The sequence below is a fragment of the Eschscholzia californica genome, unplaced genomic scaffold, assembly GCF_041429995.1.
Source record: "Eschscholzia californica isolate CP2 unplaced genomic scaffold, dmEscCali1.0.p SCAF_1, whole genome shotgun sequence".
Classification (NCBI taxonomy): domain Eukaryota; kingdom Viridiplantae; phylum Streptophyta; class Magnoliopsida; order Ranunculales; family Papaveraceae; genus Eschscholzia; species Eschscholzia californica.
The window spans coordinates 56,439,556-56,511,644 of NW_028238198.1; the positions used below are offsets into that span (position 1 = coordinate 56,439,556).

Below are 72,089 nucleotides of genomic sequence, written 5' to 3' on the forward strand. Positions count from 1 at the left end.
ATAGAGGTCATGATTCGAACGTGCTTCCAAAAACTCGGGGTAAGTGAACGTCATCTCAAATCTTATAAGTCTTGCTTGACAGGATTCGGAGACAATCAGGTCGAAACAGATGGAATAGCGACCCTGCCAGTACTGATCGGCGAAGGAGAATCATCAAAGGCGATAATGCTAAATTTCGCAATCGTCGATAAGATGTACGCCTATAACATCATATTGGGAAGAAACTTCCTAAGGGAGTCAGGAGCAATAGTTTCCATAAACCACCTCATGATGAAATTCTCAATGCCGGGAACGAATCTCATTGGGACGATCAGGGGAGACCAGAAAATAGCTCGGGGACGCTATCTCGTTTCTGCCCAGGGCTGCGAACAAGAAGAGATTAATCCAATCACCATTGGAGGAGACAAAGTGTTCTACAATGACCCTACGACAGATATGCAGAGCTGAAAAACTAAGGTCATTACTACTTCTACCATCTTTCCCTTTTGAATAAAGTCATTAGGCAAAAGAAGTAGTGCTACTAGCTACATATTTTATCTAACAAAAAAAAAAATTAGCATAAAACGCTATAAAAGGAGGAGTCCTAGCTAAAACTCATCTCGCTCTGAATCGAGCAGGTAGCCCTGATAGCGAAAGCCACGACCAAGGGACCTAAAGGCAGCCTAGGTAGGTGAAAGCAGCGACCAAGGGCCCTAATTAAAAACAACCCTGCTAGCGAAAGCCACGACCAGGGACAAGATAGCCTCTGTAGCTACAACAACGATTGAGGGCCCTAAGGAGCAGTGATAGGCCTAAAAATATGTCTATTCCCGCAAGTATACGGGATCAAGTTGTAGTATTGAAAATAAGATTGAGTATCGTCCCAAGGACAAGCTATTTTATCTAAATCTCGAATTAAAACCCCCTTTCATTAATTTTGATTTGTTTTTTTTTTAAGAAACTATTTTAAAAAGAAAGCAATACTAAAAGACTAATAAGAATGAAATCAAGATGAGAAGAAGAATTTAGGGTTTTCGATTTCACCACATAAATGGACTACTTAAAACATGCATTAATTAACAAATCCCTTTTCTCATGTATAACTCAAAATCTAACATAATAAACTATTTAGATTTCGGAATATATTCTTTAATAACACAATTCAAAATCAAGAATGTATGATTGACTACCATATAAAACTAATTTCCTACACTATCATTCAAGATCTAAAAGGCATATCTCATCTAATAAATCAATAAAAGCATGAAATATCTAATTATAATACATGAATGATAATAAGGTTATAGAATCAACATGAAATTAATGACAATCAATAGGCATTGAAGCTCAAAATAAGGATTCAATGATTTATAACATATCTCAAAATAAGCCCAAATATGGGTTTCCTCTACACCCTAGATACAAAATTTAGCTACTCATGGAATCTAAAATAATATTCATTGAATTTATAAAATAAATGGAATTACAAAAGATTAATGGAAAGAAATCACCAAGAATGTTCCCAATCCATATTCCCATGTATCTCCATTTTGATGTCCAATTTAAGCTCCAAGTATCTCAAGAATATTGCTCAAAACTCCAAATAATAGCTTATTAGAAGATAAAAGAAGAGAAATTTAGAAGAGAGATAGAAGAAGAAGAGATTTTAGAGAAGAAGGTATGGAGAAATTAGAGGGTTAGAAGAAGAAATTAGAAGGAGAAAGTAAATCTAGAGAAAAGATGAAGGTGGTAGAGAAAATAGAAGAAGATGGGTTTTTAGGGTTAGAAGATAGAAGGAGAAGTGGCTTAGAAATTAGATAAGGAAGCCTTTTGAGAGGGTTGTTGAAGTCTAGGTTCTAATGGAGGAGAAATTGATTTATTTATAGGGTTAGGGTTTTGGTTAGGTTAAAGTGGTAAATGGTGGGAAGTTGAGGGTTAAAAGGGTAAATAGATAGGTTAAAAAGGGATAAAACCCTAGATAGGCTGGCGGCTAGGGTTTAAAAGTGAGAATTCGGGTGATTTAGTGTACCCGGTTATAAGATAATAGGGTGTGACAGGGTCAGAAGCCGTCGGATCTTCAAGGCACGGATCTGGACGAGCGGGAAGCTGCCACGCGTCCGGGACTATCTTAATACAAAGCTTCGGGCAACACAGGAAAGGGACTAAAGGACGGGATTTACGGAAGCCGCACGATTTCAAAAACGCGGGAGTGGACGGATAAGATTAAAACGTAGGATCTGGTGCACGGAGTTAAGTTGCGACGGGTAACACGGGATTACAACAAAGAGGTGACGCTTAGCAACCGTCGATCTGGGACACGCGGAAGATTGCGGTCCAGATTAAAACGTGGGAAGGGGGCTACCGGATTAAATTGAAACGGGATCCACCGGATCAAGCCTATAGGGTCCGTTTCGCTGCTTAGCGGAAACACGGGATTTGCATATACCGGCCTCCTCTCATCGACACGTGTCCGTTGGGATACCGCGCGCCAGAACCGTACCCGACATTGTCCCGCTAGTCAACATCTTTTGACTGAACTTTGACCTTGGTTAATTCCCTCGTCCGGACTCCAATTTGACTTCCGTTTTCTCCTACGGACTCGTCTCGACCTCTACTTTTCAACCACGCACTGACCTTGGCCAAATTACCAGAATGTCCTTGACTCCAAATGACCAAAATACCCTTTATGCATCTTTTCCTCGTTTTTAACCGTTTTTCACACCTAACTCTCCAAAAGACACCTAATCAAGAAAACCAACCATTTTATTACAATAAAGACTCGAAACAGACTAACTCGGCTAATTTAAACGACTCTGATGGGACATTTTCATGACCCATCAAGCAGTCCTAGTCAAACTAAACTTTGCTCGAGTAAAACTGACCCCTCACCAAGGTCCTAAGGAGAAGTCCTAGTTACACTGATCGACTCAAGCTGGCAAAGGAGGTAGCTCCGGTAGCTACGGCTGTGACCCGAGGCCTCACAAGGAGAAGTCCTAGCTAAACTTAACCCTTTACTCGAGTGAAACGTGGTCCCTGAGGATCCCCAAGGAGAAGTCTTAGTTAAACTAACACCCCGATGAAGGTGACCGGGGGTATAAGGAGAAGTCCTTGCGAAACTGTTCATGCTTAAAATGAGGAAGACAACCCTAGTAGCTAAGGCGACGACCAGGGACACGGAGGAGTCCCGACAAAAACTAGTTGTGCTCAAGCCAACGAAACCGGCTCTGGTAGCGAAAGCCACGACCAGAGGTCTAAGGAGAAGTCCTAGCTAAACTAGTTGTGCTCAAGCCAACGAAACCAGCTCTAGTAGCGAAGGCTACGACCAGAGGCTTAAGGAGGAGTCCTAGCTAAACTAGTTGTGCTCAAGCCAACGAAACCAGCTCCGGTAGCGAAAGCCACGACCAGAGGTCTAAGGAGAAGTCCTAGCTAAACTAGTTGTGCTCAAGCCAACGAAACCGACTCTGGTAGCGAAAGCCACGACCAGAGGTTTAAGGAGAAGTCCTAGCTAAACTAGTTGTGCTCAAGACAACACAACTATATCTGGTAGCAAAAGCCACGACCAGAGGTCTAAGGAGAAGTCCTAGCTAAACTAGTCGAGCTCAAACCGATGAAACCAGCTCTGGTAGCGAAAGCCACGACCAGAGGGCTAAGGAGAAGTCCTAGCTAAACTAGTCGAGCTCAAGCCGACGAAACCAGCTCTGGTAGCAAAAGCCACGACCAGAGATCTAAGGAGAAGTCCTAGTGAAATTAGTCGAGCTCAAGCTGGCGATATCAGCTCTGATAGCAAGAGGGGTAGTCCTGGTGAAACTAGTTATACAAAGACAGCTCTGGTATAAACGACCAGGGGCAGAGCTAAAAACTCATAACACCATTCAGAAACTTTTAAGCAGGGCTGACTCTGTTCTATTTTGCAAAAGGAAATAGTAAGCTTAGGGCATGCTAGATTAGGACTTAAATTATTTCTTTTGCAGGAGCGATCATTCGGAGCATGCGTAGTAAGCCTAAGAAAAATTGCATTAGTAAGTATAGGGCTAATTACATTAACTTTTTTATTACATACTTAAGAAAACAGGAAGACACAGTTTGGTGGCAGACTCTTATTCGCCAGAGAGCTTCACGATACAGCTCTGGGACAGGTAATACTTTCGACTTCTGGCCTTCAAAGTAAAACACGCGAGTTACTTCAACTCCTTAGTCTTTCTACTTTCAACTAAGGAGTGGCGGGACTCATGATGATGCATAAAATGTCCAGACGCTGACTAACGTCTGAAGAGTCAAAGATCAGACCAGAAGTCTCTCGGAACAGCTCGGCTTAAGGTAACAGGACAACTAAATCCCCTGATGGTCCACCACACGTTCCCTTAACTGGGAGGTCGACCAGAAGAAACCAGCTCTGCACAAAACGCCCTCGGCATGGACAGATCAGCCGTGGGATCTCTAAAGGAATAGGGGGGGGGTCTCTATAGGTTCGGCCCATATCTTACGCCCAGAACTGGGGAGATATCAGCGCTGCGCAACCTAATGACTTAATCCCGGACTTTCCAAATAGATCTCAGTCGGCCACACATCTTGAAGTGTTTAAGCCCGATTGGACTCCACGTATCTAAAGGAGGAAACTTCTCCTTTAGAGTCTATCACTCCGGCAAGATATATACAAAGTATCCTTGAACTTAGGAACTTTCACTTGTCAAAGATCCGGGATAGACTCGAAGAGTAACCCTAGATACGCAAAAGAGGTTACTTCTATTATGGTTTGACGACCACCGCCTCACCACCGCCTTTAATCACAATCGGCCTAACTTCGCCTATAAAAGGCCCCCCACATCGTCCTTCGCAAGGACACGGTCTCTTCGGAACAGACACAGTTTCACCCCCAAAAATACGATCTTTTCATACCAGAAGGATCACCCCAAAAACAGAGTTATCACAACTCGCCCCCAAAAGGATCAATCAACATTCACTCTTTCACTGCAAAGAGTACCCTGACTCTCTTGAGCGTCGAAGGGTTTCCGAACCCTTTGCAAATTTTTCCCCCCTTGGAAACAGACGAACAGGAGCAAGGAACAAGGAGCAAGAAGCAAGGAGCGAGGAGCTAGAACAGAGGAGTAGAGCAGAGAAGCAGAGCTGAACAGGGGAATCTCTCCTCTCATAACAGAATATACCATCATAACGGAGGCTGTCATGAATCAACTCCCTTTTCCATGCTGATTTAACGGGGAGCCAATTTTCAACATCACCGTTATCTTACTTTTTTGTTCCATTTCTGCCTCACTTTCATTCTGCCCTAGCTACCCGTCCTCTTTTTTCTTTGTTCCCTTGAACTCTGTCTGCTAGTCACTTAATTATCACAACTTTCTCTCTCTACAACAACATCAATGGATTTTGAAGATACTCGCATTTGTAGTTTTTAATGTAGGAATTTTCGGGCAAAGTAAGAACCATCGTCTTCTCTATGATATTTTTCTTAAGAAGACGGAACTATCGTATTGTTCAAGTTTAGGTCATCAGCCCGAAATTGATCTAACCATAGATTCCAATTCTGGCTCGATTTTCTTTGAAAGGAAAAGGACTGTTTTCGGGTTTTAGGGAATTTATTGGATTTTGTTATCTTTGTTGTTAAGGATTATGGGTTTGAAGCTTATTCCTTAGCAGGTTCCGTAAAAGAAGCGATCTTGGGGCAGAGTTGTTGCTACTGTTCTCTGATCATTTTAGGGTATTGGTTTGTAACACTGATTGAATGGAGTATGTATGGGTTTTTCTACATAGGGTTTTGAAATGGGATTAGCTCCTGACGTTTCAGGTGGAGACATGGTGTATTAAATAACCAAAAGGGAGGGATAAGAAAAATGGTGAGGTAGAAAAGCAAAGTGAGGTTTGAATTCTTAGGGTTGAATGGGTGGTTGTATTTCGTCAAGATCTAAGGTTGATAGCACTCTAAGTGGTACAAGTACTCGTTATGGTAATCTTTTTGTTTGTTTCCCTTTCTATATAATGGATTTTTTTCCTTGATATGAACTTCATGTGTATCTGAAACAGTAATATTTTAATTCTATCATAATATATATGTGTATCTTGGTTGCTTGGCTTGACCTTATAGTGATAAGATAAACCCAAAATTCATTGATTTTGTTCGCTTGTCAAAAATAAAATCATGGTTATTTGAATCTCCTATTAGAGATACAGATATCTATCTTAGATTACCTAGTTTTGGTGAAAACCTGTTTTTGTTAATTTGGTTTATATCTTTAACTATAGTCTATTGCTTTTAAAAAACTGTCCTGACATTCAGATGTTACCATGATTTTGTGAGTATTTTCAGTTGTTATTCTTGCAACCTGTATCTGTAATAACTTATCAGATTCGTGAGGAGAATCTTGCTTTTTTGATGTCTCTGGATTTTTTTGTTGCTTTCTTTCTTTGACACTTCTGGCCTACCGATTTCTACATTATGATCTAGTTGATGTTTTATACCATTTTTGGTTGATAATGTATCGTTTTTGAATGGGAAACAGTGGAGAGTAAATCTACAAATGATACCAGCAAAGGGCCATCAGTTGGGCCAGTAGGATATTCCACAACAACAACAACAACAACAACAACCAGTAGTGCAGAGAGTAACCGATCTACTCTCCCATTAAGCGAGGAACTTAAGATATCTTGGCAGCTTCGGAAATTCTCATTTAATGAACTCAAGTCAGCAACCCGGAACTTTAGACCAGATAGTATTCTTGGGGAGGGTGGATTTGGTTGTGTATTCAAGGGGTGGATTGAGGAGAATGGAACTGCTCCTGTGAAACCTGGTACAGGTCTTAGTGTTGCAGTTAAAACTCTTAATCATGATGGACTTCAGGGTCATAAAGAGTGGTTGGTATGAACTCTTGCAGGCTTGCTCTACTTTCCTTCTCTAAATGGTTAAATACGTCAACACTCAACATATATATCTTTATATATATGTACATATATGTTAATTCGTTCCTTTGTTACAAAAGAAGTTGTTTCTTTTCGTGCGAGTGAATACTAATCCTCTCTACTATATTTTCAGGCTGAAGTTAATTTTCTTGGTGATCTTCTCCATCCTAATTTAGTTAAGCTGATTGGTTACTGCATTGAAGATGATCAAAGGCTGCTAGTATATGAGTTTATGCCTCGTGGAAGCTTGGAGAACCACCTTTTTAGAAGTATGTAATTGCTCTTTTTTAATTTCATGCGGTTTTGCTGGATTTATATTTGAATTCTTTGTCCGTAACTTCAAAAACATATAACACTTAAATCTTGATTTGATTAAAGCTTCTAGTTCTCTCGAAACATGTACAGCTTCGTGCACAGTCTGGCATCTAGTGTGATCAAAGATATCGATAATGTTTAACTCAAAATCCACGAACTTTGTGTGTAAAACCTTTCTTTTGAACGCTGAGAAAACTAGCAAAAGATCAATTTGACATGTCGGGGGTCAAATTAAATATGAAAATACGATACTGGTTTTCTAGGAGTGGACTCGCTGACTATGAATTCATCAAGTAAACAACTATCTACATGTTGCTTTCTTATCATATTTTAATTATGATCTCGATTATATGTTTCCATTGAAAATATCGATGTTTAATGTTCTCTGGTAATGAACCATGTTTTTGTAAAAGGGTCCTTGCCTCTGCCATGGTCCATCAGAATGAAAATAGCACTTGGAGCAGCAAAAGGGCTTGCTTTTCTTCATGAAGAAGCTGAAAGACCAGTTATATACCGTGACTTCAAAACATCCAACATCCTATTAGATGCGGTATATATCAAACCTATCCAGTGTTAAAATTCTTTTGCTTGTACGATTATTATTATTCTAATAACATACATTCTCAGGATTACAATGCCAAACTGTCTGATTTTGGACTTGCAAAAGATGGTCCTGAAGGAGATAAAACTCATGTATCGACCAGAGTGATGGGAACTTATGGGTATGCAGCTCCTGAGTATGTGATGACAGGTAACTAAATTAAGTTTACGTCCAGTGTTTGTAATATTTGTTTCATTGATGAATTGTAGGATTGAATAATATCATGATTATAATTATAAGAGTTCATCCACCCTATTTCTTGTTTCTCAGATAAAGCTATTGATTGTAGAAGAACGAACCTATGGGTCTTGTTTATTAAGTCCTTCATAGTTTAATACTTATTTGGTGGAAGCTATTTTTCTTTATTAGCCTGTCTACTGTAAATGCCTATTTTGATTCTTCGTATTTGTAGCCCTGAAATCGGATATTACTTTCCCTATATTAACATAATTTTGTCTAATGACCTACTTTCTAGTAATATTTAGAAGTCTTTCATGTGGCCAAATCTTCATTGCGGACAGAGTTGGCATCTTAACGTCATTTAGTTTGCCCTCGAAAGTACAGCAATAATTCCTATTTTGCCAGGAGGTCAATTGATTACTTGTAGATTGGTTGTTTTTCTCGACGTTGCCATTTTATGAACAAAAAGAACAAGGCCCTCTACTGGCTCAAGTATAGTTCCATTTAGATTTAATTTCATACTTACGTAAGCAGTGATATGAAAAAAAAATGTTTGGTTTGGAAGTAATGTCGCACAATGGTAGTAAGAAGCTTTAAAGGGACCAAATTCGGTAGAGCATTTTTCCTGTAATGGTCTAGAAAGGAAAAAATCAGTTGCACCCTAAGGTTTTCTTTTATGTTTTTGTATTTATTATCATCTTAGCCTGCCTCAAGTATAGAAATACATATCCATGTCATTGTTACGTAGAGATTATATCATACCTGCTTACGTAATTGGACTAAACCCGAGCCGGGCAAGGTTGACAATTGTCGTACTGGGAATGATGGAGAAGAAATGACATAATTGAACGTTAATGTACATATAGGAAAATATATCAAGATAATAGGACATGTACTGATGTACATGACTTTTGGTTTTAGATAAATGGTAAAAGTTGTATATTTTGTTGATCACCATATTGCGTTTACGATGATGATATATACTGTTATTAATTTTTCTTTAAAATTTATTCCTTTTTCTGTTCCACTCCTCGTTCACTTCTCAAAGCTAACTTTAAATATATACTAGAGTTACCTAATTGACGATACATAGTTTCACTTAAATCTATCTGCTTTTTCCAGGGCATTTGACCTCACGGAGTGACGTCTATAGCTTTGGTGTAGTCTTACTTGAGATGCTTACTGGGCGTAGATCTATGGACAAAAATCGGCCCAATGGAGAGCACAACCTAGTCCAATGGGCTAGACCACTTCTTGGGGAAAGGCGAAGGTTTTACAGGCTAATAGACCCCCGTCTTGAGGGCCACTTCTCGATCAAAGGTGCGCAAAAAGCTGCCCAACTTGCAGCCCACTGTCTTAATCGGGACCCAAAAGCCCGACCTCTAATGAGTGAAGTTGTTGAAGTCCTCAAACCATTGCTGAGTCTTAAGGACATGGCCGCTTCGTCGTACTACTATCAGACTCTGCAAGCTGAACGAACAGGGTCCAGTCTTAATTTGAATGGCAAAAATGGTCTAAGAACACGAATGGGTGGATCTGCCTCAAAGAAAGGTCAGCCAATGAGGAGCCTTACGATTCCAAATGGTAAACATGCTTCGCCTTGTCATTATCAACATCATCCATCACCGAACCAAAGTAATAAACATCATCTCTCTACCAAACAAGATGATAAACACCCTCCATCACTAAAGAAGGACGATGAAAAGCTCCTAACAACAATAGGAGATGATAAACAGCATCCATCACCTATAATAAACGGTAAACAGCAACCCCCTTTATCTCAAGAAATTAATGATAAACACCATTCATCATCAAATCTCCCATCGCCAATAATAGATGATAAACAACACCCATCTCCATCTCCAGATTTCGACGATAAACAACAGACGATGACACTGCAAATAGATGAGAAAAAGCAGCAGTCAGTGAAAGAAAGTGGTTAAAAGGTGCAGAATCAACTCCTATTTGCTGTCTTCTTTTTATTCATTCCTCATGTATCAAATATATGTTGTGTTTCCCGTTAAGTGTCCTGGGTAATTGGCTAAGTTCATGGGCCATTTGTATTGAGCTAAATATTTATGTAATCTGCGTTTAGAGGAAATGTTTGATAGGCCGAAGCTTTTGGAGAAAACTGTTCTATAGCCTATTCATTTTGTTTGGATATTCAAAAGGGCTACATGTTCATATAGTTATGAAAAAGTACTCTTTGAAGCCTAAGCTCCACTAGAGTTAGGTGCTGTTTGTTTTTTTATTTATGTCTGAATCTGAATTGGCTGAATCTGAATTGGCTGAACTGAATTGGCTGAATCTGAATTGGCTGGGGTTTTTAAAATTTTGATGTTTGTTTTCTTAATCTGATTTATAGGGTCTGAATAGAAATTTTGACCTTTATACCCTTATTGGTCTTTTTAACAAAAGAAACCCTAACTATCTTTCTCCATCTTTAAATGTAAAAAACCCTAGTTCCTACTCCTCCTTGTCGTATCTGCTGCTCTCCCATGGCTGCCAGGTAGAGACTCGTCTCTCTCTCTCTCCCTCTCTCTCTATCTCTCTCTCTCTTCCTCTCTATATCTAGAATTCGAAGATTAGAGAGCTTACCTTCGCCAGATCGCTCAAGGTTCAGAGCACTTCTGATTTTTCGAAGATTTAGGTTGTGTTTGCCCTAATTTCGAACACCCAAATCTTGAATAAATGTACTGACCTAAAATACCCAAATCTTTGATTGTGTTTGCCTTGAGATTTAGGTTGTATTTTGATTTAAAATGCCCAACTCTTTGAATAAACTTAAGATTCAAGAGGTTTGGGTTAATGGAGGACATAGACAGATTTTCAGTGAGGACTAAAGAACGTGGTGGTTCTGGTTGTTGGTGCTGCCCAGTGGTGGTGCTGGTCGGTGGTGGTGTTAGTCGGTGGTGGTGATGGCCGGTAGTGGCTTTGGTTTTGGTTGTTGGTCCCGGTGGTGGTTGCCGTCCGTGGAATAAAAAAGATAAAAGAAAAAATTTCAAATTTACAGGGGCATTGCTGGTCATTTGTTTTGTTTCAGATGTTAGGCTCTTATTTCAGACTTGTTTTAAAGTCTGAAATAAGAGGGCTTCTATTCAACCATTTCAGATATTAAACTAATTCAGACAAGATTTCAGATTTTTTTAAATAAAAAAACAAACGTCTGAAATCTGAATCGACTCCAGTACAGATTTCAGATCTGAAAAATAAAAAAACAAACAGCACCTTAGTTAACATTATCCGAAGGGGATCTCAATTGAGCCAACTTGTAAGATGATTTGTTTGGGAAGCCTTCTTTGTAGTTGCATACTTGCATTGTTCTGAAAGCCTTAGCAGGTCAGAGATTTCGTTGTCACATATACCATCACAATATAAAATAATCAAGTCAAAACTAATATTTTGATTACGAATATAAAAATACGCTACAGTCTATCGTCATTATCTTTAAGATTATCTTTAAGATGGAAAGCGTCGTAGAATATTTTCTATAGAAATAATTATATTTGACATTAATCACGCGACCAGAAGTATGGATCTCCATTTCAACAAAAAAATAGGATGAATTTTAAAGAATTAGAAGCATCATGTTTTTATTGAATCAAATGAACACTACATCTGACTATGAACAACTTCGATTCCATTATTGAATCAAACTAAGTAAATCATCACTCTTACATATGAAACTAGAGCAAGAATAGTCAAATAAGAAACTCAAATTCTCACTTCTGTCATGGAGAGTTGTTTATGTCATAGTCACTAGTTTTTTTAGTTGAGAAAGTAGAAAACTAGAAATATATAGAGTTTTGATGTTCTTCATCATATTTAGTAGATAAAAACAAAGATTTGAACTTCTTCATTAAGGATATTTGAGGTTTTAATGTTCTTTGTTGAATTTTTTTTTTCTGGTTTTGATTTTAGATTTGCTCGCATTTGCAAATCCAATTTGCATATACAAACAAAATTTGTTAAGTTTACAAATTCAGTTTGCATCTGTAAATCGGGTTTGCAAAATTTGCACCAGTTGGCAAAATTTGTAAACCCAATAGGCAAAAACAAAAAAAAAAAACAAAATTTTTTTTGTCTTTCCTAATGTTTTTTTTTCTAGAAAAAAGGTATTAAAAGTGAACCTTGTTAGAGACCACGAAAAATCCTTTCTAAATATATAAGTTTTATCGAAATCTAATAAAAAAACTATATAATTAAAAGTAAAAAAGAAAACTACTGAAAAAGATAATTTAGTCTTTATTAATACTAGCTATAACCCGTGCCTCCGGCACGAACACTTTCATAATACACTTTACGAATGTAGATTACATGTGTAAGCGGATGTTAAAGTTAAAAAAAAAAATGCAAGGACAGGGAACAAAAAGAAAGATAAGAAACTCACCTTGTACCTGTGATTAAGCAAAACAACAACATGTTAAAAAACTACTTACATCTAGTCTAGGATAAAATAAAATCGATCTTAATGACACAAATCAATGTATTATCATTTTTTTCTATACATAAGTGTCTTCTAATTTCTAAGTTATGCAACAGAAGAGAGACATATATATGTTGATAATTGGTGTATCACAATCCTTTTACAAAAATGCTATTTTAGGATGCAATGTCACTTTTATTTTGGCCTTGGTGAATGAAGTTATGAACAAATAACTAATGACTGAATACAAAAGACAAGAATGGAATTGGAAAAGAACCTCAACATATAAACATAAAGATAAATTGCTCCCAAAATACTTTCAATTAGACCAAAGAGGTAAAAGAAGTAAAATGAAGAATTTCACTTTTAAATTTTAGACAAACAAATGTGAACCAAAAATAAAGAACAAAGAAGAATGAAAATGAGAAATTTTGTTTCATCGCATCTATTAATATTTTTAAATTCATTAGTCAACCATAATGACCATCCATAACTACAATTGTCAACTGACCTGCAAAAATCATCAAAGATGTTTCCGACACTTCTAATGACAATTACCACAAAATTACCGAACCATCTTAGAAACCTATTAGTTGGAGCCTGTATGATTAAAATATTTGCAATCCTCGGTTCATCAACGAATATAAATTGTACATTTGCAACAAAAAAAACATAACTTGTACATCACTGGAAGAAATCAAATCTAAAGTCGATTAACAAATCACACGAGACTTGCATAAACCAAAAAATAGAAGAAAAAAAGGAAGGGGTTTGAGATAGTGGGAGAGAGAATCACTCAAACATGAAAAAGCAGAAGTAGATCAGCCAATGTATATAAAATATGTATAAGACTTTGAAATTGGTCAACATCCACTTACCTTCTAGCTGAATTAGATACCTCTTTTTTTGTTGAGTTAGATACCTTCTTTGATCTCTCAAGAGCATTTTATGAAAGAAACCATTGGCAATGAAGCATCACTATATGAACATAAAAAGGAAGTTCTAACCCCTTGGATTAAATTATGAATAAGATTATGACCAGTCAAGAAGATAAAACAATTCACTGACAAATTAGCATCATTGATATTCATAATAAACTAATATAAAACAATCACAAGCACAAAAAGTAGATTTTACGTTGTTACTACAGCAGATCATCTGTTCACACCAAGGGTGTTAGCAAGAAGAAAGTTTGCACGGGTTTGTCCGCATCTCTAAAGATACCAACTTTCAAACTTCTAGAGGAGTCAACGATGAGGACAACACAATCGGCTTGAGATGTACCAGTAATCATGTTCTTGATAAAGTTATGATGTCCGTGAGCGACAATAACTGTACAGTACTTGGTGGTCTGAGGTCTCAAACTTCCACCAGGTAATATAGATGGTAACATGTAACATCCCTATCTTTTTGATATATCAAATTGGGTGGAAATAACAAAAGTCTAGGTCAGTCTTGTTTAGATGAAATACTAGTGGGTTTAAAACCCTAATCCTCTTCCCTACTGAAGAAAACCTATAGAAGAGAGAGAGAGATGGTGCAGCCACCCTTAGTGAAGGGAGGATGAAAAAGAAGAAGAAGAAAAGAGGTAGACATAGAGGTCTCTAGAGAGGTATATTTCCTATCTTGTAATTTTTATTAAGGCTCTTTCAATTTATTCTACGATAGGTTTAGTGTTGCTAATCACATTAAAGAACGATTAAATGGTTTAGACATTAGTTTTATCTCGAATTTCATAAAACATCTATAGGGGGCAATATTACGGTCTAGATTAAACATGAATCTTGTATTGATATATGACGAATCTTGGTGTGGTTCTTATATGGTTGGAGAGTTCTGTTTGTCTACTTTCTAGTAATTTAAACGGTTCCTTAATCCGATTTCCGACTGAAGAGTTACGATAGTTTTCGTACAAGGTGTCAGAACAGTCTCTACTGTATGTCGGTTTGTTTAAAATTCTATCTGGTATTGATATATGATGAATCTTGGTGTGATTCTTATATGAGCGGAAAGGACTGTTTGTCTACTTTCTATTAGTTTAAACGGATCTTTAATCCGAGTTCCGAGTGAAGAGTTACGATAGTTTTCGTAGAAGGTATCAGAACAGTCTCTACTGTATGTCGATCTATATTAAAATTGAATCTGGTATTGATATATGATTAATATAGGTATTACTCTTATATGGTTGCAAAGTTATTTTCGTCTACTTTTCAGTAGTTCAAACGGTTCACTAATCCGAGTTTCGAGTGCGGAGTTATGATTGTTTTCGTACAGAGTGCCAGAACAGTCTCCAATGGACGAATTTATTGAGATAATCCACATGGTTTCTGTTCTTTAGGCAATGTATCTCGTAGGTACATACCTTCTAGTGGTGATTTTATGTTTGTTAACTATTATTATTATTTGCTTGTTTGAGGTTGCGATCCACGTGAGGTTAATTTGAATTGTTTGGTGAACTTGTTTGTTATTCTTGATAAGAGCCAATGTTTGTTGTGTATTCGTCTGAGATACCTAACAAGAGTTTGATGATTTTGTCTTTTAACATAATGTGTTTGTCGACGTACATATTAAGTTTGGTGCTATAAAGGTTTACCTTAGTTAAAGGATACCTGTAAGGCTGAATGTTTGCTGGACTGCTACCTGATTTTAGAGGGATTCTGTTATCTTGTGGTCTTTTAGGAGGTAACCCCTTGGGTTCAACAAACACATCGAGAATTGACTTAATAAGTCATGTATTTGAGGATCCAACTTATCTTCCTCATCTATTTGTTGTTGCTGAATAAAACAAAGTTGCGCGACCACCCCATGACCAGTTTTATTGATTATTTTGGTCATTCTTTTTGCTTCAACAATACGGACGTTACTATTTGTTGCTCCCCTTAACGTGTGTCTTCGCTCTTTGAAATCAAATTCCATTTTTAGGTTATTGATATCCCAAGTGATGGGACCTAAAGTAGTCAGCCATTCAACGCCCAATACCATATCACAACCGCCCAACCCTAATAGCCGAAAATCTGCACTATACGTTGTGTTTTGCATCACCCATCATATTTGTCGAAACATTCCTATACATGGAGTTCGTGTTCCATCGGCCACTGCAACTGAAAAAGAACTTATTTGACAAATTAGACACCCTGGACGTTTGGCTAAGTTGGGATCAAGAAAGTTATGCGTTCTTCCAGAATCTATCAATATAGTAATCCGTTGCCGTTTTAGGAACCCTTTGATTCTCATATTTTGATATGAAATTGATCCAGCCAAAGCATATACTGAAATAAGGGGGTCTTCTTCCAAATTATTATCTTGTTCATTGACAAGAGATTCATTTGCATCATCATTATCTATATCATCAGCCTCTATGAGATAAATATGTCATTTTTTGCATCTATGTCCTTGTACATAACGCTCATCACAATAGTAACATAAACCCTTTGCTCTCCGTTCCTCCATTTCTGCATGTGATACTTTTTAATTGGTAGTATAGGACTACTAGTAGGCTTTAACATGATTCCAGATTGCATACCATTATTGTTTGTTGGCATTTTGGCTTTTCGGATCGTCGCCTCCATAGTTTCTTCTTGTAAACGAGCAAGACCAATTGCTTGTGATAATGAAGTGGGTGCAAACATCATCACACTGTTCCGAATTTCTTCTTTTAACCCACTAGTAAAACAACTAACAAAAAAGTCATCAGAAAGTCCAATAATACAATCCATCAAAACTTCAAATTGTTCTTGGTAAATTCTTACTGTACTCAATTGCTTGAGTTTTGTAATTTGTCCAACAACATCAATATATACATCTTGACCGAATCGAACCATAATATCATAAGAAAATTTCTTCCATGTAATATTGCTAGTTGGTGTTTCATAACTTTGGAACCAATCAATGGCTGACCCTTCTAAATGTATTGTTGCCAAATTTACCTTATTTCCTTCATCAATTTGATGGTACTGAAAATTTTTCTCACATTGATAAATCCATCCACGTGGATTTTCTCCGTTAAAACGAGGAAAATCGACTCTTGCGTATTTTGTGTGGATCGATTCACGGTTTGTAGTTGAACGACCCTCATTATAGTTTGACGTTACCACATTCTCCATTTCTGGTCCACTAATTCGTTGTGCTAATTGATCATATTTAAGGTTAATTGTCGCCAACATTTCCTTACGTTCGTGAAGAACAGTTGTTTGTGCTGCCGAACTTTCACGCAATTGTTTAATTGCATCCTCATTACGTCTCCCATCTTGTGATGTAGTTCCCTCCGCCATGTAACTTTGAAGTCAAGCAGGAACACCGCTCTGATACCAAATGTTACACCCCAAGAAGAAGATAACAATAAAAAGACAACTTTACTTCTAAAAGAAGGAATACATATTACTTTCATAAAATTCTGATGATCTTTTCTCATCAAGGATACAATTATTTAGAGATACATATGTAACTGATTTCAAGTATTTGAAATTCAAAATTACTTAACTACCGTATCTAGATTTAAATACTATAACTACTTGATACATAACTACCCTAATTACTTTATTTCAAATTCAAATACATACCTAATATCAAATATCTAGCTGTATAATTGAGGCACGTATCAACTCCCTTCCGCTCAAAAACATCCTTGTCCACAAGGATCAAATTCAGGGTAGCATTCACGCAATGTATCATAGAATTCCCATGTCACATCTTCTGGAAACGAATTAGACCAATGTACCAATACTTGTGTGACAACCTGATTTCGTTGTTTAATACTGCGACGATCCAAAATTGCGATGGGCTCTAATTTCAACTGTCCTTCGTCGTGAATTGGAGGTAATTCAGGTTACAGAACTGTAGTATGGCCAATCTTTTTCTTTAGACAAGAAACATGGAAAACAAGATGGATGCGAGCCCCTTGTGGTAGTTCCGATTTATATGCAACACTACCAATACGTTGTATTACTCAAAAAGGGCCATAATAGCGAGGAACTAGTTTTTGGTGCGGCGAAGAGCAACAAAAGTTTGACGGTATGGTTGAAGACGAAGGTACACCAATTTACCAACTTGAAAATTTCGCTCACTACGATGTTTATCAGCATTATGTTTCATCCGATGTTGAGCTTGAGTAAGATGCTTTTTGAGTAATCGAAGCATGGCATTTCGATCTTTTAATAGAGTGTCAATAGCCGCTACAGGAAAATCACCAGGAGTATACATCTGAATTATTGCGGGTGCTTGTCCATAAACAACTTCATAAGGAGTGAACTTTGTGGAAGAGTGAAATGAAGTATCATACCACCATTCTGCAAGGGTGAGCCACTTCATCCAATTCTTTGGGCGATCGCCGGACATGCAACGCAAATAATTTTCAAGACAACGATTGACAACTTCCGTTTGGCCGTAAGTTTGTGGATGAAAAGCTGAACTCATATGCAAACGAGTGTTATTTAACTCAAAAAACTTTTGCCAAAACGAACTGGCAAATACTGGATCCCGATCACTAACAATAGTCATTGGCATACCATGTAATTTAAAGATATTATCCATAAAAACTTGTGCAACATCAACAGCTGAATAAGGATGACTCAATCTCATGAAATGTGCATATTTGCTGAACCTATCGACCACAACAAAAATTACATCCTTACCGTGGGAACGAGGTAACCCTTCTATAAAATCCATGGAGATATCACTCCATATTCGAGTTGGCAACGGTAAAGGTTGTAGTAATCCAGGTAAAGCAATATTTTCTGGTTTGTTTCGTTGGCAAATATCACATTCTTTGACATAGCGACGAACATCAGATTTCATATGATTCCAATAAAAAGACCCCTTTAACCGATGCAAAGTGGAGTGGACACCCGAGTGACCCCCTTCTAGACTGTCATGTGCTTCATGCAGTAGAGTAGGCTTGAGAGTGGAGTTATTGCTAACAAACAAACGACCTTTGTAACACAAACGGTTATTAGACCAGGTAAAGTGTTTATGAGAAGATGGATCAGTTAAGAGATCACCTATAAGTTGTTGTGCATATGGATCAGTTGTCCATTCACCTTGTAAAGTATCCAACAAATAAGTTACCGGATGAGAAAATGCAAGTAAATGGATGGACCCATTATTAGGCTGCTCATTTTCAACAAATTGGCGTGGAAGGGCATCTGCTATTTGATTCTCTTTGCCACTACGATAAACAATTTCAAAATCATAACCAAAAAGTTTAATAAGCCATTTATGCTGAGAAGGAGTTGATATCCGTTGTTCAAGCATATATTTTAAGCTGATATGGTCAGTTTTAATTTTGAAATGTCGACTGATCAAATAAGGTCTCCATTTCTTGACAGCAAACACCACAACCAATAATTCCTTTTCGTAGGTAGAGAGCCCCAAGTTCTTCGCTGATAATGCCTTGCTCGCAAAAGCAATTGGATCCCTCTAAAATCAGGTAGCAGTCCAGCAAAAATTCTTGAGAGAAATTAGACATGACTAAAACAGAGGTTTTGGTTATTGCATTCCTAAATGCTTCTTCGGCTGCAGGAGTCGAATGAAAATTATCTTTCTTTAACATGGCTGTGAGGGTTGGCTGATCTTCCCATAATCTCGAACAAAACGACGATAGTAACCTGTTAGACCTAAGAAGCCTCTTAATGCCTTGAGAGATGTTGGTTTAGGCCAAGCCACCATATTTTCAATTTTTGAGGGATCTGCTGTAACTCCCTTAAATGAAATTACATGGCCCAAATACTCTAATTGATGTTGTCCAAAACTGCATTTGGTTTTTTTAACATATAAGTTGTTATGACGTAGTAACGCGATTGTAATTTTTAGATGATTGAGATGATGTTCCCAACTGCTGTTATATACCAAAATATCATAAAAAAATACCAGAATAAATTTGCGAAGATATGGACGAAATACGTAATTCATCAAACTTTGAAAAGTGGTTGGTGCATTTGTTAGCCCAAAGGGCATAACTAGGAATTCGTAATGTCCCTCGTGGGTAGGAAATGTTGTTTCATGAATGTCAGTCGGATGGACTCGAACTTGGTGATACCCCGACCTCAAATCTAGTTTCGAAAAAATCGAGCCCCATGCAGCTCATCCAAAAATTCATCAATTTGTCTTTGACGGTGTCTTTGTTGAGAGAACGATAATCTATACGAATCCTCGATGTATTATCTTTCTTCGTACTAACAATACCGGAGATGAAAAGGGCTCACACTTGGGCGAATAGTACCTGCATTAAGCAATTTGTGTACAATTTTTTTGATTTCATTCTTCTGCACGTACATAAAGATACCTGTAAGGCCGAATGTTTGCTGGACTGCTACCTGATTTTAGAGGGATTCTGTGATCTTGTGGTCGTTTAGGAGGTAACCCCTTGGGTTCAACAAACACATCGAGAATTGACTTAATAAGTCATGTATTTGAGGATCCAACTTATCTTCCTCATCTATTTGTTGTTGCTGAATAAAACAAAGTTGCGCGACCACCCCATGACCAGTTTTATTGATTGTTTTGGTCATTCTTTTTGCTTCAACAATATGGACGTTACTATTTATTGCTCCCCTTAACGTGTGTCTTCGCTCTTTGAAATCAAAGTCCATTTTTAGGTTATTGATATCCCAAGTGATGGGACCTAGAGTAGTCAACCATTCAACGCCCAATACCATATCACAACCGCCCAACCCTAATAGCCAAAAATCTGCACTATATGTTGTGTTTTTCATCACCCATGATATTTGTCGAAACATTCGTGTACATGGAGTTCGTGTTCCATCGGCCACTGCAACTGAAAAAGAACTTATTTGACGAATTAGACACCCTGAACGTTTGGCTAAGTTGGGATCAAGAAAGTTATGCGTTCTTCCAGAATCTATCAATATAGTAATCCGTTGCCGTTTTAGGAACCCTTTGATTCTCATATTTTTATATGAAATTGATCCAGCCAAAGCATGTACTAAAATAAAGGGGTCTTCTTCCAAATTATTATCTTGTTCATTGACAAGATATTCATTTGCATCATCATTATCTATATCATCAGCCTCTATGAGATAAATATGTCATTTTTTGCATCTATGTCCTTGTACATAACGCTCATCACAATAGTAACATAAACCCTTTGCTCTCCGTTCCTCCATTTCTGCATGTGATACTTTTTAATTGGTAGTATAGGACTACTAGTAGGCTTTAACATGATTCCAGATTGCATACCATTATTGTTTGTTGACATTTTGGCTTTTCGGATCGTCGCCTCCATAGTTTCTTCTTGTAAACGAGCAAGATCAATTGCTTGTGATAATGAAGAGGGTGCAAACATCATCACACTGTTGCGAATTTCTTCTTTTAACCCACTAGTAAAACAACTAACAAAAAAGTCATCAGAAAGTCCAACAATACGACCCATCAAAACTTCAAATTGTTCTTGCTAAATTCTTACTGTACTCAATTGCTTGAGTTTTGTAATTTGTCCAACAACATCAATATATACATCTTGACCGAATCGAACCATAATATCATAAGAAAATTTCTTCCATGTAATATTGCTAGTTGGTGTTTCATAACTTTGGAACCAATCAATGGCTGACCCTTCTAAATGTATTGTTGCCAAATATACCTTATTTCCTTCATCAATTTCATGGTACTGAAAAAATTTCTCACATTGATAAATCCATCCACGTGGATTTTCTCCGTTAAAACGAGGAAAATCGACTCTTGCGTATTTTGTGTGGATCGATTCACGGTTTGTAGTTGAACGACCCTCATTATAGTTTGACGTTACCACATTCTCCATTTCTGGTCCACTAATTCGTTGTGCTAATTGATCATATTTAAGGTTAATTGTCGCCAACATTTCCTTACGTTCGTGAAGAACAGTTGTTTGTGCTGCCGAACTTTCACGCAATTGTTTAATTCACGCAATTGTTTTATTGCATCCTCATTAAGTCTCCCATCTTATGATGTAGTTCCCTCCGTCATGTAACTTTAAAGTCAAGCAGGAACACCACTCTGGTACCAAATGTTACACCCCAAGAAGAAGATAACAATAAAAAGACAACTTTACTTCTAAAAGAAGGGTTATTTTGCGAAAGGGGCGTAGATAAGTACCGGGTTTTGCGAAAGGGACATGACTATTTGTTATTTTGCGAAGGGGTCGTGGACTAACATTGACTGTTAAATAAATGTTAAATTTAACATCACATTACATGAATAGTTAACATTTTTCATCTTCTTATTTTTTTTTTTCTTCCACCTTTGATTTTCATCGGAAATTAAAAGAGGTGTTGTCGCTTGAGTTTTACAAAGAGATTGTGCCGACTAGAGAAGAGTTTAGGGTTTTTTTTCGTCAGTTTTTTGGTCTTTTTTTTAATTTTTTTTTTTTTTACGAATCCTCATCACACTTCTTAAATTCTTTTTACTTTCTAACTCTTTAAATTGAGTAGACAAATAAAGTTTAGATTTATATTCATGTGCTTTTAGATTTTTTTCTCTCTTGTTTATGCCGGAGTTGAAATTTTGCTTCCTTTTTTTATATTTCACATAAATATATTTTGATTATATCATTTATTCATCATGTATTAGATTATGAAATTCATTATTTAAATATGTAATGCTAGAAAATCTAGAAAAATAATGTTTTTCAAGGTGGATGTCTTATTTTTCACCTTTGCGAATTTAGTGTCAAAATCGCATAAATTTCTTAAATGTAACAATATATTTTTTTTAATAATGGATTTAGATTAACGGTGTTAGAACTTAACTGGTCAACACTAGTCCACGACCCTTTTGCAAAAAAATAAAAGGTCATGCCCCTTTCGCAAAACCCGGTACTTATGTATGACCCTTTCGCAAAATAACCCCTAAAAGAAGGAATACATATTACTTTCATAAAATTCTGATGATCTTTTCTCATCAAGGATATAATTATTTAGAGATACATATGTAACTGATTTCAAGTATTTGAAATTCAAAATTACAAAACTACCTTATTTAGATTTAAATACTATACCTACTTGATACATAACTACCTTAATTACTTTATTTCAAATTCAAATACATAACTAATATCAAATATCTAGCTGTATAATTGAGCACGTATCAGTCGCAACTAATATTGATCATTAAACTAACATAAATATAATTCAGATAAAGGAGAAATTTAAATCTTTGTACCCGTATCAAGATCATAAATATAACTTATATTATTTGAATCACATCCATCTTTTACCTGTTTTGTACGAGTGTAAGGTTGATCAGGAGGGTGAAGAACAAGCATAAGACGAAGAATAGTTGGTCTCAACACAAGTGCTTCGAGATTCAGATCATAAAGGTTGAGGCCAAATCCCCATTCTGGACAGTTGTTGTTGGAAGGTCCGAATAATAATTCGAGTGAAGGAAACCAGAAACTAATGAGAGGATTCGTACTGACATATTTATTGAAGATAAAAATTGAGACAAAGATGTAGAGATAGGCATTAGGGTTTTGGGAGGAGGAAGATGAGAAAGAAGTCAATGTAGAAAAAAGGACGGGTTGGGAGGAAGATGACCTGGGTCGTTACATGAAAGATGATCCGGGCCGATTATTTCAAAGTAATCTGAACCATCGATTTCGCATTTCAAGTTAATCTAGGTCGTCCATTAAGTTACCCATATTTGACAAAGGACCATATTGTAATAAATTGGAGGGCGTCTACACAATATCCTTTATTAAAAAATGATGTTTGCCACAGTTAGCATTTTCCCTTCTGTTTTATTATATAGATTTTGACTTGAATAATTACTATGAAATGTTTTTTTTACGTATGAATGTAAATTCAGGCTTAACTCAAAACAAAAATTATGAAATATTTGTTGTCTTTCTTTATTTTATTATTATTATTTTTTTTATCTATTTTGAGTATTATTTTAGCTCGAGTAGGTAAAACCCCAAACAATATAACCAAGACTAAAACTGTTCCTTTTTTCCTTTGGACACTTCAAAATTTCACATTTTCTTTGTGCAAGGGAGTGCTCGTGGATAGTGGGGATAATCTTTTTTTGTTTAAAATAGAAGAGGTAGGGATGCCCTAGACAGTTCTCTTTGGTATATTATCTCGTGAGATCTATACATCTATTACTGTTTTAATTGGCAAAATGTGATCAATTTGATCAAGTGGTTGTCTGGGATTTGATTTGTGTTTTATGAAGGTCTTTGTATCCAAAAGGCCGCGGTTTCGAGGCTGTAAGAAAAATCTCCGTGGCATAAAGAGTTTGGTCAACTAGATTTGACCTATGGGGCATATTCTTATTTAGAAGGACTATTTTTTTTTCTCTAGAATTTCTTTGATTCTCATGCGATAATTATATTTCTCTAGCATCTTATTGATTCTAACAAAATTTGTCTGAAACTATATTATGTCAACCAAATTTTTAAATTTCTCTAGCATTTCACTGATTCACCTGCACATGTCTTAAATTATGTTTCTCTAGCATTTCATTGATTCTCCTGCAATACTTATATTTCTCTAGCATCTTATTTATTCTGATACAATTCTCCTGAAATTATATTATGTTAACCAAATCTGCATAAAAAACGTATAAATAAAAGTTTTGTTATTGGATAAACGGAAAAGGAAACTTTTGTTGTGAAAGAAAATTTCTTTTTTGAGAAAATAATTTAGTGAATCTATAATTTGGGTTACTTTTTTTAACTTAGGATAGGTTAGGTAGTAATACAAAAATCAAAGGTTAGACATGTAATTTACTCTAAGTGGATTTATTTTCTATTTCATTTTAGGCTCTAGATCCATCGACCATTCGATTTTGTACTTAAAACCCATCCTCCCAATTTTTTATTTTTAGTGTATATACACACTCATGCGTAGTGTGTTAAAAGTAATCTTTTGCTCAATATGATATTTTTTTATCATTATTCTTATATGTGTCTTAGTTTTCCAAACCGAAAGTGATTTTGAAAATTCTCACTAGAAGAAATTAGATCTACTTGAAATTTTCGTTACTAGTACGAACATGAAGCACTTAGAAAAACTTCACACATTAAAATTAATGTATGTGATCATTGGTAATTTTAGGACAAAGAAGTAGAATATCAGATGATCCTACCCAAAGAGATAAAATTTAACTTAACAAAAAAATTAAAGAGAAGTCTAACAGAACTAAAATTTGAGAGGTAGGGAGTTGATCCCATGATCTGGTGTTTGTTCGGCATAGGACACAAAAATCCGAGGGAAAATAGCTATTTAGGTTCACAAAATTATCATTACAACTAAAAACACCTATGTCTTTTGTTATTAAGTGGAAGTTACTAAAATGTTATGGGTAATAATAGGTGAAGTATGAAATAATATTTAAAATTACTATTCAGGTCGTTTTCTAATTATTTGGTTCCCAAAATACCCTTACACGTCAAAACTTATTTTCTCTAAAGAAAACGAAAAAAGAAAATCAGAAATTTTGGGGGTTCCTCCTCTTCTTCTTCTTTAATCTTTGTAATCTCAGAAAAAGTCAGAAATTAGGGTTCTTCTTATCTGTGTAGATCTGGAGATCAGATAAAGGACGACCCAACGTCGCCCCCACAAGTGATAGAGCTAAAAAGAAGATTAGACGCTAGAGAGAGAAAGCTAGAGATGTTGTTCATGGAAGGTGAGATCCACTGGTGGTGAAGTTAGAGATGACGTTCATGAGAGGAGAACTATGCTTTAATCGGTCTTCGTTCTTAAATCTACAAACCAAATTCGTCCAATCTAGTGAATTTGAGTCCAAATTCTCCATTATAATTGTGGGAGGCAAACTTAGCAACAAGTCCAACTCTCAGAATTAAAGATCGGGCAACTTCGTTTGGTCTCTAGGATGGTTTTTCCAACAACCTGATCTGTTAGATCTTGAAGCTCCCATAAAAAAATTGTGGTAATTTTGTATGTTTTTTTTGTTTTTGACTGAGTTAGTTGTTTATAATTGGGTAGTTTCATTTTTATGGATGGAAACAATGGATTTCTCTTTCTCTCTCTCTAAAAGTCAATTAAAGTAGTTTATCTTAAGTGTTTGTTCAATTTCTGTGAGAAAAATTTATTTTTCCTGGACACTGACTTGATGATTTCTTGACGAAACTCTTGGTGTTTGGATTCAAGGCCAAAGACTTGATGATTTCTTGATAGAATCGATTGTGGATAGTTTTACTAATGGGTAAATATGATCTGTAAGGTTTGGCTACGAAAGAAAGAAAGGCAATTTTATTGAACTTATGTTAGTGTTTTGTTGGATTGAGTATCAAATGGACTCATGAAGAACTTCAAAGTAGAAAGTGTAGGTTTTTGTTGTAAATCAGATGATTCAACTTATCTAGTAGTCTCTTAGTTTATGCTTCTGCATTTCTACCACTTATGTGTAAAAACCTAATTCGTATATAGACTATAAGTTGGAATTTTGTGATCTCTAGTGCCATTTTTGGCATGTGTCAAAGTAATGTGATTATGAAGAACATCAATTCCATAATGTTATTGCTAGTTGCAACTTGCAATACCTTACTGTATTCTTAAGTTGTCGTCAAAAAAAATATTGGTAGAGATTGATTTCACTATAGACTATTTGATTGGCGATTTCATGTGAATTTTGTGGGAAAGGGAAACGAGGATCAAATCACCCATGTTTTCCATGAAAAAAATAGATGAATTTGAAACTAACTGGTGGGTGTTGTATAATATGGTTGGTATTAGCGAGAAAATGTAGGTGAAAATGTGGTGGGAGCATTCAAAGGAGAAGTCGAATCTTATGACTGTAAGATGTACATCTTCACACCCTTAACAGATGTTACTCGTTATGTTATTTAGTCGGGAAGTATATTGTGTATTGAAGTGTTACTAAATGTATAAATGTGATTATGGTTGTGACTTGTGTGAGATAAATAAAAACATCATATCAGAATGTGTGAATTTATTTCGTACATTTTTATTTCTTGAATATGTATGATTTTCTTCCTCATATAGGGTTATGGTTTTGTTACATGAAACATTGAGGGGATGGGCGAAAACCATTCAATGCCTACTATGTTGGTCATCTCTTGTTTGCAACCTATATTCTACAAACACATGTTTGCAGAACAGACTGTTGCAAACACATGTTTGCAGAACAGGCTGTTGCAAACACATGTTTGCAGATCAGACTGTTGCAAACACGTTTGCATAACAGATTTTTGCAAACTCGTTTGCAGAAAAACAAAGGAAAAAAACATTGTTTTTTTTCTGGTTTTTTTTTTGAAAAAAAGTATTGAAAGTGGATCTTGTTAGAAAGCTAATGAAAAATCATTTCTAAATATATAATTTTTATATAAATCCGACATCTCAAACAAAAGTTATATCGATTTAAAATTTAAAGAAAAATAAAAGAATTTAGTTACACAAAATGACAAAAAATGGTATTTTAGTATTTCCACACCTTTTAATCTGAATAATAATTTTCAAGTGTTTTGTGTTCTTCTACTCATTTTCAATATTATTTTGACCTTTTTAGAAATTACCTCAAAATCCGAGATGGCACACAATTATGCAAGATGTGTCACATATATTCCACAAGTACTATAAAGTTGACCCTTGGCTGTGCCCCACCCTGACTCCTTCTTTGGTTGTAAACCAACAACACAAGTTAGACAACAAGGACACAAAAATCCGAGCTGGCACACAATTATGCAATATGTGTCACTTATTTTCCACAAGTATTATAAAGTTTTTTTTAAGGAAAATACTATAAAGTTGACCCCTGGTTGTGCCCCACTCTGACTCCGTCTTTGGTTGTAAACCAACAACACAAGTTAGACAACAAAAAGAGTGTTTTTCAAATAGAAATTTCACAAGAATTTACGATCTGTTCCACAAATTTACAAAATAGATGTCAGTGAAATTCCATATTTTAGTAGATCATAAAGAAATAGGTAATTGTCTCTACTCTCACTTTCATTTCTAATCGAATTTTGAAACATGTAAGTTTTTGTGATACTTCCAAGATTCCAAGTTGGATCTTGATTTGGTCATGAACATTTTTATATTATTTATTTTTTGTTCAACTTGTATTTTGTGTTTATAATTTCCATGAAATTTAACTAGAACCCAGTTGTTGTTTGATGTGATAGACGCATACATTAATAGAAAAAAAAATTGGCCGGAACTTTGGAGAAAAAATATTCAGAGATAAATTCTCTGGGGAATCCATATTTCTTTCTATAATTTTCAGGAATATTTTCCTATGGAATACAGAAAAATTTTACAAATTACTAACTTTAAGTAAAAAATTTTAACTTTTTTTTATTATATCCTTTCCCCCCGCTTTCTTCTTCCCCTCATCTTTTTTCTTCTCTGAAGAAAAAAACTCATCCATCTCATCTTCTCCATGACTTCTAGGCAAACTTTTTTGCTCTTCCTTCTCTACCACTTCTCTTACTTATCTTCCCCAAATCTCTAACCCTTACTACCGTTATTTTTCTAAAATAAAAAACAAAGTTAGAGTGATAAAGAGGAAAAACCATTCTAAACTCTAGAAATCATCAAACAAAATCTCTTAAAGCTCTCAATACATCTTCCATGGGACGTCCAAAACAAGTTTCCTCATCCATTAATCATTACCAAGAGACGTAAACAAAGTCTAAATCCTAGAAATCAGTTAATTTTGAACCCTAAAACTTTTTTTCATCACTTCTAAACAAATTAGGTTTGTTCTTTATGTTTTTAGGGTTTAGTGATTAGAAGAAAACAAAGCTTCGCAGAAGAAGATGAAGAAAAGAAGAAATACTTGGAAGGAGTTTAGGGTTTAGATCCCTAGAAAGATTTTGTTTAAGTTTATAAAAGTTTCTTCTAAAATCTTTTATGGGATTATCTAAAAATTTAATTTTTTTCAACTCTAAAATTGGAAGCTCTATAAGAACAAATAGAAATGAAAAAGTCAATCTTAGTCAACCTCAAAGCCGCGGCCAAAAAATTATGACCGTCACTAACTTTCTTGATCAATTCATGCTGCAAAGTCTCAGCTTGTCTAGTCTATATGGTTTTATTGTACATGAGTTATGTGTCCCCTTTTTATCGAAACTAGGGATGGAAAACCACCCACGACCCGAATATGCCCACCAGCATTCGAGCCCGAATATGACCCATAGGCATAACTTGCTCGACACGCTGAGTTTCAATGGGTAGACTTGGGTTATTTCTACCCAACCCACCACTCATTGGCCTAGTCGTGTTACCTTTGCTACCCGATGATATTACATTGGGTTTTTTGACTTTACCCCCTCAATACTAATTAGTTATTGAGTTTACCCTCCTCAATAATTGGTAATTGAGTTTATTCCTTGGACTTAGTTAAATGCACTAAGACAATGTTTGATAAGCGTGAAGAGAATATGACCGCCAAGAATAACAATCTGGTAATGGGATTTCAACTATTGTAATATCGTACTTTAGTATTTGATTTATTAAAAATTTGACTTTTAGAGACTCTTTTTATCCGTAATTATTTAATTTAGGATTCCAGTTCTCTTTTGCCAAACATGACTTTAAATTAGTTACTAATTAGTACTGAGAGGGTAAGGTAAAAAGGGGCGGTAACTTTAAGGCCCAAAATATGGGGGTAATAGGAACATAGCTAAATCTTGAGAATTAATCCAAAAAACCCATTTCGTGAGAGTACTATTTTAGATCAAAAATAAAAATTCCGGTCAAATTCGCCCCTACTACAATTCGCGCACAAATCATCGTGCAAAATATATTTGAAAATTTATGAACGAATCTTAGTTTGCTCTCAATAATTTTGTAAATTTTTGAACAAATTTGTTTTTGCTCAAAAATTGTTTTGCATTACACATTGACGGACACTAACATTTTGGCTAAAATATTTTTCTATTTGGCTTGTGAAGAAAGAAATTGTTTCCGCATTTTTTATTTTACTTTCGACAAAAACATGTAGACTAATGCAATTTTTTATTTCTTTTGCATAAATTAAAATCTTATGCATATTCCCTTCGTATTTGACAAACCCTTCAAAGGACAGATAATATGGCTAATGAATCTTGTAATTTGTTTTGTCAAGAAAAAAAAAGTGTTCCCACGCGGAGGAGAGGGGGATCATGTTTTTGAAATAAAAGTAAGAAAGTTTAGTACAGACAGTAACCATAGTCAGTCGTGTTAATAACATAATTGTATATGGTATCAATAGTTCATAATTTGTCAAGGAAAATCAAAATTTGTTGTAAGCAACTGAATCATGTCAGTAACATAAAAGTAAGAGAATTTTTGTATAAACAGTTAGCGAAGTGAGTCTTGTTAACAACATAATTGTATGTCTTGTCAATATTTTATAATAAGTGAGGATAGTCTATAATAAGTGAGGATAAAATATAATTTCTCAGCAACTGAATCATGTCAGTAAAATTAAAGTAGGAAAATTTCATTAAAAACAGTTAACATAGTCAATCTTGTTAACAACATAATTGTATATGTTGTAAACAGTATATAACAAGTGTGGGGCCCACCACCCCTTTGGTGCAGAGGTAAGACATCCCTCTTAAACGCCCGAGGTCTTGGGATCGAGTCTCGGTAGAAGCAGTTTATCACCAAATTTATCCCATGTAATTTAGGCACTAAATATAGTAGATGTTGTCAGGCTTTAGGCTTTTTGTTGTCGGGCTTTAGGCATCTTTCATTATCAGTTTCACTTAGGCGTTTATCGTACTTATCACATCTTAATGATGTATCAATAACTTGTAACGACTAACGTAGATCGTAGCCGATTTTTCAAAAGAGAAAATAAGTCTGGGCAAAACATAATTTGTTGTAAGCAAGTGAATCATGTCTGTAAAATAAAAGTAAGAGAGTTTCAGTAAAAACAGTTAGAATAGTCCGTCTCTTAAAACAACATAATTGTATATGTTGTCAATAGTTTATAACAACTAAGGGAAAACAAAATTTGTTGTAAACAGGCGAATCATGTTTGTATAACAAAAGTAAGAGAGTTTCAGTAAAAACAGTTTGTATAGTCCATTTTGTTAATAATATAATTGTATATGCTCTTAACATTTCATAACTTGTCATGGCAAAACCTTATTTGTCGTAAGCAACTGAATTGTCTGTAACATAAAAGTTAGAGAATTTCATTGCAAACAAGTAGCAAAGTCAGTCTTGTTAAGAACATAATTCACTTGTTTAAAAACAGTAAGAGAATTTGTTAGGGAATCATGTCTTTAAAATAAAAGATAGAGAATTTTAGTACAAACAGTAACCATAGTCAGTCGTGTTAATAACATAATTGTATATGCTATCTGTAGTTCATAATTTGTCAGGGAAAATAAAAATTTGTTGTAAGCAACTGAATCATGCCTGTAACATAAAAGTAAGAGAATTTTTGTATAAACAGTTAGCAAAGTGAGTCTTGTTAACAACATAAATGTATGTATTGTCAATAGTTTATAATAACTGAGGATAGTTTATAATAAGTGAGGATAAAACATAATTTGTCAGCAACTGAATCATGTCTGTAAAATAAAAGTAGGAAAATTTCATTAAAAACAGTTAACATAGTCAATCTTGTTAACAACATAATTGTATATGCTGTAAACAGTATATAGCAAGTCTGGGGCCCACCACCATTTGGTGTAGTGGTGAGACATCCCTCTTAAGCGCATGAGGTCTTTGGATCGAGTGTCGGTGGAAGCAGTTTATCACCAAGATTCATCCCATGTAATTTAGGCACTAAATATAGTAGATGTTCTCGGGCTTTAGGCTTTTTGTTGTCGGGCTTTAGACATCTTTCATTATCAGTTTAACTTAGGCGTTTATCGTGCTTATTACATCTTAAGAATGTATCAATGCCTTGTAACGACTAACGTAGATCGTAGCCGATTATTCAAATAAAAAAAAATCCGGACGAAACATAATTTGTTGTAAGCAAGTGAATCGTGTCTGTCAAATAAAAGTAAGAGAGTTTCAGTAAAAACAGTTAGCATAGTCCATCTCTTAAAACAACATAATTGTATATGTTGTCAACAATTTATAACAACTAAGGAAAAACATAATTTGTTGTAAACAAGTGAATCATGTTTGTATAACAAATTTAAGAGAGTTTCAGTAAAAACAGTTTGCACAGTCAGTTTTGTTAATAATATAATTGTATATGCTCTCAGTATTGCGTAACTTGTCATGGCAAAACCTTATTTGTCGTTAGCAACTGAATTGTCTGTAACATAAGAGTTAGAGAATTTCATTGTAAATAAATAGCAAAGTCAGTCTTGTTAAGAACATAATTCACTTGTTTACAAACTGTAAAAGAATTTGTTAGGGAATCATGTCTTTAAAATAAAAGATAGAGAATTTTAGTACAAATAGTAACCATTGGCAGTCGTGTTAATAACATAGTTGTATCTGCTATCAATAGTATATATTTTGTCTGGGAAAATCATAATTTGTTGTAAGCAACTGAATCATGTCTGTAACATAAAAGTAAGAGAATTTTGTATAAACAGTTTGTAAAGTGAGTCTTGTTAATAACATAAATGTATGTATTGCCAATAATTTATTATAAGTGAGGATAGTTTATAATAAGTGAGGATAAAACATAATTTGTCAGCAACTGAATCATGTCTGTAAAATAAAAGTATGAAAATTTCATTAAAAACAGTTAACATAGTCAATCTTGTTAACAACATAATTGTATATGCTGTAAACAGTATATAACAAGTCTGTGGGCCACCACCCTTTAGTGTAGTGGTAGGACATCCCTCTTAAGGGCATGAGGTCTTGGGATCGAGTGTCGGTGGAAGCAGTTTATCACCAAGATTCATCTCATTTTAGGCACTAAATATAGTAGATGTTCTCGGGCTTTAGGCTTTTTGTTGTCGGGCTTCAGGCATCTTTCATTATCAGTTAACTTAGGCGTTTATCGTGCTTATCACATCTTAAGGATGTATCAATGCCTTGTAACTACTAACGTAGATCGTTGGCGATTTTTCAAAAGAAAAAACAAGTCTGGGCAAAACATAATTTGTTGTAAGCAAGTGAATCATGTCTGTAAAATAAAAGTAAGAGAGCGTCAGTAAAAACAGTTAGCATAGTCCGTCTCTTAAAACAACATAATTGTATATGTTGCCAACAGTTTATAACAACTATGGGAAAACATAATTTGTTGTAAACAAGTTAATCATGTTTGTATAACAAAATTAAGAGAGTTTCAGTAAAAACAGTTTGCACAGTCAGTTTTGTTAATAATATAATTGTATATGCTCTCAGTATTTCGTAACTTGTCATTATAAAACCTTATTTGTCGTAAGCAACTGAATTGTCTGTAACATAAAAGTTAGAGAATTTCATTGTAAACAAGTGGCAAAGTCAGTTTTGTTAAGAACATAATTCACTTGTTTACAAACAGTAAGAGAATTTGTCAGGGAATCATGTCTTTAAAATAAAAGATAGAGAATTTTAGTACAAACAATAACCATAGTCAGTCCTGTTAATAACGTAGTTGTATATGCTATCAATAGTTCATAATTTTTCAAGGAAAATCATAATTTGTTGTAAGCAACTGAATCATGTCTGTAACATAAAACTAAGAGAATTTTTGTATAAACAGTTAGCAAAGTGAGTCTTGTTAACAACATAAATGTATGTATTGTCAATAATTTATAATAACTGAGGATAGTTTATAATAAGTGAGGATAAAACATAATTTGTCAGCAACTGAATCATGTCTGTAAAATAAAAGTAGGAAAATTTCATTAAAAACAGTTAACGTAGTCAATCTTGTTAACAACATAATTGTATATGTTGTAAACAATATATAACAAGTTTATGGCCCACCACCCTTTGGTGTAGTGGTAGGACATCCCTCTTAAGCGCATGAGGTCTTGGGATCGAGTGTCGGTGGAAGCAGTTTCTCACCAAGATTCATCCCATGTAATTTAGGCACTAAATATAGTAGATGTTCTCGGGCTTTAGGCTTTTTGTTGTCAGGCTTTAGGCATCTTTCATTATCAGTTTAACTTAGGAGTTTATCGTGCTTATCACATCTTAATGATGTATCAATGCCTTGTAACGATTATCGTAGCCGATTTTTCAAAAGAAAAAACGAGTCTAGGCAAAACATAATTTGTTGTAAGCAGGTGAATCGTGTCTGTAAAATAAAAGTAAGAGAGTTTCAGTAAAAACAGTTAGCATAGTCCGTCGCTTAAAACAACATAATTGTATATGTGGTCAACAGTTTATAACAACAAAGGGAAAACATAATTTGTTGTAAACAAGTGAATCATGTTTGTATAACAAAAGTAAGAGAGTTTCAGTAAAAACAGTTTGCACAGTCAGTTTTGTTAATAATATAATTGTATATGCTCTCAATATTTCATAACTTGTCATGGCAAAACCCTATTTGTCGTAAGCAACTGAATTGTTTGTAACATAAGAGTTAGAGAATTTCATTGTAAACAAGTAGTAAAGTCAGTCTTTTTAAGAACATAATTCACTTGTTTACAAACAGTATGAGAATTTGTCAGGGAATCATGTCCTTAAAATAAAAGATAGAGAATTTAAGTACAAACAGTGACTATAGTCAGTCATGTTAAAAACATAGTTGTATATGCTATCAATAGTTCATAATTTGTCAGGGAAAATCATAATTTGTTGTAAGCAACTGAATCATGCCTGTAACATAAAAGTAAGAGAATTTTTGTATAAAAAGTTAGCAAAGTGAGTCTTGTTAACAACATAATTTGTCAGCAACTGAATCATGTCTGTAAAATCAACCCCACATTTTTCATCTACTCTTCCCACCTCATTTACTCTTCCTACATCATCTACTGTTCTTTTACCTAAATCAACCCCACATTTTTCAAATACACTTATTGCTCCAACTTCTCCTACTACGAACTCGTTACCTTCACCTAGTGGGTCAAGTTCACCTGATCCTACGAATGATTCATCTTCCACCTCCAACAAACTCTCTTTAGCACATTCAAATAGCCACCTCTCAAGTTCCTCTTCATCTAGCTCATCACTCCCTCCTCCCAGTCATCAAATGACTACTAGGCTCAAGGCAGGAATTACCAAACCAATGTTATTTGATGACTTCATTGCAAATTTGGTAACACAAGTACCAGAACCAATATCAATTAAACAAGCCATCTCTAGTCAACTATGGTTTCAGGCTATGAAAGAAGAATTTTGTGCTCTTCAGAAAAACAATACCTGGACACTTGTTCCTTATGAAAATCATATGATTGTTCTTGGTTGCAAGTGGGTATTCAAAGTTAAGAAAAAATCAGATGGTACTCTTTACAGATACAAGGCAAAACTAGTGGCAAAAGGATTTAATCAAAAAGATGGAGTGGATTTCAGTGAAACCTTCAGTCCAGTAGTGAAGATTGCTACTGTCAGAACTGTACTTACTGTAACTGTTACTTGTAATTGGCATATTAGACAATTTCATGTCTTTATTGCTTTCTTACATGGTGATCTAAAAGAACAAGTGTGCATGACTCGGTCTGATAGCTTCATTGATCGTACCCAACCTTCAGCTGTTTGCCTACTACAAAAGTCACTTTATGGTCTCAAACAAGCTCCTAGAGCTTGGTTTGAGAAGTTCAGTTCTTATCTACTAAAACTTGGGTTTTAGAAAAGTATGGCAGATAACTCAATGTTTGTTTTACATAACTCTAAAGGGTCACTTGTTCTTCTCCTATGTGTAGATGATATTATTCTTTTTAGTTCTACATCAGACTTAGTCACCTCACTTATTGATGATCTTAAACTTCAATTTGCTATGAAGGATTTAAGACCACTCAACCATTTCTTAGGTATTGAGGCTAAGTCATTGGGGAAGGATAACTCTCTTTTTCTTATTCAATCCAAATATACAGTAGATCTACTTCAAAGGACTAATATGCTTCAAAGCAAACCTATTTCAACTCCTGTGTCTTTATAACCAAGATTATCCCAACTTGATGGTACTCCTTTATCCGAACCTTAAGAATATAAAAGCATTGTTGGGGCTCTTCAGTATCTCACAAACACTAAACCTGACATCACTTATGCTGTGAATTATGTGTGTCAGTTTATGCAAAGTCCTACTGATCTTCATTGGAAGTCTGTTAAGAGAATACTCAAATACTTAAGGGCAGGGGCGGAGCCAGGAATTCGTTTTAGGCAGGGCTAACTCAAGTAAAGTTTAAATTTCAAGGCGTTAGTACTTCCAAAAGATAATGACGCTTTTTGTTTGATTAAAATTGCTTCTTTTTTTTTATCGTTTTACAATAAAATTCTTTATTTTCTATCGTGCTTGCAGAAAAAGAAATAGATATTTTGTATTGAATTACAATTGCTTCGTACGTTTAATCATTTTATACGTTTAATTTTATGACAATTGCTTTTTCTACTAATAAACATACCTAAGATTTGAGAAGAAGTTTTTTTTATTTAAGTAAAATTCACGATAAAACACAAAAATAAGACATAAAACTTTTTTGTCTTGCCAAATAATTTAAACAAAATATAGTAAAATACTAAATTGTCGTGTAAAAAGAGGAATGTTCTCACAAAGGAGACTATTCTCTTCACTACAACAACCAAGAGAAAATAGATGAATGGAGAAAGAAAGATAGAATTCAGAAGAAGAAAGATGAAGGGAAGAGAGATAAAAGAAAATAAAAATTTACACACGAAAATTAATGTATAACAAAATAAATGCAAAAACATAGGGGGTAAAAATAAAATGGAGTGTAATTCAGTTTCAAAACAGTAGTTAGGAAATAATTAAGGGTAAAGTTAGGATTTCGTTATAAAGTGGGGGGTCAAAAAAGGATTATTAGTAAGAAAATCCCTAAAAATTATGCACATGATTGATCTCGAACCCATGACCTCAAATGCACAAGGCAACAACTCTACCAGCCGAGCTAGCTTCCATATCTGTCTATATCTTGGGGCGAAAGCTATAAGACTTAACCCAGGCTATAGCCTGGGTTAGTCTTCACATGCCTCCGCCCCTGCTTAAGGGGTTCTTTGGGGGCTGGAGTTGCCATAAACCCTGCTACATTAACACAACTTTCGATACTTATTGCTTTCTCAAATGCTGATTGGGGTGGATGTCCTGACACAAGGAGATCTACTACTTGGTTTTGTATTTTTCTTGGTTCAAATACTATTTCATGGCAATCGAAAAACCAACCTACTGTTGCCAGAAGTTCAGCTGAGGCTGAGTACAGGGCCATGGCAGTAGCTGTGTCTGAGTTATAATGGCTTTCTTATCTTATGAAGGAATTGGGCATCTCTTTTACTCACTTACATTTGATGTCTAATAATCTTACTGCTCATTCTTTGGCTCACAACCCTGTGTTCCATTCTCGAACCAAGCACATTGCTCTAGATTATTATTTTATCAAAGAGCTGGTTTTTGCTAAGCTATTGCATCTTTTTTTTTGTTCCTTCCAACCATCAGCTAGCTGATATTTTTACTATGGGACTTGACACATCTCAATTTCTTACTCTTAAAAGCAAGCTCATGCTCCAAGAAGAATCATCAGCTTGAAGGGGGAATAACAGAGTATAGATATAATTTATGAAATTCTGTTATGAAAGTTGTTGTGAGAGTTAGTTATGAGGTTGTTACATAAGTTAGTTATAGTTAGTTTCAATTCTGTTTCACTCCTCTCTCTTTATTATTCTCTCTTTCTCTAATGTGTAATCTATATAAACTCATTTGTACAACATTTTATTCAACACAATCTGATTTCTTTTAATATTGGAAGCTTTTATAAAAAGCTTAAGAGGTTGAGAACTCAAAGTTCAACCACATAATTTTTTTTTTTGTATTGATAAGCAAGGTTTAAAGGGCCCAGACCCGGCACAAGACGATCAACTTAAAAGAAAACACAAAAAACCACTAACAAGATAGAACACTAGCCCCAACCCTTCCTTAGCTTAACTGAACCCCTAGTATCTGAAGTGATAATATTAACCAATTCTGGCGGAAGCCCATCAACTGCTAACACTGATTCGCCCACTCGAAGTCTCATTTTTGCCAAATAGTCTGCTGCCTGATTCGACTCTCTATAAGTATGCTCTACTGTAACACTTGTGAAATGTTCTTTCAACCGTTGAACACGTCTCCACAGCTTCTTCACTTTCCACGGCACTGACTGTCTCGGCTTTGTTGACAATCCCACAACATTCAGAGAGTCACTTTCTATAAGCACCAGATCTAGCCAACGTTCCAGAAGTCCCAATTCCACAGCTTGGAGTTCATGGTAAAAGATAGTTTGCTTAGGTGTCATAGCCGTAGCTGCTGCTAGGACTTTTCCGGAGAAATCACGTATTAATGCTCCATATCCAGCATTCTCGTTGTCCAGCGAACCATCTGTATTAATTTGATAGATACCCGGACTAGGTCCAGCCCACTTCGTGAAAATATATTTGGGTTGAACAAGAGATAAGCCCAGATTCCACCCCTCAACCAAAGTATTGTTTTCTAATGTATCTTCTACTCTCTTTGTTCCAACATTAGTTTTATGACCTCATCAACAATTTCGCAAATAACCTCCTGGACTGAACGGGTATGCCCTTCAAAAATATATCGATTACGTTCACGGCAAACGTAATAGAAATATGCATTAAAATAATTTTTTTTTGGAAACGGTAAGATTAGAACCCAGTCACATCTAGTGGAGAGATTTACATATGACAACACAACTGCTATCTATAACTGTAACCCTCTTTTGGGGAATTCATGAATGTTAATTGTATTAAAATAAACTTGAAGAGATGTAAGTAGTGGGGTGGGATCGGTTCGGGTCGGTCAGTACCGAGCTCTAACTTCATCAGATATGTCGGTTTCGGACATAAAATGTTGATGACCACCTATTTACTCGGACGGTCTCGGGAGGTCACTTTCAAAGATTATTTGTCCATTGACCGTCCAAGACCGTTTATTTTATCGGACCAGTTGGACACGGTCCAGGCTTTCCAATTAAAATTTTGCTCAAACTTATAAATCATTTTCATTACTAGACAAACAATTTTAATTACTGAGTAGGATATTAAATCTTGCTAATATTTCCGAGTTCCGAGCACAACAAGACTTTTCTAAAATGGGTAAGGTAAAGATAGGATCAAATCCGTTGACTTATTATTTTGAATGAATCAAAACTAAAAAGAAGTACAATGATATTGTTTTAGGTATTGCTAGTAAGTTGTAATGTTTCTTAGATTTCATTAGTTATATGTAATATACAACTACAAGTGGTCATTGGAGACCCACTTTCTAGTGTATATATAAACAAAGCCTGTTGAGCTTCTCTTTTCATGCCTAATACCCAGCTTGTATCTTTCTTGTACAAGGACAACAATTGTAAGTTTCTCTATTTCCTGTTTTATGATTTTTTTTTATCAAAATTACTTGTTAGATTTGCAGCATTAGAATTATCAAATTTTTTGTCAATTTTACTTGTTAGATATGGAGCCTGATTCTCTTGACTCTGGCTAAAATGCTCCTGTTTCATTCTTTTGTTTTAATTCACTTAAATTATATGGAAACAGATAAACTTTTACTCTACTATGACAATACAAATCTTCCAAGAAATGAATTGTTCTTCCATTGTCTAAGTTGTTGCTTGAGAACTTAAATTAGAGTCTGCTTTGACTCCAAGGAACAGAGACTTAAGATTGGAATTGTAGGGTAGATCTGTTGTTCGATCCTGCTGAAATGTTTCGTTGTTTACTCCAAAACAAAACATACCCGAAGGTTTAACGAAACAAAATCGGAATTTGTTTTTGGAAGCGTGAGCTTACTTTTTCGTTTGATCAGAATCTCTTAGTAATGTCTGAGATTGAATTTGTTTAGGAGGGATATTATTGAACATAGAAGATGGGTAATCTAATGTGCTGTGTACAAGTAGATCAATCCACAGTTGCTATCAGGGAGAGATTCGGGAAGTTCGATAATGTTCTTACCCCGGGATGTCATTGCCTTCCTTGGTTCCTTGGTAGTCAGGTAGCCGGGGAGCTCTCACTTCGAGTGCAACAGCTGGATGTGAAGTGTGAGACCAAGACAAAGGTTAGCAAATTCCAAAATATTTCTGTAAATAACTATGCGTATAGAATTCTCTCCATTGGCTTGTGTCAATTTAGAGACTATGAACCCATAACTCTAAATCTATGAGCGAGTATTTCAAAGCTTGGTCAAGCTAACATAAGTGGACTACGGGACTTATCATCACAAAATTATTATAACGAAAATAGTTATTAGTGTTAGATCATTTATAATCCCGAAAACTTAAGAGTGCGGGTAATGGGGTCACAAACAGCCTTTAGTTAATAATCCTTTTCTGAACAAGGACAAGAAGTGCTTTGTTAATATTTGAGTTCATTAGGCATTAGTGGGTATAAATACATGCTATGTTCATAAGCTGCAGTAAAATTATTCGGTTTCTTAACGTTGCTTTTTTTACAGGACAATGTATTTGTCAACGTCGTTGCATCTATTCAGTATCGCGCTTTAGCTGATAAGGCAAATGATGCTTTCTATAAGCTTACCAACACAAGGGGCCAAATTCAAGCCTATGTATTTGATGGTATAAACCAATAATGCAACCTGGGTGATATATATTTTCTTTTGTTGATTTAGGAATCTGATTGTTTATCAAGAATAATTATATGGAGACTTTTCTTTTGCCACATTTTAGTGATTAGGGCGAGTGTTCCGAAGCTGATTTTGGATGATGTTTTCGAGCAAAAGAATGAAATAGCAAAATCTGTGGAAGAAGAACTCGAAAAAGTAAAGGCAGTTGAAACAATTAAACTTGTTGGTAACTAACTTTGAGGCTGAACCACTAAAGCTGGTTTTTATCTTCATACAGGCCATGTCTGCTTACGGATACGAGATTGTACAGACCCTCATTGTTGATATTGAACCAGATGAGCATGTCAAGCGGGCAATGAACGAGATCAATGCTGGTATGGTACTAGATAAATGTATATGTATATTATAGTACAACTGTATAATAATTTTTTCTTCTGATTTATGAAATTTTGTTCAGCTGCAAGGCTGAGGTTGGCAGCACAGGAAAAGGCAGAGGCCGAGAAAATTCTGCAGGTTAAGAGAGCAGAGGGTGACGCTGAGTCTAAGTATCTACACGGGCTTGGAATTGCTCGGCAACGTCAAGCGATAGTAGACGGGCTAAGAGACAGTGTATTGGGCTTCTCTGTGAACGTGCCAGGAACAACTGCAAAAGACGTAATGGATATGGTTCTTGTGACACAATACTTTGATACCATGAAAGAAATCGGTGCAGCTTCTAAATCTTCTGCAGTTTTCATACCCCACGGGCCTGGTGCTGTTCGTGAGGTTGCTTCACAGATACGTGATGGGCTATTTCAAGCTTCTTCTGTGGACCACCACCATTAAGTGGGTTCCTCTTGGGCTTTACCTATGATTGTTTCTAAATCGTAATTTTCGTATCTGTTGTTCTTTTTTTTTCCATTAAATGTCTAAAGCCCATGTCTGGGTTGTATTTTCTCTTTGACACCTTATCTAGTTGTGCATACTGCGGTCATGTTTTGTTTTCTTGTATATATGTAAGACTAAATATCTTATGTTTGTTATAATCTATATAAACAATGTATGTATAAGTGTATATATGTGTATTTGTCTTTCTGATCTTTATTAAGGGCATTTTAGCCATTTCACTATTGTATCTTTTCTCTATATAATGGATTCATTTGGGCCTGATTAGGGCACCTTGACCAATACATTCTCATGGTATCAAGAGCCGACTAAAAGAGATATTCTTCTTTCCCTTGTTTTCAGTGCTTCTTCTTCTTCTTCCTTTCTTCTCCAATGGCTGACTCTACCCAACATATTTCTTCTCCTACTGTTCTCTCTACTGAAAGCCCACCCTCTTCTTTTTCTTTTCCCTCCCTCACTAACATTTCCAATCTGATTTCTATCAAACTTGATCGAACAAACTATCTTCTTTGGCGCAGTCAAATGTTTTCTATCTTGCACAGTCAAAACTTATACAAATATATTACTGGTCTTGCCCTGCTCCTCTTGAGTTTCTTCCAAATCCTTCTTCTTCTACTCCTACTCCAAATCCAGATTTCTGCTACTGGCATCGTATTGATCAAATGTTACTCTTCTGGATCAATGCCACTCTTACTGAGCCAGTTTTAGTTCAGGTTCTTGGCTTAACAACCTCTCAGGCTGTCTGGGAGGCTCTTGAAAGAAATTTCTCCTCTCTCAATTCTGCTAGGTTAATGAACCTTAAGCTTCAGCTTCAAACCTGCAAAAAGGGTTCATAGAGCATCTCTGATTATTTTCTTCGAATCAAAAACTTATCTGACTCTCTGGCCTCTGTTGGTCACTCTGTTTCAGACCAAGAACTTGTTCTTATTGTTCTCTCTGGTCTAGGGCCGAGTTTGAGTCTTTTGTAACCTCTATTACCACTCGATTGACTCCTACCTATGATGAGCTTTACTCTCTTCTTCTCACACAAGAGTTTCGTATTGAGTTACTTCAAACTCCAACTCCTCCACCTACTGTTCTTCTCACTCAATCTCCTTCTCCCTCACGACCTTCCTTCACTCAATATCGACCCAACAGGGGGCGTTCTTACAATAGAAATGGAGGAAGAGGTTCTTACTGAAATGGAGGAAGTGGTTCTTTTCCTCGACCTTACTCTTTTGTTCTTGGACCACCTCTAGACAAGATCATTTGTCAGTATTGTGGTCGACTTGGTCACACAACTCGTCAATGCTTTCAAATCACTCATTCCTCTGAAATAGCACAATCCTTTTCTGGTCTTGGTCTTGATAACTTTCATCCTGATCCACATTGGTACATGGATTCAGGGGCTAGCAATCATATTGCCTCTGATTCAGCCTCTGTTGTTTCTCGTGCTGATACTGCTGCTCCTGATCAAGTCATGGTGGGAAATGGTCAGACCTCCTCTGTAGCTGGTACTGGTGATGTTCTTCTACCTTTTCATCAATTCTTACTTAAAAATGTCCTACATGTTCCTGATTTTAAGAAAAAACTCATCTCCATCTCTCAACTTCTTCGAGTATTGACTGTTTCATTCTTTTCCATCGCTCTGGTTTCTTTGTTAAGGAAATTCCCACAGAGAAGACCCTACTCGCCGGAACGATCTCTGATGGCCTTTTTCGCCTCCTTCCTGCCTCTGCTTCTGTTTCTTCTTCATCTTTCTTCACCAAAGTGGCGTCAAAAGGATCTCGTACCAGCCCTAAAATCTAGCACAAGAGACTTGCTCATCCACATATTCGGAATTTTAAATTTATTATGTCTAAGTTTAAATTACCAGTAACTACCTCTGTAATCAACAGCAATTTATGTGAAAGTTGTGTTTCGGCTAAGCATCATTCTCTACCTTTTTCTCCTGTTATTCATCATTCTAAATCTCCTTTGGATTTGATCCATGCTGATTTATGGGGTCCAGCCCCTGCTAGTGCTTCCTCTGGATTAAGATATGTTCTCCTAGCTTGTTGATCGATGACTTTACTCGATACACATGAATCTATTTCCTACAACAAAAATCAGAAGTTACTAAAATCATAAAACAATTTAAAATTTTGGTTGAGAATGAATTTCAAAATAAAATTAAGATGTTTCAATCAGATGGAGGAGGAGAATTTGTTAATCATCAACTTTCCCAATTTTTTTACTGATTCCGGCATAATTCATCGTCGTTCCTGTCCTCACACACCACAACAGAACGATGTTGCTGAGAAGAAAATATGACATCTTGTTGAAACATCTCTGACACTTCTCTCACAGTCCTTTGCCCCCACTACCCTCTGGCCAGATGCCTTAAATTCTGTCATTTACGCTATAAATCGATTAGCCACTCCTATTCTTCGTGGTTCTTCTCCTTTTCAGAAACTTTACCTTCGAAACCCTAATTACTCTGATTTAAGAACTTTTGGTTGTAGGTGTTATCCTCTTCTTGTTCCTTACAACACCTCTAAACTTCACCCTAAAACAAAACCATGTATCTTCATTGGTTACAGTTCTGATCACAAAGGATATCGCTGCCTTGAGGAAAATTCGTCTCGTGTCTTTATATTTCGTAGTGTTCTATTTAATGAGGAAGTTTTCCCTTTCGAAATAATCTTCCTTCTTCCTATTTGAGTTCCATTCCTCCATTAACGACCTCTGCTACTTCTCTCTCTTCGACTGTTTGTCGTCTTTCCTCACCTGCACGAAGACGTACTTTTGTTCCCTGTGTCTCACCACTTGTTGGTAACCCTCCACCTGTCCAGCTACGACGAAATAACACTACACCTGTGGTCCAAACTTCACCAGCTGTGTCTTCATTTATTCCTCTCTCTCCAGCTGTACCTCATGCGCGTTCTCCAACAACATCTGTCTCTCTGCGTGCCACTTCTCAACGGGTTCTTAACGCCATAACGACAGATAACCCCACTACCACGACTCAGGTTGAGTCTGTATCACCCATTATTTATGTCCCTACTGTACCCACTCCCACTGCTCCTACGTCCCAGCTGATAGCCCAATCACGACATCCAATGGTAAGTAGAAGTCGTGATGGGACACGTAAGCCAAAGGTTTTGTTCACCTCCTCACATAGTTTACCTTCTTCTCTTCTATCCCAATTCGAAAACCCTAATTTCATTGAACCCTCATCCTATCATGAAGCCTCTAAACAATCCCACTGGAATCGAGCAATGGAAGAAGAGATTTCTGCTCTTCATCAAAATAACACTTGGGAGTTGGTTGCTCCTCAACCTCATAAGAATATTATTGATAATAAATGGATTTACAAGGTGAAGCAACGATCGGATGGAAAAATTGAAAGGTTTAAAACCAGATTGGTAGCTTGTGGTTTTCATCAACGACGGGGACTTGATTATAATGAGACGTTCAATCTTGTGGTTCGACCAGCAACAATTCGCAGTGATTTTACTCTTGCTTTTAGTAATGATTGGCCAGTGAGACAACTTGATGTTAAAAATGCGTTTCTCAATGGGGATTTGAAGGAAGAGGTTTTTATGACTTAACCACAGGGGTTTCAAAATCAAGATCACCCAACTCATGTTTGTCGATTGAAGAAGGCAATCCATGGCCTGAAACAGGCTCCTAGGGCTTGGCTACAAATTTACATCCTCTTTACTTAATGTGGGGTTTAGGTAATCAATTTCTGATCCATCGATGTATTATCAACAAAATTCTAACTCTTTCATAGTCATTTTGTTGTATGTTGATGATAGTTTGGTTACAGGGTTCTCAAATTCAGAAGTTGATCATCTTATCTCTCATCTTCATCAGCATTTTAAGCTTACAGATTTGGGGAAACTGACCTATTTTTTGGGCATGGAGGTTCATCGTACCTCCGATTCGATTATTATCACTCAGAAGAAATATATTCATGATCTTCTCTGTCGTTTTGGTCTTCTTGAATCAAAACCAACACCAACACCAGCGATATCAGGTTCAAAATTATCTTCCACTGATGGTGACTTGATTTCTGATCCTACAACGTACAGGAGTCTAGTCGGAGCTTTACAATATCTGAATCTTACTCGACCAGATATCACATATTTCGTCAATCAGGTGTTCAAATTCATGAAAGCTCCGACCAATGTCCATCTAACGGCGGCGAAGAGAATTCTTCGTTATTTGAAAGGTACCATTTCCAATGGCCTTACTTTTCGTCGTTCGCCGTCGTTATATCTAAAAGCTTACTCCGATGCTGACTTGGCAGGGTCTCCTGGTGATAGAAGATCCACGTCAGGCTTATGTGTTATGATGGGTCCCACCATTATTAGTTGGACGTCTAAAACTCAGCCAACTGTATCTCGTTCCTCAACTGAGGCCGAGTTCAGGGTCGTGGCCCATACTACTGCTGATGTCACATGGATTAAGAATCTCTTCTTCGAACTTGGGTTTCCACTAGAGGCACCTCCAGTCATTTTCGGTGATAATGGTGGTGCCACCTACCTTGCCGTTAACCCTGTTCTTCATTCTCGAACAAAGCATGCTGCGATTGATTTTCATTTTGTCCGAGACCAGGTTACTAATGGCAAGTTAAGGGTTCATTATATTAGTGGAGAAGACACCGTTGCTGACATGTTTACAAAGGGTCTCTCTACAACAAGATTCCTAATGTTGAAGAACAAGCTTTCTCTTGGTCACCGGCGTTCAGCTTGAGGGAGGATATAAGTGTATATATGTGTATTTGTCTTTTTGATCTTTATTAAGGGCATTTTAGCCATTTCACTATTGTATCTTTTTGCTATATAATGGATTAATTTGGCCCTGATTAGGGCACCTTGACCAATACATTCTCAGTATGTACATGTATGTGTTGGGTGGTATTCGGTATCTCTCGCCCCAAAAGCTAGCTGAAGAGGTAAGGCTTCTCCCACACTTATTAACACACCCCCTGCCCCTTCCACAAAAAATGTGGGATTAACCTAACAATCTCCCCCTCACACATTGGCTCTCAATTTCAATAGTTATTGGGCCGAGAGTTGTTATTACTCGAGACTTGTTATTGAGATTCCTGTAGGGATTTGTGTGTATCCTATACACTATCTAGTGTTCTAAGTGGAATCTCAAACATCATATGTTAACACTAGATTTCCCAGGATCATATGCATAAACTAATCAATGAACTAGAAGAGGGATAAATACCTTAACGCGTTTTTCCCTCGAACCATTCCAATCGCATGTGAAGATCGAGAGCTCCAAGTGTAGCTCCTCTACTTGAGACACCGAGTGAATAGACTTGATCTCCCTTCCTTTGAGACTGCTAGGACTTACTAGAAGGTTGAGAAGAACTCTTCTTCTTGACTAGATTGATAGAACGGGAGCTTTCTCTCTATATTCCTCTCTCTCCACTAGCTGTATATTACGAGAGAGAGCTGTATATTTTTCTTCCAGAGAAAAATCCACACCTTTTCTGTTCTCAACTGACCCTATATATAGAGCCTAATTAGAATCCCATTCAGATTAGGTCTTTCTATTTTCGGGTCACAGAAAAGATAATTACCAAAATACCCTTTTGACTAGGGAAAATGACTAGTTGGGTTCAAAAAATTATTATAATAACAAAAAAAACCATCTCTTTTTCCTATTAACTAAATGTTGTCATAATATTATTGATAATGATACATAAGGTTTGGAATAATATGCATAATTATCAATCAGGTCATTTTCTATTTTTTAAGTTCCCAAAATACCCTTAACTTTAAAACAGTCTTTCTCCCTTAAAAAAAAAAAAAAGTCGAGAAACATTAGGGTTCCCTTGTTCTTCTTCCCCTTCCGCACTTCTCTTTCCGAAAAATCTATATCCGCCATTAAAGTAAGTTATAATGGACCTTCATTCTTCATTCGAACAACGATCACAACAGAAGGAAATCAAGTCTTTCCTCTTCTCGTTTATTCAGTTCTCTTCACTAGTCCTGAAAACAACAAGTAGAAGAACAGGTAGACACCACTGATTCTAACCTTTTCATTTTCCTGGGTATTTCAAACCAGTTCTTGTAGACGGTAAAATGTCTACGGGTCGGAAAGTCTGACAGTCAACGGGTCAACGGTCAAAGTCTTGTCGGGTCGGGTCGGATGCTTCGGGGACCGGCTACGTGTCGAAAAGAACCTGCACACAAAAAGAGAGAAGAGATCGTGAAGCCTCTGGGACACCGGGATGGTGCCGGCCTAAGGGGGCTCCGACGGTCAAGTCAGATACTCGATCAAATATAAATAAGAAAGTCAAAGTGGGCAATAGAAAGATAATCGTCGTCGGAGTGCTTAGGTGTCGCGGCTCGTGAAGTTGTCGGAACAGATCTCCACGGTAGTGATTTACTTACGGTAATTAAGAGGGTGATGGTAATGAAGTATCGTCGTTAACTCGCTGGTCGTAAAGGAGACTTGCAATAAGGTGCTGGTCGTAAAGGGATCCGCAATAGAGTGCTGGTCGTAAGTGGATCGGACGGTGAGGATGAATGAAGATGATCCGCCCAACGTCTTATCGCTAGATCAATGATGCGATAAGGAGGTGGTGGTATTAGGATGGTGATACCGCCAGCTAGTTACTGCTGGGTGGGTGTTACCGTCAGCTCCTTACCGTTGGATGGGAGATATTTCAGACCAGAGGGCTCTTATGCAACAAGGTGGTGGCCGTAGGGTGTTGATACAGTTAGCTAGTTGTCGTTTGAATTGTGACTATCAGACCCCTATCTCCCAATTTCTAAGACAATGAGTCAGAGACTTTGAGAGGATTAGAAGATCTTTGAGATGCTTATGAGAGAGCAAGTGGGTAGAGAGAATGGATTAGGTTACTCAAGTACTGTTGTCGAATATTGGATGCCTTGGTCTGGTTATAGCCTCTTGTATTTATAGTGGTAGAGGAGGGTCGTCTTGATGACGGTCAGCTCGTAACCGACGTAATTATTCTGTGACATTACTCATGGAAGTACGTTAAGAGATAGGGGATCTGACGTATCGACCGTCAGATGAGTATTCGAATCTCTTGGGAGACGGTTAGGATGTTACCGCGTGTGCGATAAGCTACTGGCCGGTAACGTCCGTCTTCAAGTGGAAGATACAGAATATTCACCATTAGTGCGGTTATGGATTGCGCGATAACCTTCTAGCCGTCAGATAGCTTAGTACTAGGAGGTGGTTATCGTGCGACACGTGTTAGATACGCTTAGTGTTAAGCGGGTATGGATCTGGTGATCATGCTAACGTCTTGGGCCGTTACCGGGCCTCCTTATCAAGCTTCGCGGATTTTATCCTTACGAAGCGGTTGTTCATAAATTCTGCGGGCACCTCGTGGGGCGGATATTTGCCCATACAATTTGCCCCCCACTCTCTAAGTCCGGATGCGGAGTTAGAGAGTAGTGAGGTATGACCGTGTCCGCGGAGGAGTGCGCGTCTCGATCATATTTTACTAGTGGGAGTGTCACTTTGCATCGTAGCGATGGCTGTTTCGAGGTTGGGTGCCTTGCCCGGATTTTTTAGGTGCTAAGTGCGAGTTTTCGGGACGTGTTCAAAATAATATTCCGGAGATTGTCTTGAAAAATTCAGAAAAAACACACAAAGAGGGACGCAATGAAGAAAAGGACAGTTTTGGTGCCCTTAACAAGAACGTCGGGCGCCCATAGCAGGGGCGCCTGGCGCCGGGACGCTAATAGCAGGGGCGCCGGGACGCCCATAGCAGGGGCGCCGGGATGCCCAGCGCGTTCCTGCGCGAAGGCACAGGAACGCGCCACGCGGCGCTCGCTGGGCGTCCCGTGACGCCCAGCGCGTTCCTGCGGGATTGCGCAGGAACGCGCCACGTGGCGCGTGCTGGGCGTCCCGTGACGCCCAGCGCGTTCCTGCCTGAATGTGCAGGAACGCGCCACGTGGCGCGCGCTGGGCGTCCCGTGACGCCCAGCGCGTTCTTGCGTGAATGCGCAGGAACGCGCCACGTGGCGCGAGCTGGGCGTGGGTATACGCCCAGCTCTCTTCCGCGGTTCTTGGGACGTCTATCTGGCTTTGCCTATTTCGGACGTTTTAGCCCAGTTCTGCATCTTTCGGATGTCCGACTCTCACTGAGTCTTTAGGAGCGTCCATCTCTGTGCCGAATATTTATCTCGGACGGACATCCTTCTTCTGTGTCCCTGAGACGCCTAGCAATTTTTGCATTTGTTTAAAGTTTGCGAGTGGGACACTCTGCTATGGTGGTAATCTGTAATATGCTGATCGTGTGCATTTGTTCGAGGGCTCCTTGGCGGGAAGGAGGTAGGTGATGCCCCTTGATTCGGACCCTATAAAAGGGGTGAAGGATCATTATTTTACTTACCATTTGAAGCTTGAAGAGAAAGATTTTTGGGGAATTATTCACTTGTAATCAGGTATTTTTCTCTCTCCTATTTGGTTTTGTTGAGTTCTTGAATTGTTCTTCAATTGATATTGAATATCCATGATGTTTTGATCTTTAAAGTTAGTTTCCTTATTTGTCGTAATGTGTTTTTGAGATTGCATACCTTGAGTTAGTTACTGCTAGAATCGATATGTTGAGTGAACTACTGCTAGGATTGATACCTTGAGTGAATTACTGCTAGGATCGATACGTTGTGTGAACTACTGCTAGGATTGATACCTTGAGTGAACTACTGCTAGGATTGATACCTTGAGTGAATTACTGCTAGGATCGATACGTTGTGTGAACTACTGCTAGGATTGATACCTTGAGTGAACTACTGCTAGGATCAATATCTTGAGTGAGCTACTGTTAGGATCGATAGCTTGAGTGAATTACTGCTAGGATATGTTTCGTTTAAATGCACCCTTCAAGCTAGTTGTTGGGTTTGAAGCCTTATCCCTTTGTCCTACAGACTTTGCATCCCGAGATGAGTCATCATGGGCAAGGTAGTTCTTCTAGATCGCTTCGCGTGTCAGAACCTTCTGAGTTCCGGCGACAAAAGGTGCTTGAACGGGTGGCCTTGAAACGACCATCTCTAAATCCGGTTTCAACCATTACAGAGGGCGGATTACGGGATATACGGTTTATGTTCAATATCCCCGAGTCCATAGAGCTTAGGCTTCCGCAGCCTAACGAACTTGTTGACGAAGACCATGGCGGCTGGACCGCGTTCTACATGATTTCCTTCTTGATGGGATTTAGGTTTCCCTCGTTTGGTGCATGGGGTTTTGAGTCACTACGAGATAGCTCCTTCACAACTCATGCCTAGCGCGTGGAGACTTCTCTTGTGCTTGGAAGTGCTGGCCTACCTACAGCAGGTTGAGCTTTCAGCCAGCGATGTAATTCGCTTCTATCACTTGACGAGCCATTCTAGGGACAATGGTCGTTATGGTTTCAAATTGCGGAACCCCGGTGCTCACTTGATCACTGGAATGCCGGCTAGCGACCGAAAGTGGCAAACTTGTTACTTTCTTGCGCGCGGTGACCTTGTATATGGTGTCCGGGGGGTAGGGCAGATTCCTTCCAGTTGGCAAGATGCTCGTAAGTATGTTATTGTTTAACTTAGAGTACCTTATGCGTTTGCGTTGCTGTAGCTTAAGTTTGTAGTATTCCTTTGACAGATTGTTCGTTCAACAACATTGAGCGCCTGCCGCATTGGAAGGAGAGGATTTCAAAGTTGTTTGAGCGTCGTGATCCAGAGAGGAGTTCTTCCTACCTTCTGAGTCATTCTCTTATTACAGGTACCCCTTTGTGGGACTTTGTTCCGGGTGCGACCCTAACAAGTCGTCCCCCTGCACCTGCAACGGCTATAGAGATTCGAGGTGCGCTTCGAGCCTACGAAGAGTTATTTGGTGCTCCGGTACTCTTTCCACCTCCTTCGGCAAGTACAGAGTCATTCGCATCGTCGCAAATGGTGGGATCTGGTTACATCCCTGCTCCTTACGCGGACATCCGGAAGGGTGGCCAGAGGAAGAGGTCCAAGGCAGGCACCGGTTCGAGTTCTCTTCCGCATTCTTCTTCGTCTGTTCCTGTTACCGAAGAGGTCCCAGCTGCGGAGCCGGTTTACTCGGCGATACCCCTATCTGAGTCTTCTGGTGGGGTTTCTATGTGGAGGCATCTTCCTTCTGCTTCTCCCTTTGATGGTTCCACTTTTCTGTCTACTGGAGGGGACCAGCTGCTCTCTTCTGAGGATCACCAGAAGTTCCTTGCTTATGGTCCTTGTGGAGGCGCGGACTATGGTGTTTCGCACCATTACCAGGTATTCGCCTCTCATTTAAGTTGCAACTATCCCTTATTATATTTACGGGCTCATCCTTGTTTTTTGGTTTTTGTAGGCTTTCATGGCATCGATTTCCTCTCGTCGTCAGTTGAGCGAGAGTGTGGACCGAGTTGCGGAGTTGACAAGATCATTCTCCAGGTTGCAGACTCGTTACGACAGCCAGGTGGTTTCCTTTCAAGAGCAGGGTGACAGGATGCGTGCCCGGGAGAGAGAGTTGGAGGATCTTCGGGGGCGGTACACTGTGCTGGAGCGAGAAGCGGCGTACAACCAACAGCTAGTTGATGAATTTCCCCGTGAGAGGGATCAGATTGCGACTGACGCGGTGTTACGGACACGTGCAGACTTGTTCGTCGAGTACCGCGAGCATGGGCCCGACAGATGGGATATGGATGATAACATAGAGGCCTGGCGGGTCCGTTACGAGGAGCTCCTGGCGGAGAAGCGGGCGGGAGAGATGACGATAGATATGGACGAGGTGATGAGGGGTGATGATGCAACTGGAGGTAGTTCGCCTCATTAGTGCTTTCCTTTACTTGACTTGTTTAGAAATACTATGTGTGTTGTTGATTTCTTTTCTATGTGATGAACCATATGTGGTCGTCGTCGCGTGTCGTCAGGAGTTCAGCCTTTTTGTTTGGACGATACGCGTCGGATATATGTTGTTGTTGACTCATGGTTCAGCTAGACTTCTGGATTTGTATTTTAACGGTTCAAGTGAACCCACTAGATTTCTTTGAGACTCTTCCTTTAAGGATACATTTGCTATTGTTGTTTTTCTCCTTAGTTGAGTGGTTATGCTTATGTAGGGAAGACGACTAGCGCCTTATTGCGTTTAGGTGTCGGCAAGTAACTTATTGTCTCATCTTGGATGGATTACCAATCATAATTTATACAAGTGATACGGTCCGCATCTTACTGTGTTCAGGTGACGGCTAGCAGCTTGTCGTCCCAACTTGAATGGATTATGAATCCTAAGTTATACACGGGATACGGCCAGCACCTTACTGTGTTCAGGTGACGGCTAGCAGCTTGTCGTCCTAACTTGAATGGATTATGAATCCTAAGTTATACACGGGATACGGCCAGCATCTTACTGTGTTCAGGTGACGGCTAGCAGCTTGTCGTCCTAACTTGAATGGATTATGAATCCTAAGTTATACACGGGATACGGCCAGCACCTTACTGCGTTCAGGTGACGGCCAGCTGCTTGTTGTCCCAACTTGAATGCTAATTTACATACGGGGATACGGCCAGCACCTTACTGTGTTCAGGTGATGGCTAGCTACTTGTTGTCCCGTCTTGGATGGGTTTCCAATCTTCACTTATAAAAGTGATACGACCGACACTTTATTGTGTTTTGGGATCGTCTAGCGACCTAATGTTTCTCTCCAGACAAGTAATTAGATGCCCTTGTAGTGAAATGACATCGATATTGATAAAGTTTAAACACAAGTAATTACTGGATAAATACTTGAGATTTTATTTCTAAAATTTTGTTTACATCGGAAGTGATATCTTAGATTTAAGAACATTACATTGAACTTGAGGAATAAGTGCGGGACTTTGTTCCTTCTAAATTAATTTTGATGAACAGTACGTTGAACTTGTTGTTGTCAAATGAAGAAGTGTTCGTCATTCAACTTAGGTGCCTGGTGATTTTAGTTGCCTGTTGGACAGGTGAGGGTTGTTTAACCCGTATTGTTCTTCAGTTTCTTCATAGTCTTCTTATAGTATCCCCATGCCCCCAGTCGAAGTGCGGAACTCTTCTGGTGGTTTGGACTTCGACTCTGACGTCCAGTCTCTTATTGTTTTTGCTACTTTGTTGTGTCTTGGAGACAGTTCCTGTCATCACACGTAGATAGTGAGGGGTGGTTGTTGGCGTAGCCAACAACCCTCCGACGCCCAAGTCAGTAGGTGATCTTTTGGAAAAAAGGCAAAATAGGAGAAGTTTCAAGGTTAGAAGTAGTACCTTCGTAAGTGAATGGCATTCCAGCTATTGCCTATGTTTTAGGCCATCTTTTGATTGAAGTTTGTAAGCTCCTTGTCCCACTACCTTGGTAATGAGGTATGGGCCCTCCCAAGTAGGGGCTAACTTGCCAGCTCCTGTTTCCTTAGTATTTTGAAATACTTTCCTCAGAACCCAGTCGCCAACTTTGAATGTACGAACCCTGACGTTCTTGTTGTAATGTTTGGCTGCTTTCTGTTGATATGCGGCATTCCTGATTGCCGCCAAGTCTCTTACCTCGTCTACCGTATCCAGGTTATGGTTAAGTAGCTCCCAATTGCTCTCTTCTGTGGTCCACTGGTATCGGGCAGAGGGAACTCCTGTTTCAGCTGGTATTACCGCCTCACAACCGTATGCAAGGGAAAATGGGGTTTCCCCAGTTGGGGTCTTTGAAGTGGTTCTGTATGACCACAACACTCCTGGTAGTTCATCTGCCCATGCTCCTTTAGCTTTCTTGAGTCGTTTTTTCAGTGAATTCATTATCGTTTTGTTTGACGATTCTGCTTGCCCATTGGATTGAGGGTATCTAGGAGTCGAAAAACTTAGTTTGATTCCCCACTCCTTGCAGAAGTCTTGGAAATCAAAACTGATAAACTGTGAACCATTGTCTGTGACAATCTCCTTGGGAACTCCAAATCTGCAAATGACATGTTTCCAAACAAAACTTTTTACCTCGCGGTCTCTGATTTGGTGGTAGGCTTCGGCTTCCACCCACTTGGTGAAGTAGTCTGTGACAGCAAGCATGTAGACTCTCTGGCCTGGGGCCGTTGGTAGTTTGCCTACTATATCCATCCCCCATTTCATGAAAGGCCATGGGGATAGAATTGAACTTAACTTTCTCTGGAGGGAGGTGGGAAGTTTGGGCGAACCTCTGGCAGCTGTCGCAACGTCTAGCATAGTCAGTAGAGTCTGCTCTCATAGTCGGCCAGTAGTAACCTGCAGTCAGTGCTCTGTTGGCCAGGCTGCGACCGCCAGAGTGGTTACCGCATTCCCCCTCATGTAATTCCTTGAGGACATACTTGGATTCCTCTTGGGTGATGCATTTAAAGTAAGGCCCAGAGTATGATCTCTTAAGGAGCTGGCCGTCCATGATGCAAAACCTTGCAGCTTTGACTTTGAGCCTTCTAGCTTCATTTCGATCCTGTGGCAACTCATCGTTAGTTAAGTACCTGATTATTGGTGTCATCCAGGTCTCTTCTGCATCTGTAACCGCTACCTCTGAAGGCTTTGTTTTCCATACTGCCGGCCACTGAAGTAGCGTTAGGGGTATTGTCTGTGCATCCTTGGTTGGAATTGCTGACCCTAAATTGGCCAAGGCATCAGCGTGCCCATTCTCCAGTCTGGGTACCTGTTCAAAACTAACCTCGGTGAACTGACTTTGTAGTTCTTTTACATGCGACACATAGGCTGCCATCTTCACGTCTTTGGCCTGGTAGGTTCCTTGTAGCTGGTTAACTACGAGTTGGGAGTCTGATTTTATCGCAAGTTTCTGGACTCCCATCTCCTTTGCCAGGTTCATACCTGCGATCAAGGCCTCGTACTCTGTTTCATTGTTGGTGGCTTTGAACCCGCATCTTATTGCTTGTTGGATTAGGTCACCTTCTGGGGAAGTGAGAACAACACCAAGTCCTACTCCATTCATGTTGCTAGAACCATCTACTGATAAGGTCCATTTGAGTTGGCTATGTTCCTGTAGATGGAGCAATTCTCCTTGTGCCTGCACTAAGGTGTTAGGTGTAAAGTCAGCAATAAAATCAGCCAGTACCTGAGATTTGATCGCTGTCCTTGGCTGGTAGCTGATGTCATGTTCGCTTAACTCCACTGCCCATTTGGTCAATCTCCAGACAGCTCTGGTTTGTGAAGAATATTCTTCATTGGGAAAGTTGTAACCACCACAATTGGGTGGCATTGAAAGTAAGGTCTCAGCTTCCTGGCTGCAGTAACAAGGGCAAGGGCTAGCTTCTCTAGTTGGCTGTATCGGGTTTCAGCATCAAGCAATGACTTGCTTGTGTAGTAGACAGGCAGCTGCTTACCGTCTTCCTCACGAACAAGTACTGCACTTACCGCTGTCTCTGAAACAGCAAGGTATATGAACAATTTCTCTCCATCTTTTGGTTTGGAGAGCAAAGGTGGAGAAGTGAGGTATCTCTTCAGCTGTTGTAGAGCTTCTTCACAGGCAGGTGTCCACTCGAAATTTTTCCCTTTTCGCAGAGTGGTGAAGAACAGATAGCATCTCTCGGAAGATTTAGAAATGAATCGGCTAAGTGCCGCCACTCTACCTGCAAGCTTCTGGACGTCCTTGATGCATTTCGGGGAAGGAATACCCATCACCGAATTGATCTGATCTGGGTTAGCTTCGATCCCCCTTTGAGTCACCATATACCCTAAAAACTTTCCAGAGGACACACCAAAAGAACACTTACCAGGGTTTAGTTTCATATTATACCTCCTGAGTACCTCAAATGCTTGTTTGAGGTGTTCCAAGTGTTGTTCTGCTACTAAGGACTTGACCAACATATCATCGATGTAGACCTCCATAGTGTCGCCTAGCATGTTGGCGAACATTTTGTTTACGAGCCTCTGGTAGGTGGCACCTGCATTCTTTAGTCCAAAAGGCATGACTTTGTAACAGAATATACCTCTCTCCGTTACGAAGGAGGTTTTCTCCTGGTCGTTTGGATGCATAAGGATCTGATTGTAGCCCGAGAATGCATCCATGAAGCTCAAGAGTTCATGTCCGGCTGTGGCGTCTACTAGCATGTCGATGTGAGGTAGTGGGAAGGAATCCTTCGGGCATGCTTTGTTCAAGTCCGTAAAGTCAAAACATACCCGCCACTTACCATTCTTCTTTTTAACGACCACCACATTAGCGAGCCAATCTGGATAGTGTACTTCCCTTACAGATCCGATGTCAAGTAGCTTCTAGATCTCCTCATTGATCACCTTGTTGCGTTCTGGTGCGAATTTCCTTCTTTTCTGTCTGACCGGGGTATGGGAAGGGTCTACCTGTAATTCATGAACTATTATAGAGGGGTCTATCCCTGTCATATCTGCATGAGACCAAGCATAACAATCAGAGTTATCGGTTAGGAATTCAATGAGTTTTTCTCTGAGAGTAGGAGCTAGCTGTGCTCCAATCTGGACTTTGTGCTCTGGGATGTTGGGGTTAATTTGGACTTCGTCTAACTCCTCCATGTTTGGTTGGTTGAGGTTTGAGTTGAGGGGCACTTTGTTCTGTAATTGCTACAAGGGCTTCTTGGGAGCCTTCATTGTGTTCTTGTAGCAGTTTCTGGAAGCTCCTTGGTCTCCTTTGATTTCCCGTACTCCCCAAGGTGTTGGAAACCTCAAAACTTGGTGGTATGTCGATGGTACTGCCCTCATCTCATGGATCCAAGGTCTTCCAAGGATCATGTTATAAGCTGATGGGCAGTCCAGTACCACAAAAGTGGTGCTAAGGTTAATTCCTCCTGCATATACCGGCAATACGATTTCTCCCAAGGTATACTTCTGTTCACCACTAAATCCTATAAGGACAGTAGAACGTCGGCAGATGCTCGATTCTTCTAGTCCCATTCCTAGCAAGGCATGAAGAAACAAGACATTAGTGGAGGATCTGTTATCAATAAGTATACGTTTAACTAACACATTCGCAATAGTGAGAGAGAGGACGAGAGCGTCATGATGAGGGTTGACGAGCCCTGAGACTTCGTTGTCAACGAAGCTGATGGTTTGGTTGGTGAAAGTTAGGGTTGACGCCTCTGTCGAGTGGGCAGTTGGATTTCCTACGATTCGTGCACTTCTTTTGGCTGCTGAGTGGCTTACTCCACTCACTTCTGAGCCACCTGTGATCATGTTGCAAGTCAATGTTGGAATCGGCTCCTCTGGCTCTTTGGGTCGGGCATCTCCTTGGGACATGGTTTTCTTGCCTTTATCAGTCAGTAAGTCGGTGAGGTGACCCCTCTTTAAGAGCTCAGCAACTTCGAGCCTGAGGGCAATGCAATCTGCAGTAGTGTGCCCATGGTCCGAGTGGAATTCACACCACTTGGAAGTATCCCTCTTGTCGCTTGGCGTCTTTGTTTTCCCTGGCCACCTTACCGTATTACCCATCCCCTTCATTACAGCAATCACCTCACTTGGTTCAATGTTGAGGTTGTATTCTGGAATCTTGGTACGGATGGGTCCTTGCGGTTTCTCGTTTTGACGATTAGGTGGAGGGTTGAATGGCCTCCTGTTCTCCCTTGGAATTGGTCGTCTGGTTGGGTACGGATCATTGTTCCTGGCTTCTGACCGTCGTTCGTATCTTCTGGAGTGACGGTCTCTTGACCTATCTTCTTGCGAATAGTATCTGTTCCTGTGGGCTTCGTCTTCTTCCCACCTAATTTCAACCCAGGCTCTGGAAAGAACATCCTCCATTGTTGTGCAATTGAACTTGGTGAGTTCTTTGTACAACTCCCCATCTGGCAGTAAACCTTTCCTAAATGCATCCACTGCTGTCTCCTGGTTGCAGTAAGGAATTGACACCTTCTCCCGATTAAATCTTCCCACATACTCTCTGAGTGGTTCACCTCTTCTTTTTTGGATTCGGTAGAGATCACCAGAGAGTTTCTCCAGCTTCTTGCTGCTTGCAAATTGCTCGACAAAGGTGTCTGTGAGCTGGGCAAATGAAGCAATTGAGTTATGGGGGAGGTTGGTGTACCATTGCAGAGCTGGGCCAATCAGACTAGAAAACTCTTGCACATACACGCTTCCCGCAAGTCCCTTGGAATCGCAGCAGTAAACATCCTCTGTTTGTAAGAGGCTATGTGATCGTCCGGATCAGAGGTGCCGTCATACATCTTCATGTTGGGAAAGGTGAACTTTCTGGGCATCTCTACCAGAGCAATTGCATCGACGAACGGAGAATCGGCATAGCTTTGAGGAAGACTCTTCTTGAAGGGGGTTGGGACTCCTGGAATTCTAGTGATCAGGGCCTCCATTTCAGCTAGCCTCTTTGCTAAAGCTTGCTCTAAAGGGGTACCTCTATGTGAAAACAATAAGGGATTAGAAGCCATGGTGGGTTGAGTAGGCATAGGGAAGATAGTAGGCATAGGAATAATAGAAGATAAGTAAAGAGGAGCAGCCATGGTCTGCTGTGGGGTGAGAGTTTGTTGAAAGGTATGTGTTGGAGCTATGAATGGAGCACTTGCGGATCCTGTCCCTACTTGGCTGGTGGTGAAGCCTACAGTAGTGTTGTGAGGGGGTGTTGGGCGATTAGATGGTCCTCCTACTTCAGAACCGTTGGGAGGTGGTCGATTGTCCCCTAAACTTTGTCTCCTTGGAACCACCAACTCGGTAATTCTTTCTTGCAGTAGCATGTTCTCTGCTCGGACAGTAGTGTTCTCCTCCTCCAAAGCTCTCAATCTTTCGGCGTTTTCTTGCATCTGGGCAGTGAGTGCAGCAAGTTGTGATGAGAAATCCACAGAAGCGTTGGACATGTCTCCTTCCATGGTACTTGTCTTTTCGATAGTTAGTGGTTGGCCCCCTCCTTCTAGCGCCAAATTGTAGACGGTAAAATGTCTACGGGTCGGAAAGTCTAACAGTCAACGGGTCAACGGTCAAAGTCTTGTCGGGTCGGGTCGGATGCTTCGGGGACCGGCTACGTGTCGAAAAGAACCTGCACACAAAAAGAGAGAAGAGATCGTGAAGCCTCTGGGACACCGGGATGGTGCCGGCCTAAGGGGGCTCCGACGGTCAAGTCAGATACTCGATCAAATATAAATAAGAAAGTCAAAGTGGGCAATAGAAAGGTAATCGTCGTCGGAGTGCTTAGGTGTCGCGGCTCGTGAAGTTGTCGGAACAGATCTCCACGGTAGTGATTTACTTACGGTAATTAAGAGGGTGATGGTAATGAAGTATCGTCGTTAACTCGCTGGTCGTAAAGGAGACTTGCAATAAGGTGCTGGTCGTAAAGGGATCCGCAATAGAGTGCTGGTCGTAAGTGGATCGGACGGTGAGGATGAATGAAGATGATCCGCCCAGCGTCTTATCGCTAGATCAATGATGCGATAAGGAGGTGGTGGTATTAGGATGGTGATACCGCCAGCTAGTTACTGCTGGGTGGGTGTTACCGTCAGCTCCTTACCGTTGGATGGGAGATATTTCAGACCAGAGGGCTCTTATGCAACAAGGTGGTGGCCGTAGGGTGTTGATACGGTTAGCTAGTTGTCGTTTGAATTGTGACTATCAGACCCCTATCTCCCAATTTCTAAGACAATGAGTCAGAGACTTTGAGAGGATTAGAAGATCTTTGAGATGCTTATGAGAGAGCAAGTGGGTAGAGAGAATGGATTAGGTTACTCAAGTACTGTTGTCGAATATTGGATGCCTTGGTCTGGTTATAGCCTCTTGTATTTATAGTGGTAGAGGAGGGTCGTCTTGATGACGGTCAGCTCGTAACCGACGTAATTATTCTGTGACATTACTCATGGAAGTACGTTAAGAGATAGGGGATCTGACGTATCGACCGTCAGATGAGTATTCGAATCTCTTGGGAGACGGTTAGGATGTTACCGCGTGTGCGATAAGCTACTGGCCGGTAACGTCCGTCTTCAAGTGGAAGATACAGAATATTCACCATTAGTGCGGTTATGGATTGCGCGATAACCTTCTAGCCGTCAGATAGCTTAGTACTAGGAGGTGGTTATCGTGCGACACGTGTTAGATACGCTTAGTGTTAAGCGGGTATGGATCTGGTGATCATGCTAACGTCTTGGGCCGTTACCGGGCCTCCTTATCAAGCTTCGCGGATTTTATCCTTACGAAGCGGTTGTTCATAAATTCTGCGGGCACCTCGTGGGGCGGATATTTGCCCATACAGTTCTCATTTTAATGCCTAGGGTTTCTATTGATTATCTGATTGTAGACAATTTCTGTTAACTTGTGAACTTCAATTTCACTCTTTTTATGCGTACCCAAAGAAAAAGTTTAGTCCTTTATCATTAAAAAGTCGTCGTTCTTAAATGGCTTCTACTACATCTGCTGCTACTGTTGGGGAATTTTCCTAGGTATGATCATGATTCATATTCTTCCGATTGTTTTAAAAAAAAATTATTCTCATTAATTTGTAGGTTTGTGAGTAATTTCTGTACTTCTCAATTATAAGGTCTGCGGAGGAAAAATCTGTTTTGAATTATGTTAAATTTACAGAAACTTGTGTGTTCTTTCTCCAGAAAGAAAAGAAATTGAGATCCCTGAAGAGTATTTGAATCGATTGAAACAGACTGAGCCACAAGTTAGAAGCTTTCTTCATGTTTTAGAAAATGTGATGAAGGAAGCGAAAGAAGTTGATGAAAAATTGAAAGAAAAGGTTGATTTCAATAACTTTTTACTTGAAACCTGAATTTTGAACTTCAAAATGCATGACAGTTTTAAGTATTTACTGTTATATATGTTTGAATATAGAGAAGTGAGAGGTGCAGTTGAACCTGTAGAGACGGATATGGATATTCTCGCAGAACGATGTGACCCAACTGCTTTAAAGGTTTTCGCACTATTCGACTTTCTTTCTTTTTCTCTCTAGATGATTTACATTTTGGTGATTCCACTTCACTTCCGTCATCTTTTGGTGTATTTAGTTGTTTTGTGGTGACTTTCTTTTAGGGGGTTCTGTTGAAAATGACCACCAATCATTGTGCAGAAATGGCTTCAAAACACGGAAGTCTACATTACCCGAAAAAGGTTTGTTTTCAGTTTGTTACAATTCAGCATTATATCACGTTTTCGGCTAGCCTAGAATTGAACTCTAATGTTTTTTCATTGACGAATTATATTTTATTTGGTCTGACTGTGAGTGCTTCAATTTTTTATTCATCTCTTCTTTTCTATTAGGCAACATCGAGATTGGAAATGGCTATGGTACACCAGGTGGAAGTGTTGAATATGGTGCTTTGAGACCTTCTACTACTGCAACTGGTATGCTCCAATACTCCGTTTTCTTACTTCCATGACTTCCTTCATATTAGGAGTTACCAGTTCTGATCCTGAGTTGACCCAACCCAATCTGGAGTCTGACTCGTTGTCATATTGTGATGCATTGTTCGACTAGGCTCGAGAATAACATCTGCCTCAACGTTTCAAAAGAAAAATCTTGAACTACGACACTACCTACTAGACAATTTCTCGTATCTTTTAAGGTTGTTTGGGTTGTCTTCTTGAAGAAGAAGATGTCTCAGCCTATGTCATTCATTGGTATAGGAGTGATGGGAAGAGAGACTTGGATTGGTGATATGAGAAATTGGCACGGGACTATCGTTTTATCAATTTTATGTATAGGAGTCTTCGACTATTTGATTTTTAGTTTACTAAATTTGTGCGGTTATGATGTTTGCTTTTGGTGGATAAAGCACTAACCTTTTGGCTACTTCGTATTCTGGATATATTTAGCATTCATCCCCGTTGTCATACTAACTTGCCTGTTGGTTCTTGTTTATTTTAAATCTTTTGATCCCATATTTAGTACTGAAGTATCTATTTATGCTGTACCACCCGAGTATTATATTATGTAAACACTAATACATGGCAATGTTGTCTATTAATGTAGGTTTGCCTGAATCAAATGGTTACATATATGTTGAGGCAAATGGTGGCTTAAATCAACAGGAACTTTGGTTGTTATCAATTTTTTCATTTTTCATTCTTTATGTATGGATTTCTACAGAAAATGATCCTTTCACAGCTCTTATGACTTATATATATTATCCTTCAATTGTTCTGTTTTTTGGAGTTTGATGATAAAAGTCCGAACTTCTCGGAAACTATTTAGTATATGGAAGCATTTATCTATTTAGGTTGTCATTTGTGCTGGTAGTCAATTAGGGTTTGAAACAAGGCTTTTCTCTGCAATCCTACATCGTCTTCTACAACTATTGTTTATCCAAGAAAACAATAGATTTAAAGATGATACAATCGCACAATAATATGAATCAAAGTTTTTTTTTTCAAAGGATCCAGATCTCGATTTTATATGATGAACATATTTATTTCATGAATATCTATGATTTTCCTCCTCATATAGGGCCATGGTTTTGTTACATGAAACATTGAGGGGGTGGGCGAAAACCACTCAATGCCTACTATGTTGGTCATCTCTTGTATGCAACTTATATTCTGCAAACACATGTTTGCAGAATAGGCTGTTGCAAACACGTTTGCAGAATAGATGTTTGCAAACACGTTTGCATAACAGATTTTTGTTACATGAAACATTGAGGGGGTGGGCGAAAACCACTCAATGCCTACTATGTTGGTCATCTCTTGTTTGCAACTTATATTCTGCAAACACATGTTTGCAAACACGTTTGCACAACAGATGTTTGCAAACACGTTTACAGAAAAAACGTAAAGGAAAAAACGTCATTTTTTTTCTGGATTTTTTTTTTTGAAAAAAAGTATTGAAAGTGGATCTTGTTAGAAAGCTAATGAAAAATTATTTCTAAATATATAATTTTTATAGAAATCCGACATCTCAAACAAAAGTTATATCGATTTAAAATTAAAAAAAAAATAAAGGAATTTAGTTACACAAAATGACAAAAAAGGGTATTTTAATATTTGAACACTTTTTGACCTGAATAGTAATTTTCAAATGTTTTGTGTTTTTCTACTCATTTTCAATATTAATTTGACCTTTTTAGAAATTACCTCTTTTGACTAATCCCTTAAGTGTGGCCGGCCAGGGCAGCCCACCATGGGCTTTATATGGCCGGCCCACTTACCTTGGTCGGCCATCACATGGCCGGCCTAATAAGCCTTCCTCCGGGCTCCCCTTTTCAGGCCCGGTTCTTTCTATCTTGTTCCGAATCTCCATTCGAACCTTTTTGGCCTTTCCAGTTGGATCCCATCCATCTTTAGCCTGTTCCCGTCTAGTCAAGTCTCTCTGATCAAGTTACCACTCTTATGTGTAACCCGTTGTAGGATCCGGTCTATGTTAGCCGCGAATCAACGACTTGATCCGATGATCGTAGTTGGCTTCTAGCAAAGCAATAGAAAGGCTCGGAGTTAGCGAAGTTGCGAAGTTGAGTAGCTCTTCATTCTACTCGGAGTTAGCGTGGAAGAGTACACTCAAAAGCAATAGAAAGGCTCAGATATCTCACATGGGTTTAAGTCTCCACTAATGACTATTTTAGGTCACTTAGAAGTGTTCCTTCTTCCTTAAGATGATACTCACATGATAGCACACGAACACTAAAGGACTTAACATTCATGAAGGGACTAAGAGCATGCATAAGATTTATCGAGAAAGAGCCATATGCATCAACATACTTAAGAATACCACTAGAATCATACCAAATCTACCCAAAAAATTTCAAATTTGGTCAATTTGTTGAACCCTCTTGTCTTTTGAAATCTAAGGTCATGATGTCATGCGACTAAATGGTCGTATCCCCATCCCCAAACTTAAAACTAACATTGTCCTCAATGTACTAAGCATATACTCACCAAAAGATAAGAGGTACAATAAGTTAAAGAGAATAGTGGAAGGATATTACCATAGCCGAAGGAGATAAAAAGTGATACTACCAAGACTTAAGTATTCGAGTTCCAAGTTGATGATAAGTCCATCGCCATCCCCAAACTTGGAACGAACCACGTCCCAAAAGTATACAAATTGAGAAACGCTCCTAACACATCAATAAATAGAATAAGAATGAAACATAAGCATGACCATATAAAAATGACCACTCACGCGGGATCACTCGATTGCATCAAGCTATGCAACTAGCCTTTGAGTCTCTGGTATGAACGAGAGCACGAGTTTTGTCTCGTGGAGGGTTTCCAGAGATGATACCCACAAACATCAAAACCTATCTTAATCGGTTCAACGATCATAAAACAAAAGACGAAAGATTTGGGGATCAACCCAAATAAAAATATATACAGGTGCTAATCGTCTCACAGTAATATCAACGTAAAGAAGTGCACATGAGACGACAAAAGAAAAGAAGCCATCCCCAAACTTAGTGGGTGCACAATCCACTAAGTAGGCATACATACAAGGAGTGAAGACTAAGAAGTCATCAAAAGGATCAACATACAAGTGTAGGGTCAAGAGGTCAGTCAAAGGCATAAAATCATCTGCAAGCTTAGTGGATAAAACATCCACTATGTATATAGATGTCTTCGGGAAGACGTCTGAAATGTCCCAAAAGGGATCAATAATCGAGTCTGAGATTTTATGGAAGGTCAGACGAGGCTCTAAGGATAATGCAGTAAGCTCGGGGACCAAGTTAAGGTCCATGATTTCCTTAGGTAAATGGTCTGAAAAACTATCCAACATGTCTCTAACTACTACGTCATCAATATCCTCAAAGGCATCTAGAGCCTCGCAGTCAGTTATAATATCAGGCCTTCCTAACATGGCATCTAAGACTGACTCCTTACAAGTGTCAAAACTCGGAAAGTTCAGAATAGTGTCATTCCCAAACTTGCTCATATAGCCATCATTTTGAACATCGAAGTCTAGTGTAATCCTATCATGATGAGACGATAATGGTCCAGGTAGCGAGCAATAAGGGTCATCGATCAATTCATGCTCAAAAGGTCTACCAGGAGCATCTTCGACATTTAAATTAAGACTAGGGTTAGGTGTATTACCCTCACCATCATTCCTAGTCTCCTCTTGAGTTTGGGGTGGGTTAACCCCTTCTTCGTCGACGATAAGCTCCGACTCAATTCTATCAACAATTTTGAGCATCCATTCCGTGATCTCAGTTACATCTCGATTAAATCTAGTCTGGGACTCTAAACATGCTTGGAGACTATCTTGAGAAGTCTCCTCGTAATAAGGCATATTAGTATAACTAGATGAAGACTCTCGCGGAACACGGGGCATGGGACAATACTCGGTCAAATGGCTTAAGCTCCCACAAATAGCACAAACCGGGTTAATGGTCTCCATGGTCCTTTCCTCACTACCTTCATGTAGATACATAGGCTCGACTCTTTGAGTGGAATCATCGAGTTGGGTATTTTCATTTTCATCACTAAATGAGCCATTCATATATGCTCGTCGATAGTCACGAAGACTTCGACATGGTCGATCACTGGTAATAGAACTATGGGCATCATCAAATGACAAATTCATACATGAAGGTGCGGTCAACCCAAATGTTTGTTGATAGTCTCGAAGACTCCTACGGGATTGGTTACCCTCATGCTCATAATCCCTAAGACCATATCCATCTCTAGTCTGACCGTCTCTATACATCTGTCGGTATTCACCCATGGTCATCCGAGGTCGGTCAGGTTCAAATCGCATATTCCCATTACTAGTCGGGTCGTGCCTATATGCATGTCTATTGTATTGGAGACTTCTAGGTGGTCGACTAGTATTAATGGCATGGGGAACACTGATGTAGTCACCATCCTCATTGTAAGGCCAATCATTACAATAATGTGCCATTTGTACCAATGAGACGATACTATGCAACTATGTTCAATGATGATAACACACAAGCTATGAATGGAAACTAACACTTTTCCAACTAATCACACACAAGTAAGAAAAAGAAAATATAATACGATACTAGTGAAAGCCTCTTACTTTGTTCCGCTTTTCACTTTTCTACCCTTCTTGATTCCTTTCTTTTCCTCCACTCCAATGTCTCTTTTTTGCTCTTTTCGAAGAACAGGTACCTAAAAAAACAAGAAAAAGTAAGAAACTAAGAAAATAAAAGAAAACAAAAACGCCTAAGTAAGCAAATAACCCTAAACTAATGAACAAAACAAACAACCTATATCCAAACTACTAAACCTATCCCCGGCAGCGGCGCCAAAAACTTGATGCACCCGAAAAGGTTACACATCCAAGCGGAGGTATCAAGTAGTAACCGGTAAAACCGGAGTCGATCCAAGGATAGGAAGGTAGTTTGGATATCGAAGGGTCTTATTCGTCGGTTTAAGTGTTACTAGTTAACTTAGACTAAGACGAAAAGGGAACAGAGGTAAATGAGGAGTTTGATAATCGAATAACTAACAAAAGAAGAAAACAAGTAAAACAAACTAAATTATCAATGTAAACAGGCGAGAGAGATTCGAGAGAGGAGTTGAAGGAACAAGAGTAGGGAGGCAACAAATAAGTGAGAGAAGTGTCGAGGTCCAATCGAATGTATTGATACAAACCTAGTCTCGATTCCTACGGTGGATGTTCATAAGCACTACGTATGTCCGGAGATAATACTTAGTCAAACAAACTTCCTAAACGATTAAAACCGAATCATCGAAAATGTCGTCTAGCCGCCTAACTATGTGAAGTGCATGACAAGACACATGAAATTTGGATCTAGACTACGATCGATATCGATCACTTTGCCTAATCGATTAACTATGCGAAGTACTTGATAAGACACATGAAAAACGATTGAAACAAGTAATCAAAATAAGAAAACATCAATTTATTGTCAAAACATTAAATCATCACATAGATAATCACAAATTCATCACATTTCATCTCATTAACGACACACTTGATTGAGCTAACATGGTGAATAAGTAATAAATGAAAAGAAGATGATGAGAAATCCCCCTTTTTCGATGTAGTTCGGGGCTAGGTTCGTCGGAAAATTTGAGTAGTTAAGGTTCAGCCGATCTCCCCTTAGCAAATTTCTGGATTTCCCCTTAACAGTTCATAATGGGTCTCCCCGAGCAAAAATCAGATCTCCCCTTAGCAACCAGACTCATCTTCTTCATTTAAAACCCACCACCATTAAAGCTTCACCAAGCTTTCTCTCTCTAATCACTTTTACTCAAAAACCAAATCAAACAACATGGGTAGCTAGCCAAGAGGATGGGGAGTAAAAGCCCTAAGTTTTCCGGCCAAAATAATGGCCGGAAACCTTAGAAAAATCCGGCCAAAGATGGTGAAAATCCGGCCAAAAACAAGATCCGGCCAAAAATGCTTCAAAACCAACCTCAAAACCACTCGATTTTCTTCACCAAGTTCCGGCCAAGCTTCCCAAGCTTCCGGCTAAGCTTTCCGAGCTGCTAGCATGAAGTTTCATGCACATCCCTTGCCGGAGCTGCTGCTGTCCCGGCCTTCTTCTTGTTGCTCCGGTCGGTTCTAGCTTTGGCCGGCAAGCTACCTTGCCGACTAAGCTAGAACCGACACCCCTTCTCTTTCCCTCTCTTTCAAGCTTCTTCACTCTAACTTTCTTGATTAAGAACAAAGAAAAACTTCAAACCCTAGGCTCTCTCTCCCTCACTAACTTGTTGGGTGTTGTAGAAGATGATGACCAAGACCCCTTTAGACTTCTTTTTCTCACTTGTGTATACACAACCCTAGACTTAGTCAAACTTGACTAAGTCTTAGGCCATTTTCACTTGGACCAAAAAGGTGCCCATAGAATCTCTATTATTCTCTTCCTCTTTGGGCTCTTGGGTTGGGCTTCTTTCTAAAGCAAGGGAGTGCCTTCATAGAATCCTTGTTTCAAGACCGAGCCTCGGCTTCTTTCATTCACAACTTCTCCGTCCGAACTCCGAATCGACTTCTGTTTTCACCGTCGGACTCGTCATTGACTTCACTTGTTGTTTGACTTCTGATTTTGACCAAAATGACCAAAATACCCCTGGTGCTCTTTTCTTCCCTTTTGCCGCATAAGATGAAAATGTGAAAATTCGCTCTCTTTATTCCGAATTACACGTCAAACCCCAAATAAACTACCTAGCAATAAAAACACATAAATAATTAGAAATACAACTCGAAAAGAACTAACTAATCAAAGTTAAGTGACCTAAATGTGGCTTTTTCACGCCACATCATCAAGTCTCTCCGATCAAGTTACCACTCTTATGTGTAACCCGTTGTAGGATCCGGTCTATGTTAGCCGCGAATCAACGACTTGATCCGACGATCGTAGTTGACTTCTAGCAAAGCATTACGACCCCTAATTGGACCGGACTGGATGATCTTCACCGTATGGTCATCGTTATCCTAACTGACAAATTGATCGCATTGCCACCTTGGTCGAAGGACACTTCTTCGGAAGGACATCTCCTTCAGACCGAACGGATATATCCTTCAGTCTCCCACTTGTACTTAGAACAAGTGCAATGCTCGATTCCCATGTCACTTTGTATCTCATCTGATACGTCATATCTTTCAGACTTTCTTGATCTGGAGAACAACTGTCAATACAAATGATTAACCATTAATCCATTTGAGTGTGGCCACACATTTTCCAGTTGCTTCTCCTCAAGTGGCCCCGAGATACTTATCCTAACTTAATAGGAGGACATCATCCAGTCTTGTACTCCCACTTAACTTCATGTCTATCCTGTCTCCCCTAGTACTCCCCCTTTATAACCTCCTTTTACGGCACGGCGTTTGACGGTACCAAAGTTCGACATTCCTTACATAAGATGAGTGGAGTACTCATGTTTAAGGAACCTCTCCAATCTTGCCTATGAGAGTTCGTGACGTTTTTCAACTCCTTGAAGAACTCTCATCTTTGGGTTATCCAGTGTATATTCCCCAATCATACACCCATGTAATTGACTTGAATACCATATTCCTATAGCCCATGAAACTGCGCTATCAGTCAATCTCCCATGCTAGTCTTCTTGAGTCATTGTTGTCCATGCAATGACCTGGACTAGGGACTCAATAATGAATCTATTCCATGTTAACTTAGTAGGGTTCCATTTACCAGAGCATGTATCTGATAAACCTACTTGGAATGCCTCATTATTTTTGGACTGTCAATTAAACACTAAACCATTATTTATTGACAGAAATAACTCATTTATTTCTTTTATTGAATGTAGCTAATTGATTACATGAAACCCCTTTCATTAATCCAATTACAACCTAAAGCCATTCATCGATGCGCTTTATACCTATTCCCCTTCTATGACTCTCATACTTGGGCTGAGGCAGTGGTTTTGTTAACGGATCGGCAACGTTGTCGTCCGTATCGACTTTGCAAATGACCACATCTTTTCGCTCAGTGACTTCCCTAATCACGTGGTACTTCCTTAGGATATGTTTGGAATTCTGGTGTGCTTTTGGTTCCTTAGCCTGGGCGATAGCTCCATTGTTGTCGCAATATAGAGTAACCCCTATGCTAGGAACGACACCAAGTTCGGAGATAAACTTCTTTATCCAAACTCCTTCCTTGGCTGCTTCCGAAGCGGCAAGGTATTCTTCTTCTGTGGTAGAGTCTGCTACAGTAGTCTGCTTTGAGCTTTTCCAGCTTACTGCTCCTCCGTTTAGGCAAAAGACGTAACCCGACTGCGATCGGAAATCATCTTTGTCCGTTTGGAAGCTCGCATCCACATGGCCTTCCACGATTAGTTCATCTTTCTCGCCATAAACCGAGAAGTGATCCTTTGTCCTCCTCAAGTACTTCAGGATATTTTTGGCTGCGGTCCAGTGTTTCTCACCTGGATTAGATTGGTAACAACTACACATGCTCAGAGCATATGAGACGTCTGGGCGAGTGCAGACCATGGCGTACATGATTGATCCTATTGCCGAAGCATGAGGCATCTTCTTCATGTATGCTAGCTCATTAGGATCTCGGAGACACTGAGTCTTGCTTAGCGTCGTGCCATGTGTCATGGGTAGGAATCCTCTCTTAGAGTCTTCCATCTTGAATCTCCCAAGAATCTTATCGATATAAGTTTCTTGACTGAGTCCAATCATCTTCCTCGATCTATCTCTATAGATCTTGATGCCCAATAAATATTCTGCATCTCCTAGGTCTTTCATTGAAAAATACTTCCTAAGCCACTCTTTCACGGAGTTAAGCATGGGAATGTTATTTCCAACGATCAGTATGTCATCTACATACAGGACCAAGAAAACTAGGTTGCTCCCACTAACCTTCTTGTATACACAAGATTCTTCTTCGTTCTTCAGAAACCAAAATCTTTGATTTTCTCGTCGAATCGAAGATTCCAGCTCCGACTTGCTTGCTTCAACCCGTAGATGGACCTTTGAAGCTTGCAAACTTTTCCAGCGTTTTTGGAGTTCTCAAAACCTTCAGGTTGTGTCATGTACACATCCTCTTCCAGTTTTCCGTTCAGGAAGGCGGTTTTGACATCCATTTGCCATATCTCAGGAAGGCGGGTTGTAGAAGTAATACCCCTTTGTCTCTTTTGGATAACCAACAAAGAGACACTTGTCTGATCTTGGTGCTAGTTTATCTCCTTGTAAACGTTTTACATAAACATCGCAACCCCAGACTTTGAGAAAAGACAACTTTGGAACCTTTCCAGTCCATAACTCATATGGCGTCTTTTCTACAGCTTTTGACGTAGCTCGGTTTAGTGTGAAAGCAGCCGTTTCTAGGGCATATCCCCAGAAAGTGTTAGGAAGATCGGCTAAGTTCATCATCGATCGAACCATGTCCATTAAGGTTCGATTTCTCCTTTCGGACACACCGTTCATCTGAGGTGTTCCTGGTGGAGTGAGTTGAGACACTATTCCGTAACTCCTAAGATGATCCTCAAACTCTTGACTCAAATATTCACCACCTCGATCCGATCGAATGGCTTTTATTTTCTTGCCAAGTTGATTCTCTACTTCGATCTGGAATTGTTTGAACATTTCAAACGATTCCGACTTATGCTTCATAAGATATATGTAACCATATCTAGTGAAGTCATCGGTGAACGTTATGAAGTAGCCATAGTTACCTCTCGCGAGTGTACTCATAGGTCCGCATACATCTGTATGTATCAGTCCTAATGGTTCACTCACCCGATCTCCTTTCCCCTTGAAGGACGATCGTGTCATTTTGCCCACTAAGCATGGCTCACATGTATCGTACGATTCTAAATCACACGATCCCAGACGTCCATCTGTATGAAGCTTCTGCATGCGTTTCATGTTAATGTGACCCAAACGACAATGTCAGAGATAGCCTTGGTTAGAATAATGAGTACGAAGCCGTTTCGTGTCTATGTTCAGGATTTCGTCTTCTATGTTCACAACATAAAGACCATTGCGTAGTTTAGCACTGGTATAAAACATCTCATCCTTGTATAAAGAACAACACTTGTCCTTTATTATAGCATGATATCCCTCTTTGTCTAGCACCGACACAGAGATGATGTTCCTTGAAATAGTGGGTACATGATAGCAATTATGCAGCACTAATATCAATCCAGTCTCTAGACTAAGCTTATAGGTTCCTACAGCCACAACAGCAACTCTTGCCTTATTTGCGACTCGTAGAACCATCTCATTCTTTGTCAAATACCTGATCTCCTTGAGCTCATCTAATTCCGAAATTATATATGCTCCACATCCGGTATCAAATACCCATGAAGGAGAGTCAGCCGTATCTGCCAAATTGACCTCTATAACATAGGCACCGACTTCCACTTCCCTTTCTGGTATCTCTATTACACTTTCTTTATTCGAAGCATCGAGAACTCTTCTCTGATCTTCCTCCCAATCTAGAAAGTCGTATAGATCTCTACCTAAACGTGAACTAATACTATATGCCATCTCTACTCTACAAAAACAAAATAAGGATTTTGCTAAGTACTACATTCCATGTTTAAGCAAAAATAGTTTTTGCCATATTATTCAATGAAAACCGTCCCCCTTTGAATAATATGATTCCAAGATCCCATTCCTGTGGAGTTAAGCGTACTTTGGCACTGCCCTTAACTCCACCCTCCTGGGTAAGTAACTCCTTACTGATCATACTCCTATGACTCTTGGTTGATGAATAACACTTATGTGTTCAATTCATTCTTTTGCCTCGAAATCCAAAACCCTTTTGCTGACTCGTTGAGAATAACCATTTAGACATGTAGACCTCTTTATAGGTCTACCCGTATTGTCCCGAGGTAAAAGATGGCACCCTGCTTTGGCATGACCCACCATCGATGAACAAGGGCTCAACAGGTGTCTTAATCTGGGTAGGCATTACTCAAAATTCTTTTTGGGGACTCTTACGTTTTTGTCTG

At 38.7% G+C, this 72,089-nt stretch overlaps 2 protein-coding genes, 1 long non-coding RNA gene and 1 pseudogene across 5 annotated transcripts; 3 read left to right on the plus strand and 1 right to left on the minus strand.

Moving 5' to 3' along the window:
* Positions 1-4,665: 4,665 nt before the first annotated feature.
* LOC147567750 (serine/threonine-protein kinase PBL34-like) lies at positions 4,666-10,115 on the plus strand. 2 transcript variants are annotated; one of them, XM_086654337.1, is made up of 6 exons: positions 4,666-5,938; positions 6,492-6,847; positions 7,022-7,157; positions 7,617-7,753; positions 7,831-7,954; positions 9,107-10,115. In XM_086654337.1, the coding sequence occupies exons 1-6, from the start codon at positions 5,872-5,874 to the stop codon at positions 9,925-9,927; spliced, it is 1,641 nt and encodes a 546-aa protein (XP_086510463.1). In that variant the 5' UTR covers positions 4,666-5,871; the 3' UTR covers positions 9,928-10,115. The 2 variants fall into 2 exon arrangements, with proteins under 2 accessions (XP_086510463.1, XP_086510464.1); XM_086654338.1 differs by having other exon boundaries at positions 5,261-5,920.
* A 9,582-nt stretch (positions 10,116-19,697) lies between these two features.
* LOC147567751 (uncharacterized) lies at positions 19,698-21,243 on the minus strand (annotated as a pseudogene).
* A 17,273-nt stretch (positions 21,244-38,516) lies between these two features.
* Positions 38,517-41,031, plus strand: LOC147567752 (hypersensitive-induced reaction 1 protein-like). 2 transcript variants are annotated; one of them, XM_086670010.1, is made up of 6 exons: positions 38,517-38,747; positions 39,240-39,452; positions 39,849-39,969; positions 40,081-40,172; positions 40,255-40,351; positions 40,435-41,031. In XM_086670010.1, exons 2-6 carry the CDS (start codon positions 39,264-39,266, stop codon positions 40,800-40,802), a joined length of 867 nt encoding a protein of 288 aa, XP_086526136.1. In that variant the 5' UTR covers positions 38,517-38,747; positions 39,240-39,263; the 3' UTR covers positions 40,803-41,031. The 2 variants fall into 2 exon arrangements, with proteins under 2 accessions (XP_086526136.1, XP_086526131.1); XM_086670005.1 differs by having other exon boundaries at positions 38,648-38,747; positions 38,936-39,452.
* An 18,960-nt stretch (positions 41,032-59,991) lies between these two features.
* LOC147567753 (uncharacterized) lies at positions 59,992-61,834 on the plus strand. Its single transcript, XR_015237894.1, has 4 exons — positions 59,992-60,651; positions 60,771-60,848; positions 60,999-61,082; positions 61,711-61,834. It is a non-coding gene; the product is annotated as an uncharacterized LOC147567753 (long non-coding RNA).
* The last annotated feature ends 10,255 nt before the right edge of the window (positions 61,835-72,089 follow it).

Coding starts and splice junctions, on each gene's coding strand:
- LOC147567750 (XM_086654337.1), top strand. CDS start 5,872: ATGGGTGGTTGTATTTCGTCAAGATCTAAGGTTGATAGCACTCTAAGT. Junction 5,939..6,491: donor TGGTACAAGTACTCGTTATG/GTAATCTTTTTG, acceptor AATGGGAAACAG/TGGAGAGTAAATCTACAAAT. Junction 7,955..9,106: donor TCCTGAGTATGTGATGACAG/GTAACTAAATTA, acceptor TGCTTTTTCCAG/GGCATTTGACCTCACGGAGT.
- LOC147567752 (XM_086670010.1), top strand. CDS start 39,264: ATGGGTAATCTAATGTGCTGTGTACAAGTAGATCAATCCACAGTTGCT. Junction 39,453..39,848: donor AGTGTGAGACCAAGACAAAG/GTTAGCAAATTC, acceptor CTTTTTTTACAG/GACAATGTATTTGTCAACGT. Junction 40,173..40,254: donor TGGAAGAAGAACTCGAAAAA/GTAAAGGCAGTT, acceptor ATCTTCATACAG/GCCATGTCTGCTTACGGATA.